Source organism: Coffea arabica, chromosome 2c, assembly GCF_036785885.1.
Source record: "Coffea arabica cultivar ET-39 chromosome 2c, Coffea Arabica ET-39 HiFi, whole genome shotgun sequence".
Lineage (NCBI taxonomy): Eukaryota > Viridiplantae > Streptophyta > Magnoliopsida > Gentianales > Rubiaceae > Coffea > Coffea arabica.
This window is the reverse complement of record NC_092312.1, coordinates 62,957,288-63,029,376: the sequence shown is the minus strand read 5'-3', so window position 1 is coordinate 63,029,376 and position 72,089 is coordinate 62,957,288. Positions and strand designations below refer to the sequence as shown.

General features: G+C 34.6%; 3 protein-coding genes across 3 annotated transcripts; all 3 read left to right on the top strand.

Moving 5' to 3' along the window:
* Positions 1-32,146: 32,146 nt before the first annotated feature.
* Positions 32,147-34,629, top strand: LOC113727418 (auxin-responsive protein IAA16-like). The gene is made up of 5 exons (XM_027251572.2): positions 32,147-32,607; positions 33,004-33,236; positions 33,692-33,827; positions 33,960-34,021; positions 34,203-34,629. The coding sequence occupies exons 1-5, from the start codon at positions 32,339-32,341 to the stop codon at positions 34,238-34,240; spliced, it is 738 nt and encodes a 245-aa protein (XP_027107373.1). The 5' UTR covers positions 32,147-32,338; the 3' UTR covers positions 34,241-34,629.
* Positions 34,630-46,060: 11,431 nt separating this feature from the next.
* LOC113723527 (pathogenesis-related protein PR-4-like) lies at positions 46,061-47,101 on the top strand. The gene is made up of 2 exons (XM_027246590.2): positions 46,061-46,363; positions 46,770-47,101. Exons 1-2 carry the CDS (start codon positions 46,100-46,102, stop codon positions 46,932-46,934), a joined length of 429 nt encoding a protein of 142 aa, XP_027102391.1. The 5' UTR covers positions 46,061-46,099; the 3' UTR covers positions 46,935-47,101.
* A 1,885-nt stretch (positions 47,102-48,986) lies between these two features.
* On the top strand, positions 48,987-50,419 carry LOC113727417 (pathogenesis-related protein PR-4-like). The gene is made up of 2 exons (XM_027251571.2): positions 48,987-49,335; positions 50,159-50,419. The coding sequence occupies exons 1-2, from the start codon at positions 49,072-49,074 to the stop codon at positions 50,321-50,323; spliced, it is 429 nt and encodes a 142-aa protein (XP_027107372.2). The 5' UTR covers positions 48,987-49,071; the 3' UTR covers positions 50,324-50,419.
* The last annotated feature ends 21,670 nt before the right edge of the window (positions 50,420-72,089 follow it).

Genomic DNA, 72,089 nt, shown 5'->3' with positions numbered 1-72,089 from the left:
TATTAGAGTCAAAGGCTGCAGATCTGCAAAAGAGATTTGGGATAAACTTAGAGAGATCCATGAGGGAAGCGAGAATGTGAGAGAGCAAAAGAAATCCATTCTGGTCACTAAATATGAATCTTTTAAGATGGTAACCTTTTCACTGTAACTCGCTGATTGGTAACCTTTTCACAGTACATTTTGTCAATGTTGACAAAATGTACTGTAGATTCAATGATCTGATCAAAGATTTAGAGATGCTTGAGAAGGAGTACTCTCTAGGTGAGAAGAACAGAAAAATTCTGAATGCTCTATCAAAGGATTGGGAAAGCAAAGTAACTGCCATTGAAGAAGCCAAGGATCTAAATACTTTATCCATTGAATCTCTGATTAACTCTCTAATTTCTTATGAACTGAAACTTAAATCTAAGATGCAGGATGAAGAAGACACAAAAGTAAGAAAGAGTATTGCTCTGAAAGCTTCACAAGACGAAGATGAAACAGCCTCACAGGATGAAAATGACTTGGAAGGTGATGACAGTGATATTGCACTCATCACAAGAGGCTTCAAAAGATTTCTCAACAAGAGAAAATTCAGAAAAGGCGGAACCAGCAATTCCTTTCCAAATCAGTCTAATGACTTCAGAAACAGAGGAAAACTGGAGTTTAACAAGAAACTAACTGATAAGTGTTTCGAATGTGGCCAACCAGGATACTATGCATATGAGTGTTCAATGAAGAAAAAGAAGGAGAACAAGGTTGAACGAAAACCAAAGTTCAACAATTTCCAGATCACCTGGAATGATTGCAACTCTGAAGGTGAAGTTGAAGAAGAAGAGAAATCTGCTCAAGTGGCTTTCATGGCCATTGGAGATGAAGAGATAACACAATGCAACTCTCAAACCGATAGTGATAGTGAATCTGATGATGATGTTAATTCTTTTCTAGAAAAAATGCATAACAGATTGAAAGAATCCTATGTTAAAAACAAGGAACTAAAACAGAAAATTAGCTTTCTAATACAAGACAATGCAAATCTTTTTCGACAAAACAAGTGTCTTAAGCATGAAAATGAGAACCTGAAAAGGACTGAAACTGATGTGCTTGCTAAACTTTACAAAAAGAAAAATTTCTGTGATATACTCAAAAGTGAGCAATGTAGCTTAAGAAAAAGGATGGATGATTTATGTCAATTGTTACATCATTTGAAACAGAACCGTCTTCAAAAGAATGACACTGTACCTTATGTTAATACTCATCAAATAAGACTGAATCAAAATGCAAATGAGTTTGCTATCCACAGGAGAAGGCAAGACAGATTCATTAAACCTGTTCATTTGATTGATCCAATGTCAGTATGCAACTTTTGTTGTCAATTTGGTCACATGAATAGCAACTGTTATGTTAAGAAAAACATGAGAAATGGCATGAGATGCATGTGGGTAGTTAGACATAAGACTAACTCACAAGAACCCAACATGTAAAGGGTACCAAGTATTATCTTGTGGGCTTGTGTGTAGGTGAACCAGGATATCATTGCCAAAGAATCAAAATGGTTCATTGATAGTGGATATTCAAGGCATATGACTGGTGATGCATCACAATTCATTAAACTCAAGCAAAAAGCAAGTGGGAAGGTAACGTTTGGAGATGATAACAAAGTCAAAACTGTTGGTATTGATGATGTTGGTAAGAATGGTCAAACCTTTATCCACAATGTTCTTCTCGTTGACAATCTGAGCTACAATTTATTAAGTGTTAGCCAACTATGTGACAGAAATCTGTTTGTATTGTTCAAAAAACTTGAATGTCTCATATTTGACTCAAAGTTCAACATTGTTTTTAAAGAAAAAAGGGTTAATGATGTCTATGTAGTTGTTCTTGAAAAAATTGATTCTTCCTATCTCAAATGTCTCAAAGCAGCAGATGAGGACCCATGGTTATGACATAGAAGACTGTGTCACTTCAATATGGATTTGCTAAAGGAAATCTCTAAAAAGGACCTTGTTAGAGGTCTCCCAAAAATCAGATTTGAAAAGGACCGGATATGTGATGCTTGCCAATTTGGAAAACAAGTCAAGGTATCATTTAAACCCAAGAAATGTGTTTCTATCTCAAAACCACTTGAACTTTTACACCTTGACCTGTTTGGTCCTACACAAACTACAAGCCTTGGTGGTAAGAGATATTGTTTTGTGATTGTTGATGATTACTCTAGATATACTTGGGTGATATTTCTCGCTCATAAAGATGATGCCTTTAAGAATTTTACTTCATTGTTTGCTAAAGTGCAAAATCTGCTTGGCTTGAAAATTGTTAGGATTAGAAGTGATAATGGGACAGAATTCAAGTTCTATGGCTTTCCAGAATTTTGTGATCATAATGGCATTACTCATGAATTCTCTATTGCTAGAGTCCCCCAACAAAATGGAGTTGTAGAAAGAAAAAATAGAACTCTCCAAAAGGCTGCTAGAACCATGCTTAGTGAATGCAACTTACCAAAATATTTTTGGGCTGAAACCATAAACACAGCATGTTATACCATGAACAGAGTGTAGACACCAAATTTTTGGTGTAATTTCATTTACTATTTATTTTTAGTTTTATTTGTCGTGTTGGTTTTATTCGATTTTTAGTTTTTAGTTTTATTATTTTTAAGTTTTTAGCATAGAATTTCTCGAAATGAAAAGAAAAGCATTCAAAAAAATATGTTTTAATTTAAATTCAATGTTTTCTTGGAAAAAATGGAAAAATGAGAATGAAAATGAAAAATGAAAAAAAGTGAAAAAATGAGAAAAATGAAAAATGGAAAATTGCAATTTTTGTTGTTTATCATTTTAGTTTTTTAGCCAATGTTAATTAATTTGTTGTTTTTTCTTCTTAATTTTATTATTATTATTATTATTATTATTATTATTATTATTATTATTATTATTATTATTATTAATATTATTATCATTTTTGTTAGATTATTTTAAAAAAAAAAAAAAAAAAACCAAAAGCTGCGTTTTTGCCGCAGCTTGCAAATGGAAGTTGCGGGAGGTCCTGGAGGGGAATTTTTGGCTGAAGAGGCCAGGTGTCTAGGACACCTGGAGGGGGGAAGATGCATCTAGAAAGGAGCTAGGGTATGAAGCTGAAAAGGGGAGAGTTTTTGGAGAAAAAGAGAGATGAAAAACTGACGGCTAAAAAAACTGAGGGCTTAGAGAGTGTTGGCGGTGGGAAAACAAAGAAAAAAAAACCAGCAAAGGGAAAGAGTGAAACTGAGGAGAAGGGCTTCATCTGAGGAGTGAACGGCTGGGGATTAAGGGAAGTGATAGCTGCAAATCTGGAGTGGACGGCCAAGGAAAAATCTGAAGAGAGCATACGGGTTTTGGCAACGGCTGAACTGAGGAAAAATTCTGAGGGAGGCTAAGGCAGAGGGCTACGAGAGGAGGACAAGAGCCGAGCGAGTGATTGCAGAAGGAAGAAGAGAACGGGCAAGAAAATCTTGGGAAAAGCTACGATCTTTGTGGGCAATCCTGGTGCAAATATAGTTTGAAGGATATTGCCATTAGCAAGGGAGTTACCGCGTTGTGAGACACAGGATAATCAAGAGAAGATTGCAGGAGCACATACCTCGTTAATTCTCGATACTCACGGTAATCTGATTTTGTTGTTTCCATTTCTTAATCTTTTCTCAGTTCTCGGCTTTGGTTCCTTCCCACATTTTCTTTGAGTCACGATGTTCTTGTTCTATGTTTCTTTAGTGGTAGATAGAAGTGCATGAGTATAGGGATATTGTTTTGCTTGGAATGTTTTTCGTGTGGTTTCTGGTTTGTTAAGCTTTAGAAGTTGTAGAAAGAACTGTGGTTAAAAAATTTCTGCAGAAGTTTCGGGAAAAAGGCTGACTTTCAGCCATCTTGTGGTTAAATTATCTTGGTCATCATAGCTTAATTCGGGTGGATTTCAGTTTCTTCACACACTAGGTAATTGGGAGAATGAGTTGTGTTCAGATTGTTTCCACAAATAACACCTAGAGGTCTCCCAAATTCAGACCCAAAACCAGCTACTTGGCTTCACTGGTGCGGGTTCGAAACCGCAGCGAAGCAAATTCCAGCAGCTTTCTTTTCGCTCATTTTCCTGTCCTGGGTTCGATACAAACGGCTATATCATGTATTCCCCTAGATAGATGTTCAGTTCCTTTCATCTTCATGCATTTGTTGGGTCGTCATCTTGAGTTTCTCGCTCATTGTCGTTTGGGAGTGCATGTGAAGTCAGTTGTTGTGTGTGGGAATTCATGGCTGTTTTGCTTGACTTTGTGCGTGATCTGGGTTGGAAATCTTTTAAGGAATGCATAACATGTGGTTGGGTCTTGTTAAGAGAAATAACGTGATGTTTTGGTTCAAAAGATTGTCATTTTGGTTGGTTTTGTTAGCAGTGCGGGTATTTTTATGAAACAAACTTGCAGGAAATTTCCCAGATTGCTGTGATTGTTTCTTCCGAACCTTATGTTTATCCAGTATTGTTTGCTTTGACTGTTAAAAGGATAGAACAATGCATGTTAAATTGGATCCCATCATGCGTGAAAGGTTGAGCTTTTGTTGCTGGGTTTGTTTCTTTTTGTTTCTTGGAAGCCTGATTCGAATTCCCAGCAAATGATCCTAGCATTCTGTTCCGTTGTTATCTTTCCTCTCCCTTTCGCCCCAAGTTATTGTATTTGAGTTGAGTTATCAAATCCGTTGGGAATTTCTTGGGTTGCTTTGCATGGATGTGTCTCAGCTAAGTGAAACAAAAAAAAATGCAGTAGTTTGCTTGTTTTGTTGTTGCAAAAACTCTTGCTGCACTTTTCTTTCTTTCTTTTGTTGTCGGTCAAACCAGATTTGCCACCTTAATTCTGCAAACAAAATTTCCCGTTTTGATTTAGTCAACAATTTCTGGTTTGATAAATTTGTTTGATGGAAAGGATGGAGTCGCTGCTGGAAATTGCTGCATGATTTGTTAGTCATCTTAGATTGCGAAAAATTGCTGCTGCAATCTGTTTTGCTGTTTTCTTTCCCGCAACCACTCGCCAAGCTTTGGCCATCCTAATTTGCTAGTTAATCTTTTGTGAAAAGGGGAAGTGGGTGAGTGGTGTTGAGTTTGCATGTTTGAGTCTCAAAAACACTGGAATCATATGCGATGCTTGCTGGAAAATGAACATCAGCTTGCCGAAAGTCTTACTTAGATGCATGCTGTAGTCTTGTTCTATCTCTTTATTTCTCCTTTTTGGCTCCAAGATCTAGTACTTTCTGTGCATGTTAATGGATCAATCAGTTTTTATTTGATTTGATCGCATGAATGCATCTAAATTGGATAAAGAAATTGCATGAGAATGGTTGTGGAAGGAAAGAACTTTTCTGAAGCTGCGAAATTGTTATTGCAGAAGTTTTCTTCGTATTAATTTGCATGGCATTTGCATGAAAATCTTTCAATAATTGCACTTTGACCCCTTGATTTCTAACTAATGCTGCTATGACTCAATCCATTAAATAATTTCATCAATTTGGTCCTTTTTAATTTTAATTTGTGCAACTTCATTGCTTGTTTGCTTTAATTAACTACCATGCTTTGTTTCAATTGCGCTTAAGTCATGACTTTAGGGACTTTATGATCAAGTGAGCTTTGTTTTGCACATTTCTTTTAATTTTTTTTAAAAATAAAGTGGTACCTTGACCTTTTTGTTGTTTTGAAGCCATTTTTACTTCATTTGATTACCATCGCGAGGGAGGTATAACTTCTTTTATCTTTTTTTTTGTATCTCCTATGTGATCCAACTTGCTACGTGAAAATTGCATGTCTACTTGCTTCCCTTGTTTTTCTTTAATTCCTTTCATTTACTTCATTTACTTTTGCTTTTTATTTAAGTTATTCTTTATGGGGTATGTGTACACCTCTTGGCTTGTAATAGATAGGGCTTGGAAAGCACTTGATGAAGACCTATTGAAGACGTGTGCCTAGCTAGCAAATGTAATAGTTAGGGCTTCAATTGTCTTATGTGTCTTGCATGCTTAGTTACTACGTGTTAATTTGCTTTGTTAGGGTCTTGCATCTAGTCGAGCATGCTAAATGTTATGTGCTATGTGTTTATAAGTGTTTGGCATGTCTACTCGTTTTCCATAGCCTGAATGAATGTGATGGATGAATGTACGTTTCCACTAGTCCAACGCTAGTCGGAATTCATAGAATGGGCTAGTCCAACGCTAGACCCTTAGGGATTTCCCCTCGTTAGTACATGTTTGCATGTTCATTACATGTCATGCATTCTTTTTAGTTTTATCATTTTGCATGTCCCTCGAACCCCTTTTCCCTCCATTTTAGGATTTTTGCATTTCATGCTAGTTATAGGGTTCATTTGCCTGAAGAGTCCCTTTAAATATGGAATATAGACGAGTGTGGCTTTTTCTAAGCCTTAGCACGCTTGTATTCCCTCTACAAAAGGGCAAATTGAGTCACGATTTAGGTCTCCCTGTACCCAATATGCATGAATTCCCTAGGCTCATGCATTTTTTTTTTCCACTTTATCATTTTATACTTTCACTTCTCCTCTCATTTGCACACGTACACCTCTTATCCCTTCATTTGCACACGTACACCTTTTATCCCTTCACTTGCACACTTTCACTTTTGTCTCATTTGCACCCATGCACCTTTTTATCCCTTCACTTGCACACGAACACTTGTAAATACATTTGCACACCTCCACTTACATCCTATTATTTTTATTATTTTTCTCACATCATGCCTTCACATTGCATACATGCATTCCCTTCATTTGCATCCCACTTGCATTATTCGTGACTTCTTCAAAGGATCGTTATTGGGCTTCACAATTAATGTGATTGGCACCACTCAACCTTTGAAGGGAAATTTCCCCCAATACCCCTAGGTCTAGGGTTTGCATTCACGTAGTGCATCCAAATGTAATAAATTCTTTGGTTAAAACAAGAAAATCTTTGATTAAATCAACGCAACTAGCCTTGGCTAGGTCGAAGGGGTGCCTTGGATTTTTATCCTTGCCTTCCCCTTCGTCAAATGTGACTCCCGAACCTTTTTCGTTGGTTTACGTGGACTAGGAGTCGTTTAAAAGGGGTTTCTTATTACTTTTCCTATTTTTTTCTCTAAAAATTCATTTTTTTTAGGTGACTTGGTACACCTTAACTCATTACCAAGTGGCGACTCCCATTTTTTTTTAAAAAACCCTTTTTAAACTATAATTTTGGGTCAAATCGTCGCACTCTCAAAACCCCCATTTAGACCCATTTTTCTTTTAAACCACAATTCATTTTCCAATCACAAATTAAATCAAAAAAACATTTTTAAACCATTTATTTATTTATTTTATCAAAAAATGGGGCGCGACACAGAGTTCTCCTAAGATCAATTTTGAACAAAACCTCCTATGAGCTCATGTTTGACAAAAAGCTTGTTGTTGGTTACTTCAAAGTATTTGGTTGTAAATGTTTCATTTTGAATATCAAGGAACATCTTGGAAAGTTTGACAAGAAATCTGATGAGGAAATTTTCTTGGGATATTGTGAAAACAAAAGAGGTTTCAGAGTTTATAATCGTAGAACACTGATTATAGAGGAGGCGATACACATTACGTTTGATGAATCTAATGGTGACATTTCTATGAGTTGTGGTGAAGATGATGATACAGGTGTTCAAGAAGAACTAAAGAAGCTAGCAATCAATAATCATAACTCTGCTCCACCAGAAACTGATTTAAAGGATGCTGATACTCAGGACAGTCCAGCTGGAGAAGTAAATGACAGAAATACCATTACTCCGGACCTAGAAATTTGTTCATAACCATCCAAGGGAGCTTATAATTGGTGATCCATCTGAAAAGGTCAGAACTCGTTCCTCTAGATACCTAGTAGATAATCTTGCTTTAGTATCACATATTGAACCTAAAAATGTTGTTGATGCATTGAATGATGAGCACTGGATTTTAGCTATGGAAGAAAAGTTAATCCAATTTGAAAGAAACAAGGTTTGGACCCTGGTTGCTAGACCACAAGATCATCCTATCATTGGCACAAAGTGAATTTTTAGAAACAAAATGAATGATAAAGGGGAGGTTGTTAGGAATAAGGCCAGGCTGGTGGCTAAGGGATACACTCAAGAAGAGGGAATAGACTTTGATGAGTCCTTTGCTCCTGTAGCCAGGCTGGAGTCCATAAGAATGTTTCTAGCATTTGCATGTTTCAAGAATTTTAAATTATTTCAGATGGACGTTAAGAGTGCTTTCTTAAATGGTTTTATAGATCAAGAAGTTTATGTTGACCAACCTCCTGGTTTTGAAAATGAATCTTATCCAGATCATGTTTTTAAACTCTCAAAAGCTTTATACGGATTAAAGCAAGCTCCTAGAGCATGGTATGAACGTCTGAGTGGATTTTTGATTGAAAATGATTTTAAAAGGGGCATTGTAGATACTACACTTTTCACAAAACAAAGCTCACGAGATCTTTTAATTGTGCAAATATATGTGGATGATATCATATTTGGTACTACTAATGAGAGCTTGTGCAAGGACTTTTCCATCATCATGTAAAAAGAATTTGAAATGAGCATAATGGGAGAACTGAATTTCTTCCTTGGACTCCAAGTGATTCAAACCCAAGATGGAACATTTATAAATCATACAAAATACACCAAGGAATTGCTGAAAAGATTCGGAATGGAGGACTCAAAGCCTGTTGGAATACCTATGTGCACATCTACCAAACTTGACAAAGATGAAGAAGGTACAAAAGTTGAGGAAAAGAAGTATAGAGGTATGATTGGAAGTTTACTTTATTTAACTGCTAGTAGGCCTGACATCATGTTTGTTGTATGCTTATGTGCTCGATTTCAATCCTGTCCAAAGGAATCACACTTGAATACGGTAAAAAGAATTTTCAGATATCTTAAAGGAACCTTAAACTTTGGCTTGTGGTATCCAAAATGTCATGAACTTCCTTTATGTGGATTCTCTGATGCTGACTTTGGTGGTTGTAAAATAGATAGAAAAAATACTACTGGTATATGCAACTTTCTTGAAAATTACTTGGTCTCTTGGTTTAGTAAAAAACAAAATACTATCTCATTGTCCACTACTGAAGCAGAATATGTTGCTGCTGGTGCTTGCTGTGCTCAATTGTTATGGATGAAAAACACATTGAATGATTTTGGTTTGGTATATGAATGTGTACCCATGTACTGTGACAACACTGGCGCAATTAATCTAACAAAAAATCCCATTCAACACTCTAGAACTAAGCACATTGATATAAAGCATCATTTCATTCGCGATCTTGTCTTCAAGGGGGTAATCCGTGTTGAGTTTGTTTGTTCTAAAGAGCAGATCGCTGATATCCTCACAAAAGCTCTTCCACTGGATCAATTTGTGTTTTTGAGAACAAAACTGGGCATTTCAGAAAAAATATTCTAAGTTTTGTCAATCTTTATCGGACGTCCGATGAATTGGAACAGACGTCCGACAGTGTTCTTCGTCCAGTTTCAGAAAAATCCTGGTTCGGACGGTTGTGTCGGACGCTTCATTTCGTTCGGCCATCCGACACTCAAAAATTGAGCCCTATAAGGCAGTTACCCATCCTTCTCAATTCATTTTCTTCCATAAGTCTCGGACGCAATCTTTCAGTTTCCTCTCATATATGAAATTCAAATTCCTCTCTCATCAAACCAAGTTTCAAGAAATTGACTCAACCAACTCCATTACACCTCTATTGCTCATTAACCGCTCATAAAAATCACTCCTAACCCCCAACTACCCCAAAACTCCCAATTTACATACGAAATCCTAATTTCACATAACTCTCTCCTTGCGGCATTTTAGTGCATTCTAGTTGACTCATACTGCATTCTTCCTCTACACACCACACTCTGCATCAAAAATCATATCCACATTGCATCATAGTTAGAATCAGAGGAGGATCTACTAGTGCCGGACGGTTCTTTAGACTTAAGGATGAAGACATTGAAATTGTGGAACCACCTCCTGTGGCACCTAAAAAGAAGATTGTGACCCGTGGTGGCAAAGTAAAGCAAACTGCCCAAAGAAAATTAGTTACTCCAACTGCTGAATCATCTGATGAGCAGATGGAAAGGCAGAACTCTGAAGGGAACATTGTTGGTGGAAATGAGGAACCAGAGCAGGCTACCCAGGGTGATGAAACTGTCACAAGGTCGTCTGCTAAAAGAAAGAGGACTGCAAAGAAGAAGAGCACTCCCCAATCCAAGAAAAAGCAGTCTGCTGATCCCTCTGTTGATCAGCATTATGTAGGAAATATTACTGAGAGTCAGCAAATACCTGAACCCTCCACCAGGAAGTCTCCAAGGACAAGGACTGAGACTCAAAATGTTGAGGCATCTGCCACACAAACCTCAAACAGGAAACGTTCTGGAAAGGCTCCTGTTTCTCAGCCAGTAGAAGAACCCACTCCTCTTCCAAAATTCATTGATGATGAAGCCAGAGACAGATTTGAGTTAGTCTCTCAAAAAGGGTTTATTACCCAAAGGCTCATCCTTCCCTATGAATTTCGTAAGCTTGATCTTGAACCCGTTATTAAACTGTTTGAATTCCAGAAATGGACTCATCTTCTGACCATTCCTAATGTCTTTTACCCTGACATGCTTTATGAATTCTTTGCTAATCTTGGAAAGGGTAAATCACACACTGAACTCATCTCTAGGGTCAACTCTGTAGACATCACGTTAACTCCTGACATTGTGAATTCCATTCTGAAAACTAGTATTGAACCTGGTTTCAAAGGAAAAATTACAAATTTCTTTTCATATGAGGAATTTCCTTCTGCTTACCATCACTTTTACAATGCTAAACTCATGACCTATTTTCAAACCAAATTCAATACTTCTGCTGAGGCAAGATTGGATGATCTTAGTCCTCAGAATCTGATCATCTTTACCATCATTTCAAATCTGTTGGTGCCAACTGATGGCCACAGAACAGATGCAAATAAAATGGAATTCTATCTCTTCTACTGCTTTGTTCAAAAAATCCGCATTGACTTTGGATTTGTAATGTGCAAGTTTCTGCTCAAAATTAGCACTGACAGCCGTAGGAAGCTCTCTTATGGCAGATTTCTGACCTCCATCTTTGCCCATTTTGAAATACCTTTTACTGGAAAATCTCCCAAAAACAGTGATTCATCAGTTTTCTCAAAAGCTTACTTTGAACGAAAGAATTTAAAATTTTTTGATGGCCATTGGTGCTATAAGGAGACTGTGGCTGAATCTAAAAGGAAAAATTTTCATGAAACCCCTGTCACTCCTAGGACTCCTCGTGATCAGTCAGACTTTGTTTCTCCTTTCACTATTCATCCTAGAAAGTCTGCCAGCAAGTCCTTCACATCCAATTCTGAAGTCATCTCTCTACTTGAAGACCTCAAACAGCATGCCTTGGTTGTTGAAGATGGTCTCATGATGACCATGACCCCTGCCCAACAATCCTCCTTCATTGAACAAAGAAACCTTCTTGTCCCTCCAATACCAAATGAGCCAAGACCTGAGCCCACAGGGCCAACTACTGGTACTGAGACCACACCAGCTTCCAGTTCTCAGCTCAAGGATAAAGGCAAGGCTCCAGCAACTGAGAAAGCATATGAAGATGATGATGAAGAAACTGAGGAAGAAGAGGACCCTGAACAGTTTCGTCTGGCCAGGAGGAGGTCTGGATCATCTAAAATCACCATTTAGGCATTATTAGATCACTGCACCTTAATCTAGGACTATAGTTCATCTTTTGCATTGCAAAACTTTCCGTATGTTATGTACTAAGTTGTACACCTGGTTTGTACAACTGGATACTTTTTACTGTTATGAATGTTTGTTATGGATGATTGTTATGAATGGTTGTTTGTTATGAAATCTGTTGAATGAAGGTGTTTGTTATGAATGTTTCTGTTGATTCCAAATTGTGCTGAACATGAATGGATTTTGTTGATATTATCTGACTGAAAAATCTGTGTTATCAAATTGCGTGTTATTGCTAATGTTTCTGATGCATCGTACTGTTGCTATCTGATACTGCTGGTATCAAAACTAACACTCCCTTTTGTGATAACAAAAAGGGGAAAAATTGGATTAGCACTGATGGTATAGAGTAACTAGTTAGGGGGAGTCAGTTTCAGGGGGAGTTGAGTTTGCACTGATACTGATGGTGTAGATTGCGTTTCTTTCTGAACACTCATGCACTTCGTTAGGGGGAGTTGTTATATTCCAGTTCGTATATTTTTGCTCTATCCAAATGTTTTGTCATCATAAAAAAGGGGGAGATTGTTTATCTCAATTCGTATCTTTTGATGATTACAAAACAAATGGATGTTACTAATATTTTTTTGTAGAGCCCCTTTTTAGAAATGACACTAAACAGGTCTGTGGACTTAAAGCAAAAAGGATGAAAAGTGCTGGGGAAGATGTCGGACGCACAAAAGGAAAGTATCGGACGTCCGACATCCTTTGAGTATCTTCGGACGTGTGAAGAACTCAGACTCGGACGTCCGAAGAAGACAAGCCAGGGCCTTCTACGATTACTGATCACGATCGGACGCTCAACACCTGAGTATCGAACGTCCGACAAGCGTTGCTGCACTTCGAACGCAACACAATTAGATGCATCGGGCGTCCGAGGGAATTAAAGAGGAAATTCCAAATATGCATCTTACCCTCGGACGCATGGTGATAGGGGATCGGACGTCCTAAGAGATTCAAGAAAACTTCCAGAACTCATTGATCTCGTTCGGACACATAAAAACTGACTATCGGACGTCCGACAGCACCAACGGCTAGTTGACTCTTCAGTTGCCTTCTACCCGTTGACAGCATTAATTGAAGAATTTTCTGGTCTCCTATAAAAAGAACAAAGTCAACCACCTTAGGAGTACTTTGCACATCAAGTCTACATCAGATCGCAAGTGATTCAGTGTTAGAATACTCAAAAGGAACATTTGTACTCTTAACTTGTGCAATCTTCTTGTAGTTTTTCAAGTGTGACACAGCTTCTTCAATAGTGTAGCATAGTGAGGGTTTTTCGAGTGTTTGTAAAACTTCCTTGCTTGACCAAGTGTGGTTTGGGGTAAGAAGGAAGTGATCCCTTCCTTGTACACAAGTCATTGGTTGCAAGATTGTTCAACTTGAAGTAACTTGGTATATAAAAGTGCAGTTCAAACCTCAGTTGTGTTTGAAACCTGGTTTGTTTCTCTATTTTCGTTTACCGCTTTTCAATATAAACTGTTCTCCTCTTCATCTCACGAATACCTGTGCTCGTTTGTAATCTGATCCATTAGGTGGTCTTTGAGAAAGGAAAGGTAGGCTTTGAAAAAAGTGACCTATATCTTAGCTGATTTTTGAAAACCTAATTCACCCCCCCTCTTAGGTTGTCTTCGATCCTTACACAGTTCAACTCACTGATATTGTAGGCTCATCAGGCTTTTTATCAGGTTGAACGGATCGAGTTCAGGTTGGTTCGACCCTATTGACAGTCCTACTTGTGGTTGAAGCAGAACAAAACAAGCACAACCAAAAACTTTGAGAGCTTGATAATCTAGACATGTGTTATATGAACGTTCATAGGGAGACTAATTCTAAATGGTAAGAGAAGAGACTCGATTTATGGTGTAGATAGTTGTGAGGGTAGCTTCTCTCCAGAAGGGTTCAAAGACATTAGTAGAGATTAATAGTGCCCACATAGTGTCTAAGATATGACAATATTTTCTTTCAACACGACCATTTTGTTGAGATTAACAGTGCTTGCACAGTGTCTAAGACCTTTGAGGAGCAGTACCATGAATCCTCATTAAGAATGGTAATAAAGGAGGAGTCTGTGTATTCTGCAACATTATCAAAACAAAAAATTTTATTGTATTTGAAAATAAGTGCGTATCATATTTCAAAATTCTTGAAAAATGCGCAAGAACTCAGACCTCTATTCCATTAAATAAATTCAAATAAAGCAAAAATAGTCATCAACAAATATAATAAAGTATTGAGATCCCTCCATAGTAGGAGTAGGAGCGGTCCCCATATATCAGAATAAATAATGTCAAAAGGTTTAGAAGAATTGGATTCGTTTAAATTAAAAGGCAAAGCATGTTGTTTTCCTAATTGACACGAAATACAATCAAAATACTCATCTTGAATGGGACCTAGAAGACCACGAGACATTAATTCATAGATACGAGAGATAGACGCATGACCTAAACGAGAATATCATAATTGTAAAGATGTATGATAACTACTTAGAACAGCAGCACTTGTGGTAGCAGGAAGATTCAAAGAAGTTAACTCAAAAAACCGACCCACTTTACAGTTTGTTCCAATCTACTTGCCAATCTATAGATTTTGAATTAGATAGCCATATTTTGACAAATTTAAACTTAGATCAAGATCACATAACTAACCAACAAACAATAAATTAAATAACAAATTAGGAACAAAATAAGTATTTTTTATGGTAAAGTCAGGGGTAGAAACAGTGCCTATATGATTGGGTTCTAATGATGAGCCATAAGTAGTATGAATAAGAGGTGGATAAGAAAGTGGTATTTTGAATGTGAAAAATGTAGTGTTAGATGTCATATGATTAAAGCAACTAGAATCTATGAGCCAAGATGAACTACCTGGTGAGGCAAAAAGAACAGATGAAGAGACAATTTCTCGACGAGATAGAGCTTGGTTGATGATAGCCTCTAAATCTACAGCAGTCAATGGTGCATAGGGTGTGATGGTACTTGGATTAGAAGTTCCACTTGATTGGACAACTGCCATAAGTTTCTACCCATCTTGACGTAAAATTGCTTAGCATTTACAACACTCATTTTTGTGGTCCCCATTATTTGCAGTAGTTACATTGTTTCTTAGATTTTTAAGATTTTTCCCCTTTAAATTGTTAGGCGTGTGATTTTGAAGCGGACGCCATAAAAATTTTAGTAATTTTAGAATTCATGTAATGAAGATGAGTTTCTTCTGAGATCAATTTAGCTAAAGTTGATCGAAATGTAGGCAAAGGATGACAGTGTAAAAGATTTGCTCACATAAGCTCATAGTCATCACGTAAAGCCATTAAAATTGAACTAATCTCATGCTGTCTCTATATTTGATAAAAAGCTCAGCATCTTCAAGACATCGCCATTCAGGTTCAGAGATAGCCAACTGGTCCCAAAGATTATTCATTTGAGAGTGAAAAGAATCAATGGACTGACTTGGCTTTTGACGAAACTGTTGTATTTTAGTGGCAAGTTGATACTGATAAGCCAAATCAAGTGTGGTATACCTTTCTACCAAAAAATTCCAAGCTTCTTTTGCAATATCAAAACTATGTGAATGGGCACCAATGGAGGGAGTTGAAGTATTGATTAGCTAAGAGATGATTTTGTAATTGATACTATCCTATTCTTCCAATCTATCAGCATATTTATCAAAAGATTCTTCCTTTTCTCAAGTGGGTTTGACACACTCTCCTCTGATGACTCACCGCCGTTTGTAACCTTTAAGAAAGCTTCTCATTGTGGACATCGATAATCCATAATTAGCACTATTGAAAACAATGGTGGTAGGATGAGAGATGTCGAAATTGGGATTAGATGCCATTCAGATAAGTGCTGACTCAGTAATGATGTAGCGCCTAATTGAATGATGTCTTAGCTCTAACTGGGTGTGAGAGGTTTCAAGATGATTGTTGTATTAGATCAAAATTTATAATGAAAAGAAAACCAAAGAAAAGTTATAGATCAGGCTCCAAGTTGGAGCTCTAATACCATAACAAAGTGGAGAGTAGAGAGTGATAGAATAGAGAGAAGAGAAAATGAAGAGAATGTTGTATTAGATAAAATTGTGTGTTTACAAGTACATGAGGTGCCTAATATAGGTATGGTAAGATATGATAATGAAGTGGTTGTCATATCTAGTAGATGTTGTAAATACATGTGGTTAGTGGAAGGTAGAACACACTAGATACAAGATAGAAAACTCTAGAAATATGAATTAGTCAGTAATTATATTTACATTTAACAAAGATAATGAAGGATCATTGATCTAACAAAGCACCATGGCTGGTTTTGGAGCTTCAAATCTTGGCGGATGATCGGACGGAGAGATTTTGAGGGTAAGCCGAATATGTCCCAAAAGCTTGCAATTGAGTTAAAACTTTAACAATGGGCAAAACTGTCCTTCAATCAGAAAATTGCTCAAGCAACTAATTATTGCTCTATTAGTATCTTTGCCTGTGCCTATTATGCACTTCAAGCGTTAGATTTTTTGAAATATAAGATTAATTAGATAAAGTATATAAATGCAAGAAATGGTAGTAACTATTAGTATGTGTGTGTTTATATATATATATACACACACACACATACACACATAATACTTGTGCATATTATGTATAATACCCGTGCCTATATATATATGCTCATGCCTATTATGCACTTCAAGTGTTAGCAATTTTGAAAACGGAGCCATTTTGAAATACTCATGCATATTATGTATAATACCCATGCCTATATATATATATATATATATATATGCCCATGCCTATTATGCACTTCAAGTGTTAGTAACCAAAGTTACCACCTAGAGATTGAAGCAGACCAACCTGACCCCGACTCCACTGATTTTGTCATGCTTCCAATTTATCCTCTACTGTTTTTCAAGAGGACATGGACAAACAAGTTGCCACCTACTCCATCATAGAATCCTTTAGAGTTCAGGTAGCTAGCCCTAATTAAAGATTCAACCTACCTCTTCCTAGCTATGTTGCCATTTATAGGGAGCAACTTGTCTCAAGGCTAAGGCTTCCATTCCTCTTACTTTTTTTGACATCTTAGCTTACTAAGAGATTTGAATCACCTAGTTTCACCTCAACTCCATTAGAACCATTATAAACTTCCTCATTTACTGTTACCTTTGTCTAATTTCTTATTCCCTTTCCTTATTTTGAGTATACTATATGCTCAAAACGTCTCCATTTGGGTGGTTCTACTTTGCTAGGCATTTCTATAGCAAAGATAACAAATGCACTCGAGATATTTTCTATGGAGTACTTTCATCCATTAAAAGGTGAAAGAATGAATTTTTCTTTGTAAAAATCGACTTCTTTCCTCCTAATTTTTGGAAGGTAGTAGAACTCCAAACCTATCCCTATCTTGCTAACCTAGGCATGGATGCCTTTGATTTGCTCCTAAATTCCAAAGTCAAATTGTATATTAAGGAGTTCTATACTAAACAAATTGCAACAACTAGATTAGTCAGTTATCTGTCCAGTGACCAGGATAGGGATTTACCCCAAAAGAAATACTAGAATTGTAAATTTTTCTTTCTCTTCCTTTCTTTTTTCTTCTCCCTCTTTTTTAAAGTTTTGACCCCCTATTTTTTTCTTTTTACAGTGAAATGATTCTCTCAACTCCTGTCCTTTGGAACTCCTACCCAACCCTCCGCCAACCAGTAGCAAGATGGCTCTCCTACCCAGTAGATCAGCTTTCCTCCTATCAGCCCCTTATAGATGCTGATTAGGGTAAGGGGCAAAATAAGAGTGAAAGATTGCTCTCAAGAGGGGTCGCCTAGAGGATAACCAACCACTTCCTCCCCCTAAGAAGTTACCTAAATTGCAACTCAGTAGGTTGCCAGAAAAGTTCTGATGTAGGGGTGATAGTCCATTATGGGCTTAGCTTGGCTGAGCAACAGGCAAACCATATGCCACCCAATCAATATGGCACTTTAGGTATGCGGCACCATTGAAGTCTAGCCAGCATCCCACTGTCCATGATTCCCACCACTTTTGTCTCAATGGGGGTTTTTTTATCAACAACTAGACCAAATATCCGTATGGTACTTGTGAGTTCACTCATAGTTTAGTGTTGTCTAAAGACAAGAGATTCACGGAGTTGGCTTCCAACTCTGAGTTGTTGAACTTTTTTATTCTACTTGAGCTCAGGTAAGAAGCCACAGCCTTTGATCCTCTCTTTTTTCTTCTTAAGAAAGTTTCCCTTTAAGAAGAGTTTTCACTTTTCTTTACTAATTTGATTACCATGTTTCTCTAAGGAAAATGCATTAGGTATGGAGGTGGCTCACTGCTTTGAAAAGCAAATGCCTGATCTGGAGAAGGTGACCAAGAAGAATCAGACCCTCAAGAAGTAGCTCAACATTGCATAGAAGGAGCTCTACTTTCTTAGGGCTCAATTCTTGAAAGCACAGGACGAGCTGACGATCTCATATACCCTAGTTGCTTCATTTCAAGCCAACTTACAAGAAGTTCAAAAGAGTTATGCTGAATTGGAAGGAAAATACAATGTCAAGTTAGTTAAGTCCTTCCAAAGGAAGAGAGAAAGGCCATCAGAGAATTTATTCACTCCCCTCTCAGCAAACCAACCTTTCAATATGGCTACTCCAAGGTGCTAGCTGAAGTTGAGGCAATACACCTCCCAAGTTTCAACCTATCAAAGTATTTGAACTATGATCTTCAAGCGAACGAAAAGCTTGACAGGTTGGTTGATGGTTACACTATAGGCTACAAACTGGACAAAGTTCTAACCAACCATGAGCTTGAGTTAGTTGAGCAAATCGAGTAGGACTCGAAAAAGGAGACTGTCCTTCCAAAAGGAAGAGAGAAAGGCCATTAGAGAATTTGTTCACTCCCCTCTTAGCAAACCAACCTTTCAATATGGCTACTCCAAGGTGCTAGCTGAAGTTGAGGCAATACACCTCCCAAGTTTCAACCTGTCAAAGTATTTGAACTATGATCTTCAAGCGAACGAAAAGCTTGACAGGTTGGTTGATGGTTATACTATAGGCTACAAGCTGGAGAAAGTTCTAACCAACCCTAAGCTTGAGTTAGTTGAGTAAATCGAGTAGGACTCGAAGAAGGAGACTGAACAGGGCAACGTTGTCCGTGAGGAAAAGGTTACTAGCAAGGCTAACGATAAACAATTCATAGTTTAGGATCTCCTTCCCTTATACTTAATATTTTGTTGTATAAAATATTTTACCCTGCAATGAAAATTTTGTTGTACATTTCTTCTTTATTGACTTCTTTCACTAAACTCCTTCCTACTTTATATTTCCTCTGTAACATGTCTTACCTCCTAGTATACTTAGAAAATATTTCAAAATATACTAAGTTAAAAGCATAGAGTCACTTGCTTACTGAATAATTAAGAATTTATCCAATTAAAATTACAAGTGTTCATATATAATAAGAATTTGGACTAAAAAAGATATCTTTATTTCAAACATATGGAAAGTACAAAATCTTGATCCAGGTGCATGGGTTTTCTTTCCCATTGAGCCAAGCTAGTTTATAATATTCAGCTCGTCTAGTCTTTATAATCATGTACAGACCTTCTCAATTAGGATCTAATTTATTAGTTACAAATGCACGGCTAACTGAATTCTTCCTTAGAACAACATCTCCTACTTTGAAGCTCTTTTATTGAACTTTAGTGTTATAGTACTGAGCTACTAGTTCTTTATATTTAACCATCCTTATTATAGTTTCATCTCTATTTTGGTCGAGCATATCCAAGTTATATCTCATTTCTTCATTATTGACTTTCAAAATGAAATTCTGAGCTCTAGGAGAGAGAAGGCCCACCTCTGTTGGTATAACTGCTTTTGCCTTGTAACTCAATGCAAACGAGGTTTCACAGGTTGCTATCCTTGGAGTTGTTTTGTAAGGCTGCAATATGTTAGGCAATTTATCTAATTATCCCAACCTTGCTTGCCCTATCCTAGTTTTCAACCCAAACAAAATTATTTTGTTTATATTTTTCACCTATCCATTAGCTTGTGGATGTCCTATCGAAGTGAAATGGTATTTTATTTTAGCTCTTCATACCACTCCTTAAAGGGTTTTTCTATGAACTATTTGTTATTATCTGAGATTAGCATGTGTGATATCCCAAACCGACACACAATATTCTTCTAGAAAAGTTTCTGAACTGCTCTCCTCATTATAGAACTCAAGAATTCGGCCTCTATCCACTTAGTAAAATAGTCTATGGCCATCACTAAATACTTATAACCTCCAGGAGTTTGGAGAAAGGGTCCCAGTAAATCTATCCCCTATTGAGTAAAAGGCCAAGGGCTTTGGATGGAGAATATTTTCTGAGTAGGATAATGATGAATTAGTGTATGTACTTGACATGCTCCGCATTTCAGCACCAGATCGAAAGCATCCTTAAAGATGGTGAGCTAGTAATAGCCCATTAGATACACTATTTTACTTACATCCTTGATCCAATGTGACTTCCACATATCTCTTCATGATTCTCCCAAAGCGTATAGTCTTTTTCTTTCGGGGTGATGCACCTCAACCATGGAGATAAATAAGACCTCTTATAAAAAGTTTCTTGAGTGTAGACATACTTGGTTGCTTTCAGTTTTATTCTATGTGCTTCCTGTTTATTTTTTGACAGCATTCTCGAGTTAAAATATTCGATTACGGGTTACAACCACGAATTTGAGTTAGAGATTGCTTAAATTTCTTGCTGCTCATAACTACACTGTTTTACCACTTCTATTAAAACTTTCTTGTTGAGATGTGTAGAGGAAGAAGAAACTAACTTAGACAAAGCATCTGCTCTTTTACTTTGGAAACATGAAATCTGCTTCACCTTTACTTTGTCAAATATTGCCATCATTTTTGAACTCTCGTTAAGTACTTCATTGAATCTTCCTTAGTCTCATAGTTTCCTTTCACTTGATTAACTCTAATTTTGGAATCACTATGAATTTTTAAGAAAGTCATTCCTACCTGTTGACCTAACTTCATTACGGTTATTAGCGCCTCATACTTCACCTCATTATTGGATGCTTTAAAATCAAACCTTAAAGTATGTATTAGCTTTTCTCTTGTTGGGCTCATCAGCAATAATCCTGCTCCACATCCTTCCTTACTGAAATCCCTATCCACGAATAAAGTCCATGCCGATCTAGTTTATTTTGGCTACTTTTGCTTCTATTTGATACATGGCTACTCTTTTAGCTATAAAATCAGCTAAAGCTAGTGCTTTTATTGCTGTTCTTAACTTGTAAGAGATGTCATATTCAACTAGCTCAACAGCCCATTTCGTCATCATTTCCAACGTCTCCGATCTTGTTAGTATGTGTTTAAGCGGTTAATTTGTCCTAACAACTATACTGTGAATTTGAAAATAAGGTCTAAGTTTTCTAATTGCATGAACAAGAGCTAAGACAAGCTTCTCTGTAAGTGTATACATCATCTCAACCCTATGAAGTGCTCTGTTGACATAGTATATTGATTTTGAATACACTGGTTTTCTCGCACTAAGATAGTGCTGATAGTTTTTTCGCACACAAACAAGTAGATAAGTAGAGTTTCTCCCTATTCAAGTGAGGTAAGAGTAGGCAGCTCTACTAGAGACCTTTTTAGCTCTTCAAAGGCCCTCTGGCTCTCCTTCATCCATTCAAAGTTGATGCCACCTTTGAGCATTTTGAAGAAAGGATGTCCTCGTGTTATCGACCTAGATAAAGATTTATTCAATACTATCATCCTTTCCGTGAGCCTTTGTACTTCTTTGACATTTTTTGGAGGGGCCATTTTTATGATAATATTGAACTTATCTGCATTATCTCGTATTCTATTTTTGGATATTATATGTCCTGGAAATTTTTTAGACATCACCCCAAATGTACACTTTTTAGGATTTGGACGCGTCTTGCTATTATGTAAAATCTAAAAAACTCCATTAGGTCAGAAATAAGTTATTAAGTAGTCTGACTCTTTGCCAATATGTTGTCTACATACACCTTTATGTTCTTACTAATTAGCTTGTGACACAATTTTGTTCACTAGCTTTTGATAGTAGCTTCAGCATTTTTCAATCCAAATAACATAGTTTTATAATAGCATTTACTACATTCCATAATAAAAAATGTCTTCTCTTTATCGCTTTCCTCCATCTCCATCTGGTGATATCCTTTAAAAGAATCTAGAAAATAAAACATATCATATCTAATAGTAAAGTCTACTAACCGGTCCAGTTGAGGAAATGGGTAGCAATCCTTTGGACATGCCTTATTTAGGTCAGTGAAGTCTATATACATCCTCCAAGATTTATCATTTTTCTTCACCAATACTGGATTAGCAACCATCTCGAATAGTATACCTAAGTTATGATCTGAGATTCTAAAAATTTTTCCATCTCCTGATTAATAATTTCATTTCTTTTGGGGGCAAAATTTTGCTTCTTCTGCTTTGCTGGTTTAGCACTTAGGTCCATATTCAGCTTATGGACATCCAGCTTTATTGGTATTCCTGGCATGTGGTCAACTATCCAAGTGAATATTTTAGCATATTCCTTCAGCAGTTTCTTCAGCTGCTTCTTGTCGTGTTGGGATAGAAAAGACCTAATCTTAATCACCTGATCCAACTTTTCCTATTTTAATGGGAATTCTTCTATGGTGTCCTCAGTTTCGAGCTGTTTTCCCTTTTTCTCGAGTACAAAGGGATTCAAACTGGTCATCCAATCAGCCAATTTTTCCTTCCCTTTGAGGGTGGCTACATAACATGCGCTAACCACCTCAAGATCTCTATGAGCTTTTGCTATCCCTCTAGGGGTGAGAAATTTCATGCTCTAATACAAAGCTGAGGTGATGGCTTTTAAAGCATTGAGAACAAGTGGGACGAGCAAATTGTTGTATGACAAAGGTTCTTCAACAACCACAAAATTAATTAGGGCAGTTCAGCATTTAGGCACTTTTCCAACAGTCACCATTAGAGTAATCATCCCTTCAAATTTTATAGAAAGGCTAGCAAATCCCACCAATGGTGTCCTAACTAGATTAAAGCTTAAGGTCCTTGAAGGTTTTATAATATAACATATCCACTGTGCTTCCAAGATTTATGAATACATTCTTTACCTTAAAATTATTAGTGATTATATTTATGATAGTTGTCTCATGATTGTTCGATATCAATGGAACAGAATCCTCAGGACCTTATTTGATTTGCTTTCAATCGTTTGGTAGAATTATCCTCTTCTAGTGGAGTTCGGTTGTTTTACCAGACTGAATGATTGTCCCCACTAGTGGTCCTCTAGGTATTATATTGATGAAACTAGCCAGGTTTTGTGAGTCATGATTTGGTGAACGATATCATGGTGGTCTTTGCTGATCTTATCCATTGTTTCCTATTCTGTTATCTCAATTGTTCGAAAGATAATCCATTCTTTCTCTTTGGGAGGCTTGGTTTTTTTGAATGAACTATTCCAAGTATCTTCGCTTAATCAACTCCTCTATTTCCTTTTTTATATCCTTGCACTTCTTAGTATCATGGTCAATATCTCTATGGAAAGCACGACAGAGGTTTTTATTCCTCTTATTTCTAAAATCAGACATCTTAGGAGACCTTCTTCTAACACCTTCTGCCTCCATCACTGCCAAGGTTTAAGATCTTGGTGCTATCCTTTTCTTGGGACAAACTCTTCCTCTTGAAAAACAGTTCGAAAACGTTCTTCCTAGTCTGCTCATCTTAAGGATCAACATTTCCATTCTTTCTTTGCTTATCCTCATGGCCACTTTTGGATCCTCGTTTAAAATGAGAAGCCTTTTCTGCATTAGTAGTAGCGTAAACTCTATTCAGTAGCTCTTCCAATGTCCTAAGTGGTTTCTCAGCAAGTTTATAATGTAGCTCACTAATTCTTAAGCCATTTATAAATGCTGCCATCACCACCTTCTTTTCTTTATCTCAAACTTGGAGACTCTTGTTATCAAAACGAGTCATATAATTCCTAAGGGACTCATCATGCCTATACTTTGTCGCCATTAAATGTGTTGCATTCTTGGAGTAGACTTTGAAAGAGATGAATTGTGATGCAAATTGCCTAGCTAGTTCAGGAAAAGGCCTGACTAGTCTTGGAAGTCCTTGGAATCAAACCCTAGTTTTCCCTTCAAAAACATAGGAAAGGTTTTGCAACGAATCTTATTTGCAATAGTTTATTGTCACATATGGGTAAGAAACAAGAATGGATGATCCTCTGGATCTTTGGATGCATTCTTTGGATGCACTATACATATCTAAAGTTGAAAATTTGAATCTTTTTGGTAGAGGATATTTTTCAATTTCCTTAACAAAGAAGAAACTGTGTAAAGATCTTCATATTGATTTAGTCATAGGATCAGATCAAGTTCGTCTCGAACTAGATCCCTAGGCTTATGGCATTTTTTATTGATCAGCCATGAGAGAGATGAGAACAGTGCTGATCAACATCTGAGATAGAAATGTGATCCCTAAGAGGAGAATGTGCTTGTTTACTTTTAGGGGGATGATTATCGTTGAGCTATTATCAGAGGACAAAGCTTGCCCTTCTTTCCTCTTTATCACAACTTTTGAATTTTACAACTCTTCCATCTTGCCTTTTTCTTTTATCTGGCAAACAATATCCTCAAATAAAGGAAGATTGTCTGATACACATTTCAGAATTTGCTCTTTCTTCTCTTCTAGAATCTAACCATCATTGTCACCTAGAGTTTGTCCAGAGTCATTATGATGTTCTTCGAGATCACTTTGATTGATATTACCAGCAGTTTTCTTAGAGTGTGCCTTTGCTATAAGGAAATTATTTCATTGAGTTTCCCATAGACAGTGCTAATTGCCTAAGTAGTATTCCCTTCCATCAAGTTGAACTAGACAAGTAAGGAGGGAGTTCAGTCACATGAAGGTAGAACTCTCTAAGAAACCTACAAAAAAGAGACCAATTTGTGAGAAGCCTCAGAGTCAAGTCCCTAAGGTCACTGCAAGACTCAAGTGAGTTTTTACTTAAGGAAAAAGAATCCCTTCTCTGTGTGTTATGTATCTTTACATATAGGTTTTCATGCGAGAGAGTGATAAAGAGATTAAGAGATAATGTGATAAAGCCATAAAAATTACCTCCATCTAATTTGGTTGGATAGACATTGGTTCAGATGATGATTTCCCATCTTTTTAAGATAAATATAGTCATTATCAATAACCAACTAATATCACCCTTATTTTTAGGAAGTTAAAACCTTTTCCTACCCCCCACAGTTTGGGTTCGAGATCAGCACAATTTATATCGAGCTGAGATAGTTTTAGTGGCCACGTGGTATGCATGCAGTGTATACCACCTCACATACATACATATATACATACATTGGTTTGCATGCAGTATATACCGCCTCACATACATACATTATGTATGTATGTATATTGAATTGCCTTTTTTCCCCAAGTAGTTAACATTTAAAATCTGTTACGAAAGTGAGCACTTGCAACATCTACAATTATCATAGTTGAAGCATAAGCAGAAGGGTCAAGAGTTAATTTCTAATTTTTTTTTTTTGGCTAACCCCATATACTAGGATGGGCGCCACTCCAAATTTTATTCAAAATTCCATCAGCGTACGTCGGATGATGCTGACATTCTGCCAGTAACATAATAACCTCGACGCAAACCTAAGTCAAGCGTACATAAGACATCTGTATCCTATCTAGGCATCTAGGCGGGCTAACCTCTTTATATGCTTTGGCAATTGAGAAGTAGAAAAACTTTGACAAATATGCGTGGAGCTTGCTAGATTTGCAAAGGCATTTGCAACTGCATTTGCTTCTCTATAGGTGTGCGTAAAGGTAACCTGGCGGCCCAACGCTAAAGTTTTGATGCGCGAGATAGTCTTCCATAGCTTCCAAGGCACTCTTCCGTTGGCAATCATCATGTTCAACAATACTTGAAAATCCATTTCAACGTGCAAATAGTGGAAACCAGCTGACATTAACCAATTGTAATTTCTAATTTTTTTTCCAAGTTTCCATATTGCCCTTATTCAATATTACTTATAATAAATTTGAAGATTACCAAAAGTAAGTATTAACTCATAATAACTTTGACTAACCTCCACTCTTTTTCCCTTATCATTTTCATTGTTTGCAGATGTGCTTTCTTTCCATTTTTTCCAAAATTTTCTTATCAATTCTTCATAAATTTTCAATATTTTTTTGTCTAGATTTTCTTAAGATGTTGGCACTTTTTCACTTATTTTTGTTTCACCATTTGCTAGATGCTACCAATCGTCATACTTCCTTGAGCTCTAATTGATGATAGGTGGACCTTATGGTGAGAGTTATGGGCCTTCTATTACACACTATTATGTACACTCATGTTACACACTTTGATGCATTGACATGTGTCCTTTCCAAGAATTGAACTTAATTAGGGGTATAATTGTGAAAGGTTAATGAGGATAGTGTCAACATATTAGAGTATATAACATGGATATTACATCCCATTGTGTAATTGCCATTGGTGAAGGAAAGCAAAGAAAAATAGAAAATAATGGAGAGGGAGTAAGAGAAGCCATTTCATAAATAAATAAATCACTATTACAATGGCCAAAATGCCATTTGAACCAAATCTATCCAAAATCCAATCTTGACGATTCACTACAAAAAGCAAAAACCTAAATTATTGATAAAAGTTAAACTAAGAAGCAACAAAAACTGCTAAAAAGCTTTAATAGCTATAATAAACTAGCTTTAGTTGTGTTTAATTATGATTTTCCAGCTCCAGTTGCTATAATAGCTAAATTGTATTTTTTTTCCTAAATTGTCTTATGTGCCAATATCATTGAAATAATTTTTGCCTCCCAAACAATGTAGGAGAGATCCTGATTCAGTAGTTAAGGTCAAGATTTTATGAATTAGAATTTCTAAGTTTAAATCCCCCTTCCCTTTCTCCACTTTTTAAATCCCACCCCTTTTCTACCAGAAAAATTTTTATTTCAAAGAAAAGTACTAGGATTATTTTGGTAAATCATTTATGTGTTATCCATACGTGGATAAGGTCCTAATCCAACAGCATCTATTTACACATCAAAGAGTTAATGGGAAAAAAATTATTAAAAAAACTAGGATTGTCTGGGGTAAATCATTTATGCCTGTTGTTATCTATATGTGGATAAGGTCCCAATCCAACAGCATAGATTTATACATCAAAGAATTAATGCACACGATGGCATGTGTATCTGGACAATGACTCTGAAATTTATGTTATTGCTTTATATTTCTTGTTTAAATATACACATTTGTTGTTGATGTACCCCCTCCGTCCCACTTTGATAGTTTTGTTTTCCTTTTTCGTCTGTCCCAAATTTTAGTCCACTTTCCTATTAAGAAATGTAGTAATCTTTCAAATTGTCTAAAATACTCTTATTAAATATCTTGTTATTAATACATTATTATTAAATATTAATCCACTACATTGAATACATTGAGCTTTTCCAGTACTAACACATTAGCTGTAACTGATATTAATTGGCACTCTTCGTGATTAGCATAAGGGTATTTTAGAAAATTAGTAATCTAAATTTATGTTTCCAACCAAATTAATTACACTTTCTTAATTTGTGTGAAAAAAAAAATCAAAACTAATAAAATGGGACGGAGGGAGTACTGTATTGCTAATAATTTACTCTAAATTCGTGACTGATAATTGTAGATACTCCGAATCTAGTGCTAAAATCAGTGAGTAACAAAAAAAAAAGGGCCTTCACGTGTGAGCTGTACCGGCCCCTTACACACGAGGGGATTTTGACTTGGTTGGTTTGAAAGGACCCCTCTTGTTTGGGATATGACAAGACAGCCTCGTATGGTCCTTTTCATTCTTTTGCTTTCTGTGTTTTCATGTGTTAGGTCGGCAGACTCGGCAATAATGGATTTCAGGTCGCATTCGAATTTGATCTTCCGTTAAGAAATAACTGGATTGAAGTTTGAACCCTATTTTAGGTCCGTTTATTTCGGATGAAAATATTTTCCAGAAAAATATTTTCCTAATTTTCCGTATTTGGTTGCACAAAAGTTACTGAAAATATTTTTCTATGTAAAATATTTTCACTCATCTTATGGAAAACAACTTCCCTTCCAAACTTACTGAAGTTGTTTTTCGAAATGCATGCATCTCGCCTGTAGTATGTTCCAAACTTACTGAAAATATCTTGTAGTATATTCTTTTTTTTTTTTAGTGTAAACAGGAGGACTCGAACCTAAAACTTCTTCCTTACACTCCCTCCCCCGTACCACCCAACCCAACCTAACCCAACCCTCCCTTTAGTATATTCAAAATAAAAAAAAAACGTCATCCTACTCATCCTATGCTAGAAATTAATTATGTATAATAGGAACATTCTTTTCTAGAGAAACTTTCAACAGTGAGAGTGCAAGATATATGTTACAATAAGCATTGCATGTGATTGATATTTGACACTAAATGGTCAACAATTTGTTTATTGCTTAAGGAGATATTTTTTATTCATATATACATTTCTCCAAAATTTTTTAAAGTTAAACAATGAGATAAATTTTTTTATTTTGCATGGGAAGAAGTATGTAGTTATAATGTGTAGAAAGTAAAGATAGAGATAAAAGTAAAAATATTTCAAAAGTTAAACAAACACTAGAAAAATGAAGTAAAAAATATTTTCAATAAGCTAACCAAACATCTGAAAATGATGAAAGGGAAATGATTTTCATGAAAAATTACTTCCACGGAAAATATTTTACTTCCAACCAAACAGACCCTTAGTGGAGATAATTTTCTGCCAAATTACAATAAGACATCAAGAAGTAATTTTCTTACTGAGTATATGAGTCGTGTATCCGGAAAAAAAAAAAGGATGACAAAAGAAATATATTGAAATCAAACTATTGTATCTCTTGATTTTATTCGAATTCACATGAAATTCTTTGCCGGAAAACATTTGCATTCTCTGCTAATGTTAGTTAGTTGAATTACGGAAAAATTGAAAGGACTTGTATTTTATCTTCATTAATTGAAGTTGAAGCACTAAAGTAAAATAGATTCTAATTTGTGGAGAAAGTTGGAGCTCATTTTGCCACACATATTAAAAGAGCTATAACTGAAAAAAAAAATTTCTAACAAAGTAGGAAAAAATTTAACAAAAAGTTGAGGTTTTAAGAATCAGACGAATTTTTTTTCTTTTTAACAAAGGTAGATGATAAAAGGAAATTACATTTTAGTCGTCGTACCTTTCAATTTTGAAGAACCCTCGCTTTGGCCAATTTTATAATTTTGAATAGCACGGAAATTTCTTTCTTTAAATATGTTTGGAAGCCTAGAGGCCACTCTGGACTTTTTTTTTTTTTTGCTTTATTTTAATCGAAATAAAATTTGGACCTTAGTCTCTTCTACAAGATAAAATGCCAAAATAAGCCTGTCAGTTTGGACATACACACGACATTTCTGGTCCATCAATTGTCAAATTGGCCAACAAATGACAACTAATAAAAGAAGAAAATATGTGGGAGCCAAAAAAATAAGAGAAAGTGTCAAAACTTCCAAGGACTAAACTGTTATAATTCATTGCGATGTTCTGTTATGTTTCTTAGCATAAAGTTGGCAGAAAATGCATTCACCTCATTGAAGCAAAAATTTGATCCTCACAAGTTCCCTTTTTAGTAATAAAATGAACACAAGAAAACGAAACATAAAAAGGGGGAAACAAATGAGAAGAACCACATGCACGTTAAGGAAAAAAAAGAGTAATAATTCAGTCATGTCCCATCAGTTTAATTCAAACAGCGGACAAATAATGTCTTCAAACAAATAAGATAATTTGCATTTTCATTTTGAAAAAATCCTGATAATTTGAGCTATAGTACTAAACTTTATGTTTAGATGCTTGTAGATAATATAAGATCATCAGGAGCTCTATACTTTTAAAGGGAAAAATGATGATAACATTCCGAATAGAATTATGAAATATGATTGAAATATGGCGTGAAACTAACTTTAGAGACAAATTAAAGCATTAAAGATGAAAATTAAACCCATTGTTCTTTTTTTAAAAAAAAAATTATTTAGAAATAGGACATTGGCATGTCTTAACCCAAATGTAGTGTGATTAACTGAGACAAACTACATTGTCCATTCTTTAGAAAATTCTGGGGTTTGTTTGAAGATGTTGATACATTTTCCTTGTAATTCTTTATACATAATCTTAAAGTGCATTCCATTAGATTCAAGATGTATTAAAGAAGAATTAGTTCTCATAGGGAGTAATTTGATAAATATAGACAGTCACTTCACCTGATTAACATATATGGTAGACAAGAAACTTCATTGAGGATGGTAAGATCTTTATGATGAAATAAGGCTTCTAAAAATAAGAGGTAAAAACCAAAACATGGGAACTTTTTACCTGATAGGACCACATTTATTTGATTATTTCATATGTTATAGATTTGGCATTTTAACTCAATAATCATTTGTTGTATTAAAAGTTTTTCTAATAGGCTAATTTAATATAATTTAGTTGTTCTGTATTTTTCTTTTTGACTAATTGGCTAGAAAATTAATATTAAAATAATCTTATTGCACTTAAAATTTGCTTAAAAGTTTTTATGGTTCTTCCATACTTTAGTTGCATAATATCTATCGCTATCCAAAGCAAAGCGTAATCAGTAACTACTTTAGCTTATTTGTTGACATTACCCAAGCATTTTATGAGCAGCAGAAATAGTCATATTACATATCTTTGTTAACTTCTTTCGCAGTCATATCAAAAGTTTACCAAATTGACATTTGATGTAATTTTTTAACAACTTTGACATTCTATCGTTTTTGACATATGATAGTCTTTGTTCCAACGTTTTTTTTTTCATTTAATTGAAACCACAAATTCTTGAAAGCATATACCTAAAATTATGGGCCTGACCAAAAACTACCAAATAAAGATTTAATTCGACACAAAAAGAGTAAAAAGTAAACAACCTCGGCACCTAAATAGACTAATTTCTTGCTCTGACGCTAATTTAGATAGTTACTTTGTCATGCGTGGGTATGAATCCGGGATCTATGATTGTGCTTTTATAAACCACAATTGGATCTATATTCTAAACGAAAATAGAACCAAAAACATCATTAAAAGTAAAAATGCTAACCTTGTATTCGATATTTGTGTAAAATAGAATTGTTTGTGTTTTATAATTAACTTTGTTGATATGCTTTTTCCAAACATGATTTAATAGACAATTTTAAAATGGTTGTTTGGTGATGTTTGTAATAAAAAAAAACCTTGTAAATATTCTAAGTAATACAAATTTAATTTTCTTTACATAAATTACAATTCAATTTTGGGCCAAACAAAATAAGGTTCCGTTTGATAAAACTGAATCTGAATTCTGAAATCTGAATACTGAAACAATAAATTTGTTGAATTTTAAGCACTGAAAAAAATATATGAATGTCTGAATTTTAATGTTAAACCTATTTATACTGTTTGATAAATATTTATAGTTGAATGCTTAATAAGTTTAATTTGACAATTTTGCCCTTATATCCTTTCATTCAAAAAAGAAATAGAATCTATGATTTAATTAGTTTAAAATTGTTAGGTATAAAAATAACAATATTTATTTTTAAATCAAATTAATATAAAATGTGAAATATATTATATGAGGAGTATGGAGAAGATGTGAAAGTCATTAGAAAGGGAGAAAAGAGAAACTAAAAATCGTTAAATAGAAAATATTATATTGTTTAATTAGATAAGAATTTTGAACATAATTAACAAACAAGGGTAGATTTGGTAGATGAGATAAAGTAGCTGAAGTAATTCTATTGATTCTTATCATAATTAAGCATTCAGTTAGAATTCTTGTGCTGAACAAAATACACACAGGTTCAACACTGGTTAACAAATTTATCAAATAGATTTTCATTTATTAAACACTCAAAACATCTGAATGTCTGAAAAAATTTAGATTCAGCATTTTTTTATGATATCAAATAGACCCTACGTATATAAATCTTTCCCTCATTTTTTTAGAATGAATTTAATAAAAAAACCAAAAATTATTCTCATTAGTCATATCTTTTGCACTATTGTTCAATAGTGCAGTGGAGCCTAACAAACCAAATAACGGCAAACAAAGCCTAATGCTCTGTCCAATTGCCTAAAAATCAATCATGCTTCCCTTATTACGTCACTCCTTACATCACTTCCCGACAAGCCGGGTTCAATCCAGCGAATGTTTTCCCCGACGACGTGGTAAGATCTCCACCGTCCACTCATCATTCTCATTTTTTAATATATTCATGACCATAAACTCCTAGGCATAAGTTGCTTTCTTCTCATTCACAAAATATTTTCTCTCCCTTGTAGTAGAAAACATAGCATTATCAACTAGTCAAAATAGTACCCCTCACAAGTATCAAGAGTAGAGAGACAACTCTATCAAAAACAAAAAAAAGAATAAAAAAAAAATCAAGAATTTCTTGTGGGTTTTTTTTATTGCAGTTTTCGAGGTGGAATTAATTCTGGAAAAATGTCTAGAACAATGGGTGGAGAATGCAATGAGTATAGGTTGAATTATGAAGAAACTGAGTTAAGACTTGGACTGCCAGGAGGAGGAAATGGAAATGTTGAAAATGGTGAGCCCATGAAGAATGGTACTATAAACAATGGTAACAAAAGAGGGTTCTCAGAAACTGTTGATTTGAAGCTCAACTTAGCATCAAAGAATTCTCAGGCTGATGAAGAAGAGAAAAGCGTTGCTGCCTCAAGTTCTAGCAGTCCTTCAAAACCACCTGCCAAGTATGTTCTTCTATGTCTTTCTTTTTCTTTGATTTTCATTTTTATGTGTGGGCATATTTTTGTTTGATTTTTCTAAAATTTGGCATCATTCAAAAGTGTTTCATGAGTCCATGAACAAAGTAATTTCTCTATGAGATTGTATTGATTTTTTGTGTATCAGAGTGAAATACTGAATGCAAAAAAAAAAAAAAAAAATGGAGCACTTTAATGTAATTTTGCTAATGGCATGAGGTCAAGCAAAGAAAAAAATTTTTACTTTAATCATATGAGATGTCCAAGCCAAAACTTTGTATATGGAATTAAGATTAAAAAAAAAATTAGAACATATGCATATATTTTTTCTAGCAATAATAAGAAGCACAGAATTCACGAAATTTTTTTTTTTCCAAATCTCAGGACTCAAGTAGTTGGTTGGCCACCAGTTAGATCATTCAGAAAGAATATCCTATCTGTACAGAAAAATAGCAACACAGAAGCTGAGAAATCTGGGACTGGTTCTGCAGCAGCAGCATTTGTTAAAGTCAGTGTAGATGGTGCCCCTTACCTGCGTAAGGTGGATTTAAAGAATTTCAAGAGCTACCAAGAGCTTTCTCAAGCCCTGAGCAAAATGTTCAGTTCTTCTACAATAGGTAAATATAGCTTTTTATCATGTCATATTTATTTATTTATTTATTTGTTGCTTTGTGCAAAACATAATTCTATTGGGCTAGATTAAGTTTGAAAATTTGATTTGCACTACATGTTGTGGTAATTAATTCAACCAAAATGGAGACTTAGCGAGTAAGAAATAACGTAAATGACAAAATTAGCACTCTAATTATCATCGGTAACTCCTATCTAAGTTTTAAAGAAGAACAAAAAAAGAGTGAGGTAAGTGGAGTACCCCTAATAAAAAGCTGAATCGCGATCGCCTAGCTTGTACGTACTTAAAAATTACAATGGTAAAAATCTAAACTTGTTTGTGTACGTGATTTAGGCTTTAGTTGAACCTGCTTACTGAATATAGACTTAATATTTTTGAGATATATAGCAGTAAAAATTTGTTCATCGATAATTATGCAGTGTCACTTTTTGATATTTATAGGAAGCTATGGATCTCAAGAATTCAAGGACTTCATGAACGAGAGGAAATTGATAGATCTTCTAAATGGTTCAGAATACGTCCCTACGTACGAGGACAAAGATGGAGACTGGATGCTCGTGGGTGATGTTCCATGGGAGTAAGTTCAAAACTTCTTCAATCTTTGCCATAAGACAATTTCCTGCAATCCATTTTATTAGGAAATTACTTAACCAAATTCACTACTAAGAATTGCAAAAAAACTGACAGTTATATATTTTACATTTTTCAGAATGTTCGTTGACTCATGCAAACGTTTGAGGATAATGAAAGGGTCGGAGGCCGTCGGGCTAGGTATGCTAAAATTTTTCCGCTATTTGATTTTACACGAGCAGGTTTAGATATTTATCATATACGAAAAATGTTATCATATATGAAAAAATGTCATCCAACTTTTTTCTTGTCCTTTTTTTTCCGGTAATAATTTCTGTTGCAATTGGTTATCTCAATTTTTTCCCCTTCCTTTCTGGTGCAGCTCCAAGGGCAGTTGAAAAATGCAAGAACAGAAGCTGAAATGGCTCTCTGGGAAGAATAATATTTTTCTTATCCCAGTTTTCTTACTTTTTTTTTTTTTGCTTTTTGGTCTGTCTGCTATTGTCAATATTATATAATATATGCTTATAACAGACTGGCTCGAGAGGGTTTCTATGTAGAAAAGTATTGCACAGTCTTTTTTTTTTTTTTTTTTTTAAATTTTCCTAGGGAAAGAGAAAATGAATGAAGACAATATGAGAATTGTTCATAAAGTTTTTCGTTTCAAGTCTTATCTGTAAAACTTAATTGGCTTGTCTGTTAGTAGGTGACAGCCTCGTTGTTCTACCTGTAAACAAGCAATTTGCTTAAGATTCTCTTCCGCATTTTGAGTGGCAGTCGTGGGTTCTTATTTATTTAAAGATTCTCCATATTAGGTGTCTTTATTATCCATGTCTTGTCTTTATCTCAGAATTGCATGTGATCATGTTTTCTTTTGAATCCTTATAAATTACAAGTAAATTTAATTACAAATATCATCTCTAGTCTTTTTTTTTTTTTCAAATGCCTCGGGCATTTGATTAAGTTTGCATGTAAAACGTTTCATTTAGACCTGAAAATGCTTACCCGAAGTTAAGGGTTTGAAAGAAAATAGGGAAATTGATTTAGTGTTTTATAATAGCAATGGTCAAAAAAATGCACGGCCTAATTCACAAAGATGAAAACACATATTAATATAGTGAGGAAAACTATAATATGTTATTTACACCACATCTTTTTGAACTGTTAAGGTTTATTTGGATAGTATTTATTTAATTTTTGAATCATTTTTTTTTATTTCATATACATCATATCATATCAAAAAAAATGTTATAATATTTTTTAAAAAAAATTATCTCAAATAATCTAGTATTTCATGAAAGGAAGCTAAGAAATTTTATTTATTAAAACATAGATAAGAAATTTGTTTTACAATTTTTTCCTTTTGGTTTTTTTTTTTTGGGGGTGGGTGGTTCGGCGCAGAGGAAAGGCCTTTAGGGGGCAACCATGTGCATCTGCTGGAAATATTTGACACAATCGACAAATTTAATAATTTGAGTGGCATGAAAGTTTTTGTGCTTCAATAATAAAGCATTAATATCGATTCTGGTCCCATAAGGCCGACAAAGACATATGAGGTTAGGATTTGGTGTCCCCTTCGAACTTATCTTGGAATCAAAGGTTAGATGGTGCAGAAAGTACAATGGGAAAAATCGAAAAACAGTACAAATAGTCTCTAATGTGTGCATAATGGTTTATCATAATACCTTTTTTTCCTTTCTTTCCCATAAACGAATGCTTTTTGCTGTGTAACTGACATGTCAGAATGCAACAATTGGGGTAGATTACATATAACTTGCCCATAGTTTTGCAGGATGTTAGATAATTTTCCTAAGGTTTCAAAATAATCATGTAATCTCCCCGTAGTTTAATGTAAACTAAAAAATAGATGGAATATGCTATAAGTTATGGCGAATGAATCAGATGCACTTCAAAAGTACGTATGATGGAATTATAATATCTAGTTAACGACCCTATAGTTTACATAAATATCTATTTTACTCCCTGATGATTTTTGTATTTATTCAAATAATACTTAAATGGTATAGATATTTTTAGTGATATTTTTGGGATATATTTAACGTATTTTTAAACTTTAAAAATTTTTAGGATAGTTTTGCAAATTAACACTCCATCCACTACCACTACTCACCATCGTCACCATCCCATCTCTCCCTCCTCTTCTCTTCTCCTTGTCTCTCTTCCTCCCCCTTTCTTCCTTCTCCCACCCTTTCCCTCCACTTTCTTGCCAGACCCCACACATCTCCTTCTTTCTCCTCCTCAATTTGGCCTTGTCGAGACCATATCACTGTCTTTGGTCGCAACCAAAGGCCTCGATCAAGTTGAGGCTAGAGGGGAGGAGGTAGGGTGTGACGGGTAAGGGAAAGGGAAGAGGGGAGGAGGAAAGAGACGGAGAAGGAAGAGAGAGGGAGAGAAATGAGCAAGAAAGAGAGGGGGGAGGAGGATGGTGGGTGGGGGTGATGGTAGTGGTGATCGATGGAAGGAGAAAGTAGTGTATCTTTTTTTTAAAAATTTTTTGTATATTTAAAGTTGTTTTTAATATATTGTATGGATATAGTGTTTTTTAAATTAATTTTGTTTATATATTACTGTAACATTATATATGAAAAACTTATTTTTCAAAAAATGAAAAATCCAAACAGTGCAGACGTTATATATGTTACTTTTCTATCAAGTTTTGATTTTCAATAAAATCATAACGGGGTGAAATAGATATTTGAAAAACGTTAGAGGAATCATTGGATAATAGTTGAAACTATAGGAGAGTTATGTGTAATTTACCCTTGTACTATATTCCAACTTTGATCACCATTATGCCCTTGAAGAATATGCCAACGTATTATGGGCCGACCCAAACAATAAATCATAGGAGAATGCAGCCAAGGTCTTCAACGGTTCATATCTAGTCATTTTGCAAGTCACAGGCACGACGGATACACGATTTGTAACCACCACGTTACATGCTAACCAATTGAGACGAAAACAAAGAGAAAAACAGTCTTTTGAAAATTAACAAAAAGTAATACGGTCACCAGAACTAATGTTCTGATTCTCTAAAATGAACATGTGACGTATGTACTTGCCTTTTTTGGAGCAATTTTTATGTAATACCATAACAGCCAAAATTTGGGTAGATATGATTTTTATAAATCCAATTATCCAAATTGTATCACATCATTTGGTGAGATGGTATGACGCAATTTGAACAATTGAATCTTTAAAAATCGAGTCTACCTAAGTGCGACCTTACTATAACTACCACTTAGTGAGTTAGTACGTAATGTACGCATGACATTCCTATCCAGAAAAAAAAAGTGACTCGAAGTGAAGTTTGAGACGTAGATGTTGCATTTTATATGTATTGTTAAAATACATCATTTCAAGATATGAGACACTTAAAAAGATTAGTCTTAAATATGTTACAATCGGTGTTTTGAAAATTAGATCAGACCAACTGGTTAGAAAGTTGAATATAATTCATTATGGCACCAGTTTTCTATTAAATCCCAAAATTTAATTGCACCATTCAACCTCAGTGAGGAATCAATTGAATTGTTCAAAATCAGTAAAAATCGTATTTTTGAACCAATTTGAACTAATATTTTTCCTTATATATATATATATATATATATATATATATATATATATCAATGCTATCCAAGTTACTTTTTTAAAAAATAGAAAAACTGAAAAATTTATTAAGGTGAAGATAGATCTGCAGTAATTACGGAAGAAAGAAAATATGGTGGAGAAAATCTCCAACTACAAATATTTGAAATAGAACTAGCATTCCTAGCTAATAAAAGAGCAGGCAGATTTATATTCCTAGGAACCCAATTAGCCTCCCACGTGACGAAATTCTGTAAACTAACAAAGATATCCAAGTCACTAGATCCTAAATAAATTCTGTAAATTTTTGACCTCGAGATTGAATCGATTGAGTCATGAACTGAAGCTCATCCGTTGCATTTTATGTTCCAGATTTAAAAACATTACTTACAAATAGGAATGAGAACTTCTCAAACCTTAAATATTACATCAATGAGCCAATTATAGATGTAGATCAATAACATGCACCAGAAATCATATTTTGCTGTTGAAAACTCTAGCTCAAAAAATTGTGAAACTTGGTCGTTTGGTAACATTTATGTTTGCTATGTTTATGTTTTTGTTTGTAGATTTTGACAAACAAAGACAAAAAAATAGTGTTTGTTAAAATTGTGTGTCTTATAAAAAGGAGAAACATTCATGAATATGTGCCTTGTCTTTAAAACACCAAAATTATTTTTCTTAGCTGTTTAAAAAACACTTAAAATAGAAAGTTAATAAATAAATGTTTTAAATTGTTTCATTTGATCTTCACTCAACCGCCGTTATATATTCCACCTAGATACCTCAACCTGCTTTACTCGATGCCACCTAATTCGGCCCATTTCGGTTTAGCCCGGCTCGAATCATCCCGCCGTTAAAGCTTATGCTTTGTTCTTAATTGGGTTTCAACAAGCCTAAACCCAATACAAGAAAAAAATATCATTTTTTTTATCCTGAATTCGATACATGTAAGATTTCATCTCAACTCATTTTTCTAACATGGGTTTTAGGCTAAAATTGGGTTAGCTTCAAATTTCTTGAAAAATCATATATGTTTAAAAATTCAAAATGATTTACTTATATATTATAGGTAAAAAAAATACTAGATTTATATATTTACAGCATATATTTATTAATTATGTATTACTTAATTACAAGAATAATGCTTAAAGATAATGCATTTTAACAAATACACAATTAATTTATACTTTCTTACTCATTTTGAACATGTATAAGTATTAAATATATGAACTATTTAATTTGATATTATTAGGTCAGACGCAGTTTGAGTTGAAATCAATTGGTCAAGCCTAATCCATAAATATGTGCTAACTTTAATATTATACTAAATTTAAGCCTCATTATTCATTTTCTCTCACACAACAATGATAATGTCTAATCAAATATAGTTGTATTCTTTTGTTTCAAAAAAAATGTTGTGAATCAAACATGTTTATGTATAATTAAACAAGTGTTTTGTTTTGTTCATAGCAAAGAACAGAAATAGGAAAACAGAACATTACCAAACGGCCCTTTAGTTCTCCGTTCAAAAATTTATCCAAGGTAAGCTTCTGTAGGCATGTCCAAAGTGATGGTCTCAACATATAATGATGCGACGAAAGGAAAAATTACTAGGGCAAAAAAACACATTCCTCCCCAAGATTATCAATCTTAAGAAGTTTCCTTTAAGTTTGAAAAAGTACAGTTACCTTACTTTATTTTCTCAATTTTAATGCCATAGGAAAGTAACGTCAATCCAAATGAATATTTTAAATTACCGTTATGTTATGAAAATAAATTCGCTTCAAATTTAAGTTGGAGTTTTCGCCAAAATAACTCTCTCTCTTTTTTTTTTTTAGGGGTGTCCGGCAGGGAGTGAATCTCGCAAACTATTCCCCACCCTCCACAACTTGCTGGCAGCAAGGTTCGAGCCAGGGACCTAAGGCTCAATTTTCAACAACCTTAACAGCCAGACCAAGCCTCGGAGGGCGCAAAAAATAACTCTCTTTCCAAAACATATATCTAAAGTACCTAATTTTAAAACTTATTACCTATATGATTTTTTCAAATTTATTTTTTGAAACAAATATGCGCAATAGATTTGATCCATTTCAAAATACTATGCAAAGACCAATAATAGCAAGGTTCATAGCGATAGAATTTATTTTAAATAATTATAAAGGAATTATCAAAGTTATACAATCTCCTTGTGCCTCTATAATAAAAAAAAACTTTTAATTTTCAGTTCATGTTGGAAACTAAAAAATTTATATATTTACTACTAGATTGAAGTTTTCCTTTCTATCCTGCCGTTCATGTTAGAAACTTTTAATTCGAGAACTCGCTTTTTTCTTTCATGGAAGGGCTTACTTGGGTTGATAGTATGCAAGATACATGCATCAGTTTCTTGGATTGTGTTTTTAACCTTTTTTTTTTTTTTTGTTGTGCCGTTTGGTGAATATTGCGTTTATGCTTCTATTTGAGGTCCTATAATAATTTTTATTTCCGGTCAAAGGAGTCCAAAATTTGTAAGGGGAAAGAGAAAAGGGACTATTCCAAAATCAAACTAGAAATCTTGGGGTTGTCTAACTAATATTCCCACTAGATGAACTGGATTTTGGGACCTAGTGTCTTTTTATTGGAAGCTAATAGAGTAACAGGCCATGTTTGCATTCATTTTTGTTGAATTTACATCCTAGTATAAGAATATTGATCGAACTAAGTCCCCATTGTGTTACATGTTGGTTCACAATAATAACGACTATCAATTGTCTATTGGCTGGTCTTAAGAATAAAATCGACCAAAAAAATAGTGCATCCAGGAAACAAGGCTAATTCGAAAGTATTACGAAACTCAATCAATAGCACCGCCCCACATGGCTATTGTTTTGAGTTGATCACTACAAATTTGAGCAAATCATTCTACTCAATTTCTATTGATAAAACCTCTGAAGAAATCTTGAGATATAAACAACCCTCATTTTCATATTTTTCTTCTTACAACTTCGGAACGTAAATTATGTCAGAAAAATCATCATGCTGGACGATACTTTTGTAACAAAGTAAATTCATATGAATTGTTTTTTATTTTTATGAACTGCACTACTCCATGGATACATACAATTATACTGTACAATCGGGAGTAAAATGTTCAGTATAAGAAATAGCTCAATGTTATGCCACATTAACCCCTTTTTCTCCCAACAAAAACATTTTTTTAGGAATAATTTGTAAGCTAAAATATGAAATATAATCCTAAAATGGAAATAGAGGGAACACACTATATGATTCTAGAGATAATTTCAGAAACCTTCCTTGATATTTTCAACAATTTCACTGACCTCCTTGAGATTTGTAAAATTATATTACTCTCCCCTAAAGTTAAAGTTTCGGTAACAATATCAATCCAAGTCAGAAAAAGTATCATTCAAAAAGTACTTTGAGAAAAGAGATAAAACTTTTTTTAAAACTTTATATTTTATTCATAGCCCGAATGTAAATGTTACACTGAGAGTCTTTCAACACACCGCTATCTAGTGCACAACTACTAAGGCTATTCTATAACATAGTGCTGACGCACCGACGAGAGTTCCCTAGAGTCAAACAGTACATATGCCCTTACCATACTAGGCAGTTGCTGAGGAGACATGCAGAACAAGTTAGACGCCAACCGCAAATTTGCCAGCCTATCAGAGCAAGAGTTAGCCTCCCAAAAGATGTGTGACACTGAAGAAGACAACGAGACTAATAAGTGTTGTATCTGTCGCGGGTTGTTACATAAAGTCCACTTCGACACCCTCCCTAAATGGATCAACTTAACCAACACTTGTGAATCAACTTCCACTAGAAGCCTCTAGATTTGCTGTTCATGACACAATTGAAGACCATGAAGCAGTGCCAAACTCTCTGCAATTTAGGACCTCCTTTTCGCCGAATTCCTTGTAAAAAGCGAATACCAATCGACCACTTGAATCTCTAAGAATACCACCCCCGGATGCTCGCCCCTGGACCACACTAACATCCGTATTCAATTTAAAGAAAGGGGACGGAGGACATTTCCACGAAACCGCAACATAATGCCATCTCCGAATGAGGCGGGGTGCTAACTCCGCCCATAGATCTTCAGCATCACCCCTAAAGTGTGTGGCCGAGAGCACTCCTACTTTGCCTAACTGCTCGACCACTTGTTCAACCATCATAATGACGTTACCCACCTCGAATCTCGTGCCCTCAAACCGAGCATTATTTCTTGCTTTCCATAGACACTAAAGCACTACCACCGGAACCACCACCCTAATGTGTTTCACCTCCCCCACTGAGCTAGAGGAAAACCAGGAGAGTAACAGAGACGAGACAGACGAGAATGTAGACTCAATAATACCGAATCTCCTCCGAAAATAAATCCATGCCTGGAGAGCTATTGGACCTGTAATGAACAGATGTCTCCACGATTCTTCCTGCAGCCGACAGCAAGGTATTCCAAATTTCTTGAGAGTCACCTCTAGGGGAATCGGATTGCGAACTAATCACCAAGCATTAGAATGATATTTTCAATGGGACAAGTCCATTCCAAACCAAACGATCTACTTGAGATATGTCCCAGCGTAAGCGTATAGAGTTCCAAGCGACTTTAATGAGATAAAACTTGTATTTCACAAATACCCTTTATGCTTGTGTACAAGTTGTATTGTAAAGGAATGAAAAACATATTAATAAAAGTGAGGGAAGGTAAGTATAAATAGCAAAGAACAAAAAATAAGTATCGACTGACTTTCTCTATAAAGTTGGACCAATAGCGTGCATTAGATTACAACTACTATTTTTGCAGGTCTTTGACATTTTGCATATAGGCAACAGGAAACATTAAGATAAATCTCATTTTCACTTGAAATAGCAAAATTTGAGGTGAAAAAATAGTGAATTTGTGTGGATTTCATAAGTTGAAAGTGAACTATATGTGCAGAAACTATGGCCTTGTCAAGCTACAAGGAAAATCATGAAATTCATCCACATCATTTAGCACCAAGAACAAATATTACAAGTATAATCACAAAGCAACTGTGAAGATTTTTTAGAGTTAAAAAATCTAAACAAATTACTGTTTGGTGTATCAATTTTTGAGAGTAAACAAATATTTGGTACATCAATTGGCACCATTTTGTAATTGTAAGTTGCTGTTCATCATTAAAAAAATTTCCAGCAGTTGTCTTCATTAATTAGTTATTAACAGTTAATTGGTACCCTAATTACTTAATTGTTAGTTATTAATTTTCAACAAAACATAATATTTTAGGGTATATGAGTAATTTTTCCCTATGTGATGTAAGCAATTGGATTCATAACATTGTCAAGGTAGGTTAGTGTTATTTTGTAAAACTCAAGGGAGACGAATGAAATTGTTAGAACCCCAGGGAGGTTTCTAAAATTATCCCATGATTCTCAGATATTAGAGTTAGCTACTCGATATAGAGAGCACAATTTAATCAGGAAATAAATTATGGTTAGAGGTGGCATTTTGTTCCAAGTCCCAATGGGCTACCCATGTCCAAAAGGACTTTGGAAGGAATGGGTATTGTAATTTGATATTGGATTTAAAATGGGACATATCCCAATTGTGCCCATTAATTAATGGAAAATGTTGAAAAATACTTGGCTACCCGTTGGATCCAAATATCTTCCCATAAAATTTTGTTTATCCAAAAATTACTTCTTTTGTCAGTCTTCTCCACTTTATAAAGTCCACATCTTTTAAGCAAATTTCAATAGTCAACACCCAATGAGCTTGGCCTTTGATGGATTGGTCTCTAAGCCCTCCTCAACTTTTCCTTTTTCTTTTGTCATTTGGGCTACAAAAAGTAGAAAAGATTAAAATAATCGACACCGAAAAAGCTTTCATTAGTCACTTTCCTCTTCTTTTTCTTTTCCTTCACTAATAGTCTGTTTTTGTTTATAAGCAAAATGATTCCACTGTTTAAATACTGTTGTGGATGAATACACCAAAACGTTCATAATTTTTGGTTTTGTCCAGGGAAAAGATATGTTCATTCCTATCAAAATGTTATGTCTTTTTGAAGTAACTATTGATCGTTCTAAAATGTAAATCATTCTAGAGTGTAAAATGAATTCATGAAAATATAAATTCACAATAAGATTAAAATAAATTTAATAAATCAAAAATATTAAAGTTATTTAAAAAATAAAAAATGAATTAAAGGAAAAAAATGTAGAAAATAGATTTGGGTATTGGGCACGATCAATCTAAACTCATTCCAAAGTGATTCCGCCCAAGTTAGTCCCAAAATATATATGGGTAAGGTTGGGTTCAAACCCTTATAATTTGGTTCCATTTCAAACCCAAGTAAATCCTGCACATCCCGTCCATTTTGCCACCTCTAATTATGGTACATAAAATATAGTCGCAATACATCCATTTTAAATCGATTACACAAATTTATGATAATGGCGGTCATTAATGAGCTAAGGTTGTAGAATTTTTGTCGTCATCAGCGAAAAATAATTTACTCCATGTTTGGTTGGAGGGAGAATCATGGAATGGATCTTTTCAATTTATTGTTCCCATTCTTATTTCTAATATGTAGCTCTTACTAAAAAAATCATTCTTTGAAAAAGTCCATTTTGACTTAGTCATCATTTCTCATTCAAAACTAAAGCAAAGCCCTTTCAAACTTTGACCTAGGAAAATTCAAAAGGTCGCTAGTTTTCTGTGACAAGTTGCTTAATCTGTTATCATCTGGTTATGTTTCAGGGATTTTGCAAGTTTAAATGAGTGATTTTCATACTGATTGGCAGATAATTATTTGGACTAATTCCACTTTGTGCCCCCAAACTTATTCACCTTTTCACTTTATACCCTAACTTCTATTTTGGATGCTTTACACCCCAAACTCTTAATTTTGGACTCTTTACACCCTAAACTCTAAGGTTTTTCCATTTAATTCAATCAATGATAATGTTAGCAAAATTAAGGGCATAGAGATATAAATCAATGACAATGTCCTAAAAGTGGTCAAAATGAGTCAAGGTAACACAACCAGAACAAAATGATACATTGTCAGTAATTTACACTATCTTTTATCTTGATAATGTTACTAACAACATCAGTGATTGCGACCATACGAATCAATGATAATGTACTGAAAATGCTCAGAAGGAGTCATGGGATCACAAGTAGAACAAAATGATGCAGTGTCATTAATTTGCATAGTCCTTTATCTTGTTAATATGGCTAATGTTGTCAATAATTGGATTTAAATTGGACAAACTTGAGATTTTGTATAGCAAAGTATCCAAAAATGAGAGTTTAGGATACAAAATGTCTAAAATTGAAGTTTAGGGTACAAAGTGAAAAAGTAGTACAAGTCCGAGGGTGCAAAGTGAAAAGTCTTAATTTATTTTAGTGCACCTTTTAAGTTCTTTGGCATAGTGTTTTAATAAGAATCGTAAGTTGTATTACTGATTTTATTTTTGATGTTATGTTACCAAACATGTGCTTAGGTACTACACTATTATCATCTGATAATGAAATTTGTATTTACATGCATATTATGTAATATACCATTTTTAGTTCTTAAAAAGAAAATGTTCCACAGTTGTCAAAAGAATCATGGGAGCTTTAAGTCAAATTAGGAGGGGTCTTATTTGATTTTGTCATCCATAGACTCTAAAACAAGAAGTTGGACAAGAAGCTTAATTTTAAAAAAAAAAAAAACTACAAAAACTGACTAGATAATTAAACAATTAATAGAGGATAGAGCGTAGCAATCCCAACTTTTTTTTGGTAGATGTGTCCAACATATAATAGCTTATTAGGCCATAACATTCAAACTTTGCTACCTTATTTCCTTACACAAGGAAAGAAAACCTAACAATCCTTAATGACTAAACAATGGAACAGCCTCTGAAAATATGCCAGAGCGACTAAGAAGAGCGCTAATAATATCGTTTGGGAAAAAAAAAAAACTAAGAAGAGCGCTAATATAGAAAGAGCCACCTCTAGTGTGGTTGTGTGAAGAAATCCTACGACGGAAAAGTACTTGGCAGTTAGCGGTCTTCGCACGTTATTTTAACTTTGCACGTAGCTGGCTAGCCGCCTTCCCAAACATGCAAACTAGCCACCTAGTTGTTCTTGATTGCTGGATTAAAACGGTGCTAGTTATTTTTTCCCCGGTTTAAGGAGCTTAGATAGCTCAGGCTAGTTCAGTTTGAAACACAAGAAATGTTGTCAATATATTAAACTTAGGTTTTTTCTGAAAGGGTACCCGTTGGTATTCGGTAGTACATCCAAATTTCATGTGAATATATATTTAGACACCTTTTTAAATTAACTTAAAATTCGATTAGCCAAACTTATAATCTTATAACTAAGTAGATAATCTAAATATTTCCGTTATTTGATGGAATTATAAAGGAATTTATATAGGTTGCTTGCCAATAATCAACATCTTGACTTGACCGACATAGCCATGAGTAGTAGTTAACCTCAGATAAGTACTAGCTGATAAACCTAGATTATTCCATACTTCAGCATGTGTTTTTCTTTTGACTGTACATCAATGAAAATGATCTGGAGTTTCCTTCTTCTATTTTACTATCTCTACCTATTTCGCTATAAATGCAAGCCTCACACATCGAAATTTACAAGAACAACTTGTGACAAAAACTAGAAAAATGGAAAGGGTTCCCCAAATTCTTTGCATTGCTTTCTTCACGCTTTTCGTTGCTGTGGCTAACGCCCAGAGTGCTTCAAACGTTAGGGCCACTTACAATTTGTACAATCCCCAAAACATCGGTTGGGACCTAAACCGTGCTGGGGTGTACTGTGCAACATGGGATGCTAACATGTCCCTTCAGTGGCGGAGCCAATATGGTTGGACTGCCTTTTGTGGACCTGTTGGACCTACTGGTCAGGCTTCCTGCGGGAGGTGCCTTAGGGTAAGTTGTCTTAACTTGGACAACTTTTACTTTTTTTTTTTTTTTTGGGGTTAATTAGTTTGTCAATGATAAATATGTAACTGGATTCCCATAGTTTCTTCAGTGTGTAATTCGTGCAGAGAAAAATGTTCACTAGTAAAGAGGAATTTAGCTAGTCTCACCTTCTTTTTGTTTGTTTGTGTGTGTGTATGTGTTTTTTTTTTTTTTTTTGGCTTCAAGAATAATTTGTGTTAGGTCTACTCTAGTTAGTAGAATGAGAACAGCAATAGTTGGATTTTAATACAACATTGGCCAAAAAAAAGCTATATAAATCTTAAACTTCTCATATATGTGCATGTTTTCAAGAACTAGTAAAGCTAAAAAAGCTATATAAATCTTAAACATCTCATGTAAATCTTTAATGCAGGTGACTAACACCGCAACTGGAGCTCAAGTTGTTGTAAGGATTGTTGATCAATGTAGCAATCGTGGGCTAGATTTGGACGTTGGCCCCTTTCAGCAGATTGACACCAATGGCCAGGGCATTAACAACGGTTTCCTAACAGTCAACTATGAATTTGTTAACTGTTAAGGCCGTCTACTACTCTCAGTCTTATGTGATGGGAAAACTGAAATTTCCCGGTATCAATAAATTTGAATAATATATACCAGGTTGGGTTTATGCCGATTGGCTGGTTGTGTATTGATCATTATCTATACAATATATAAAAGGAAAGCAGTGACAGTACTTGGTGTAAACATTTTCTATCCTTTTTTCACTTTTAATTTTATCCTTAGAAAAACTAATATTTTTACCCTAATCATCTGATCGCATTTGCTAACATAACCGCTCATAACTACCTTGCATATTGCAACTACAAAATTATCTATTTCTCAATTAAAGAAAAAAAATTATTGATAAATTGAAGTTTGTTTATGAAAAGTTCTTATAAATTTATTTGTGTAAAAATAAGATTTACAAATTCATAAAAAAATAATCATTATTTCTAAATTACAAGCACATTGGGTGTGCCTTTAACAATAGTCAATAATAAAGCTATTGTAGATTGCAAAAAAGCCATAATAGTAATATACGATGAAGGCTGATCTCTGAATATAAGCAACTTAACTTTACCATACAGATAATAAAAAGAAATGGGAGTGAACAAGGCATGCTGTCAAATATGAGGATATGGGGAAAATAGCATGCATGAAAAGTCCCTTTCACCCTCACTTCATGATAGATTTACATTCCGCAAAAAATAAATGCTCTCATTTCGTAATTGATTTTACTTTGATGTTATGTTAACAAACGTGTGCTAAGGTAGTATAATATTATCATTTGATAATGAAATTTATATTTTACATGCATATTATGTAATATACAATTTTTAATTCTTAAAAAGAAAAAGTTCCACATTTTTCATAAGAATCATGGGAGCTTAAGTCAACATTTGATTTTGTGATCTACAAACAGCAATATAAAAAGTTGGACAAGAAGGTTAAATAACCAAAAAAAAAAAAAAAGAACTACAAATTGACTAGATAACCAAACAAGTAACAGAGGCTAGTGAGTAGTAATCCCAACTTTTCTTTGGTAAATAGGTCCAACATATACTAGCCTATTAGGCTATACTATTCAAACTTTGCTGCCTTATTTCCTTGTCCACAAGAAAAGAAAACCTGATAATCCTTATTGATTAAACCAAAAAAAAAAAAAAAGAATATGGACCAGCCTCTAAAATATATGCTAGAGCAACCAAGAAGAGCTCCAATATAGAAAGAGCCATCTCCATTGGTTGCCGTGCGAAGAAATCTTTGGGTGGCTGGCAATGTACTTGGCAGTCTTCGCACATTTTCGTAACGTAGCCGCCCTTGCCAAACTCGCCGCCTAGCACACGATCTAGATTTTTCTTAATTGCTATCGCAACTAGATTTTGTTTTCCAATTTAAGTAGACTAAATAGCTCCGATTAGTTCCGTTTGAAACACTTGAAAAGTAATCAATATTTTAAAAGGGATCGGTTGGTACTCGTTCGCATATCTAAATTTCATATGAATATACATATTTATGTTTATTGTATTCTTATATTTAAAGACTTTTTGGAATTAACTTAAGATTCGGTTAGTCAATCTTATAACTAAATAGAGAAGCCAAATATTTCCGTTATTTGTTAGTCAATTGAATTATAAACAAATTTATATGAGAGTGTTTGGATAGCTAAATTTTTTTTTTTACATAATATTTTACTTGTATCATAAACACATTTCTCAACCCACAATTTTAAATTTCTAATTAGTATTTTATCTCACATATCACAAAAAGTGCTATAGTAATTATTTAAAATAATATTTCAAATAATGCGCAAATAATTAACATCTTGACTTGACTGACCTAGTCATGAAAAGCAGCCAAGTTCGGATAAATTTTTTTTTTTTGGGGTCAAAACGATAAGTTGAGTCAAGTTCGGATAATCACTGACCGACAATACGTACCATGTTAATTTCAATTTTCTTCTTTATTGTTATATTCCACAAAGACTTTCTAGAGGATGTCAATGAACTAGACAATTCCATATGCTAGTGTTTGCTCTTCTTAATTTGACAGCACATCAATGAAAATGGGCTGGAGTTTCCTTCGACTTTGCTATCTCTACCTATTTCTCTATAAATGCAAGCCACATACATCAAAATTTACAAGAAGAAGAACTTGTGACAAAAAATAGCAAAATGGAAAGGGTTCCCCTAATTCTTTGCATCGTTTCGTTTACCCTCTTTGTTGCTGTGGCTGACTCCCAGAGTGCTTCTAATGTTAGGGCCACTTACCATTTGTACAATCCCCAAAATATCAATTGGGACCTAAACGCTGCTAGGGTTTTTTGTGCAACATGGGATGCTAACAAGCCCCTTTCGTGGCGGAGGCAATATGGTTGGACTGCCTTTTGTGGACCTGTTGGACCTCGAGGGCAGGCTGCATGTGGGAGGTGCCTAAGGGTACGTGGTTTTAACTTCCAAACTTCTTTTTTTGGTTAATTATATTGCAAATGATAAATATGTTTTTGGATTAGCATAGTTTCTTCAGTGTATAATTCATGTTAAAAAAAAAATATTTTGCGAGCCAAGAAGAATTTAGCTAGTCTCACGTCATGTACGCGCGTTTTTTTTTTTTTTTTTTTGGCTTCAAGATCAATTTGTGTTAGTTCTACTCTAGTTATTAGAATGCAGATAGGAACATTTACCAAAAAAATATTGAGCTTAAATATTTTATGGTATGGTGGAAATTATGCTATTGAAAACCTTTTGTGTTTCCTATTTAGCTCTTCATGTCCATTTAAAGCAAAAAATTTCATCATTGTTGGATTTCATTCTATGTAAATCAGTTCGTAACCTTATCAATATGCTCTTTTCATGTCCACTGAAGGATAAAATTCGCTTTATGGTCTCTTTGCGTATCAATTTTGGCATTTCGATATGTATTTAATCAAAATTATTGAAACCACAAAGGCTAGATGTTATTAAACTTATTTGCTAGTACTAAAAACAGAAACATCAGCAGTCTTTGGTTCCTCATAAGAATTGGATTTGAATTAGAATTTAAATTGTATAGTAAGCAAAAATTTTTCTTTTTCGATGCACTTCAAATCCAATTTCAATTCTCTTAGCTAACTAAACAATGTTTTCCTTTTTTAGTGAACTTTATACATCCATAGCCAAAATGAGTAGGTTTACACTAAGAGTTATTTGCAAGTTTTGAAGAACTAGTAAAACTGAAAAAGCTATATAAATTTTTAACAGCTCATACAAATCTTTAATGCAGGTGACTAATACAGCAACTAGAGCTCAAGTTGTTGTCAGGATTGTTGATCAATGCAGCAATGGTGGGCTAGATTTGGATATTGGCCCCTTTCGACAAATTGACACCAATGGACAGGGCTATGCCAACGGTTTCCTAAGAGTCAACTATGAATTTGTTAACTGTTAAGGCCGTCTACTACTCTCAGTCTTATGTGATGGGAAAACTGAAATTTCCCGGTATCAATAAATTTGAATAATATATACAAGGTTGGTATTATGCCAATTTGCTGGTTGTATATTGATTATCAATAAGAGAGTTATTGCCTATTGCAAAAAGCCATGCTATATATATACATATATATATATATATATATATATATATAGACACATATACACACGCATATAGATCAATTACGAAGCACAGCTTAATTGGTAAAGACTCTTCACTTATAATAAAAAAATTACGAGTTCAAGTTATTAAAGTGTAAGTAGAGAATTAGTCTTGATTCTCTTTTAAAAAGAAAAAAATTACGACTTGACTTTACTCTTGATTCCTAATTATGATCGACTTAACTTTTCTATAAAGATGGAAAAAAGAAATAGGGGCATGCTGTCAAATATGATGATATAGGAAAAATAGCCTGAAATGCCCCCTTTACGTTCCTCAAAATGTAAAATGCAAGAGTAGGAGAGCTCATCAGGCATGAGAAAGGGATATGGTTGGGAGGTTTTGCAGAGAGTATAGGGATGGCAAGCAACATAGCAATAGAGCTTTGGGGAATTCTTAAAGGAATGCAACTGGCATGGGGAAAAGGATATAGGGACATAATCATAGAGTCGAATTCAAAAGTGGGATTGGAGCTGATAGTAGAAGCAGCTGCCACATCACCTTACCATAACTTTGTTAAGCAGATAAGAACCATGAAAAATAGAGAATGGTTATTGTCGAGCCCCATTTTTTGAAGTAAAAGGAAAAGTGTTTTTAAAAAAAGAGTTTTTTTTTTAATTTTAGAAAATAAAGAAAAAGGACCTTAAATGGGACTTAGACAAATGTGATGATTTGGGCCCAAATAATAGTCTAAAAAGGGTTTTAAAAAATAATAGGAGTCACCACTTGATATTAAATTTAGGTATACCAACTCACCTAAAAATGTTTTAGAAAAAATGAAAACAAGTAAAACCCTTTTAGACGACTCAAAATCTTTGAAAACAAGAGAAAAGGACTCGAGAGTCACATTTGAAGAAAGAGAAGGCAAAGATTTGATTGATTCAAATCTAAGGCATCCTTTCTATCGCGCCCCATTTTTTGAAAAATAATAAATTTATTTAGATGTTAGAAAAAATGTATTTTATTTGAAATTTTTTATTTGAAATTAGTTTTTATTTTAGAGAATAAATAAAGAAAAAGGAGGGCCAAAAATGGGACTTAAAAAGTGCGACGGTTCTGATCCAAAATAATAGTCTAAAAAGGGTTTTTAGGAAAAAAATAGGAGTTGCCATTTGGTATTGAGTTAAGGTGTACCAAGTCACCCAAAATATTTTTTAAAATAATAAATAAATAAAACTTCTTTTTAGGCGGCTCCAAGTCTTTGAAAAACAAGAAAAAAGGGTTCAGGAGTTACGGTTGAAGAAAGGGAAGGTAAAGATTTGATAGAATCAAATCTAAGGCACCCTTTCAATCTAACTAAAGTTAGTTGCGAGATTTAATCGAAAAATTTCTTAATCTAACCTATAAAACTTATCACATTTGGAAATTTCTACATGGTTACAGATTAGACCTAATGGATATCGAAAGGGTCGAAATATCTCTTCAAATTTTAATTGATAGAAATTACATTAATTGTGATACTCAAAATGATTTTTAGAAGAGATCACGAATATGCAAAAATGAGATTCGAGGAAAAGAAGAATTAGAAGATATAAATATACGTGACCTAAGAGAGAGGAATGCAACATAATGGGTACGGGAATCTAAAATTCGTGACTCTATTTTCTTTTCTATAGAGGGGATACGAACGTGCTAAATCAAAGAAGCCATACTCCTTCATTTCCCATATTTGAAGAGTGACTCTTCTAATTTAGTCAAGCAAATGAACTAGCCTGCTTCTATTTTCCTAAATGGAATACAAGTCTAAATGTCGTGTTTTGCGGACATAGGGATAAGTGAGGTAATATATATATAGGAGATATCACACAAGATGAGAAAATATCCTAAAAATGAAAATATGTATGAAATGCGATGAATGTCATGCAAAAAGTGTGAATCTAGCGCGAAACGGCTTAAAGGGTCTAGTATTGGAATAGTCCATTTCTACAAATCTTCACTAGCGTCAGTTCAATGAAAAATCAGGAAAAATGATCACAACTAGCATTGGACTAGTGTGATGACGTCATACCTTTATTATAAACAAATAAATTATATAAAACATAATTAAAGCAAATAAACACATAATGCACATAGATCACATAACACATAAGCATAATTTCTAGATGCAAAACCCTAATGAAAACGAATAAACACGTAAACATACAAGTATGCAAGCACACAAGCAAATAAATGCAAATAAAAGCCTAACTATTACATTCGGAGTCCTAATTACAATCTAAGGAGGGAATTTTAAAAATAATAACCTAACTATTACATATATCTAACTAAATACATTTTTAACAAAAATTAAAACCTATCTATTACATAGGCTAGCTAAATACAGATCTTGAATGCATATCTATTATAATTTGGCATTTAAATGTCTCACAAATAATTATAAAAAATTAAATAAAATGAATGAAATTTAAAATGAGTAATTAAAAAAAGGCACTCAAAACATGCAATTACACATAAAAAACACATTGGAGCATATAAAAGAATTTAAAATAATAAAAGAGGTTACCTTTCATAAAGTTGTAGTTAAATGAGGTGAAATTTGCCCATATTTATGCTCCAAAATCAACAAAATAATCAAGCACCAATTTAATTATAAAGAAATATAAATAATCATGAAATCTTCCAATTAAAGCACTTAAATGAAGAATAATTAACAATTAAAGAAGAAAAGTAACTTATATTTAAGAAATCAAAATTACCAGGAACATAATTGCAAAAACTAAGCAAGTTTTTGGGATCAAAGTGTAATTATTATAAAGATTAGGGGTCACAATTAAAGAAAAATAAAGTTTAGGGATTAAATTATAATTAAATTAAGGACCTAATTAAAAGAAAATTAAATTTTTTAGGGCCATAGTATAATTACAGGGAATAATCTGTAATTTACGTTACCAGATTGCTGGATAAAAAGGCCATTGGGCCATTTCTTTTAATTTCTCTTGGCCAGAATTCCTAAACCCAGCCGAAAGTCCAAGGAAAATAAGCAGGCCATCCCATCCTTTTCACCAAATCAACCCAAACAAAAGTTACGGGCTTTAGGCCACCAAACCCAAGTCAAAATTCAATCAAAATAAATCAAAACCCATTTGCCAAGACCAACTAAATAACATTAACCCAAAACCTAAACTATTTACTAAACCCAACAAGATAATAAATCTTTCCAAAAATTATTAAACCCTAAATACATCATAAAACCTAGAAATAATCTACTTAAAAACCCACTTAAAACATGAAAAAGAGGATTAAAACTTAATAGGGGCAAAAATTGGTTCAGTGTTTCAGATTTTGGGCTATAGTGAAATTATCTAAAAATGCAGGTGCCAAAATGAAATTTTTAGAAATTCCTATGCATCTTATTCGAAGATGCTTTCTCTGCAACTGGGAGCTTATTCACCCAACACAGCAAAGGAACACAAACGTTTTGCCAAAAATTCAAACCCAAATCCACAAGACAGTTGCCTCAGAGCCAAATGCAATGTTTAACTCAAGATTGCGCAGCAAATCTAGACTATTATCTCACAAAAAATGAGTAGAAAAATGCAGCAAAGAGAGAGAAAAGAACAGGGACAAATGCAGCATCCAAATTTCAACATTTTTATGCAAATCTCATGATATAGCAACAAAACAAGGTGAAAAAGATTACCTTCGATGTGTAAGGGTATCAAATAGACGCGGAGATCCAAGAAGAACGAGCTTCGAAATTGGAATCAATTAAGAAATTTTTGCTACAGGAGGTGCACGGGCTGATGAAATTGTAAATTTGTGCTCGAATTCGAAGATATTTTTGACTTTTTCTCCAAATTTTCCAACACCAATATTCTTCCTTGGTCAGCATAGATTCCCCAGAAATCGATACTTCCTCCAAAGAGACTCTACAAAGATCGAAAGAGGATCAAGAAGCCACCCTAACCCTCAATCCTGGCTCAGTTTTCTTTTTCCAGAATTTTCTGCCCTTTTCCTTTTCTCCCTCGATTTTCTCTCCCTTCTCTATATTTTTCTTGTCTGCCGCCTCCCCTCTCAATCCTTTTGACCTAGTGCTGCGTTTTTATCTTTTTTATAGCCACAAATCCTCCCCAAAATCTAGAATTACTGGTGTAGATGGTGACTGGTTTTCTTGGACATTTTGAGCCATTAGATTGGTTTGAATTCAGATTTTTCTTGTTGTTTTGGATCAATGCCAAGTGGTTTTGTACTGGAGTGATCGAATGGAGGAAAAAATGGAAGAAAAATGAGTGGAAATGGCCAAGAAATGGCACTTGTAATGTGGTACAAGAGCCATCTCCATGGCTTCTGGTACAAAACCATGGAGATGACGCGCACGTGCAGTCAAAAAAAAAATTTTTTTTTTTGCATAAAACTGCACTTTTCATTTTTTTTTGTTTTGTTTTGTTTTCTGTTCGATTTTTTCTAAAAACTGATTTGAAGTGATTTTCTCTCTTTTTTTTAACATAAACATAAAAATAACTAAAATAAAATGAATATAACTAATTTAAATAAAATAAACATAAACTAAAAATGAGCAAAAAAAAAAAAGAAATAAAAAAGAAATAAAAATAATGATAAATTTTTGGTGCCTACAACTGCCTCTCTTTGTCTGGATTTCGCATAAATTCGAGACAAAGACGTAAATACCAAATTACTCATCTATTTGACTCAACTACAATCGAAACAGTTAGAAAAACTTAATAAATTGAAAAACTTAAATCTAGAAAATAAAAGGAGTGGTGGGATAATCCAAACCAAACGAAATAACGGTCGGTGGGATAAAATCCAAATCCAATAAAATAAAGATTGGTGAAATAAAATACAAATCCAATAAAATAACAGTTGGTAGGATAAAACTTAAATCCAAAAAAATAAACGGTCGGTGGGATAAAATCCAAACCTGATACGATTGATGGGATAAAATCCAAAGCCAACAAAATAAACGGTCGGTGGAATAAAATTCAAACCCGACAAAATAAACGATCAGTGGGATAAAACTCAAACCCAATACTGTTGGTGGGATAATATCTAAAACTAACAAAATAATGGTCAATAGGATAAAATCCAAACCCAATAAAATAAATGATTGGTGGGATAAAACCAAATCTCGACACGGTTGGTGGTATAAAATCCAAACCCAATAAAATAAACAGTCGGTGGGATAAAATCCAAACTCGACACAGTTGGTGGGATAAAATCCAAACTCGACACAGTTGGTGGGATAAAATCCAAACCCAACAAAATAACAGTCGGTGGGATGAAACCCAAGTCCGACAAAATAAATGGTCGGTGGGATAAAATCCAATTCTAACACGGTTGGTGGAATAAAATTCAAACTCAACAAAATAAAGACTATAAAATATGTGTTTGAATGAAAAGGTATGAAGTGATTTTTGCTGTTTTTCTCACTTAAATGATCAGATATCACCTTTGTGATAAAATTGCCCCAATATAGATCAGACTTGATTGAATGATTGCTGATTTTTTGTCCCTTCAAGAAAACGTGTGTAGTTCAATGCCGCAAAAGAGAAATAATCATGACGAAATATAATGCCACCACCGTGCGGTCTCTCGAGCCTTGAGAAACCTTGGCCATTTAATATCGCACAACTGTTCGAGTCGAAAATCTTGTGTAACCCTCCCTTGATCCGCTAATATCCGTATTCAATCAACCATGCTTAGACCATAAGAAATATGTTTACGCATCAATTACGATGAATTACGGGGATTGTTTTTTGGCTGAGTTAAGCGAAAGCAACTAAAAATTTTAGACAAAATTATTTCATGCAAGAACACCAAATAGAGCAAAATAAATTTTTGACAAGAAAATGACCCTCATTAAGTTTACGGAACTACTTGAAGACAAATTTGAATGGTCCCTCTAAGATGAGAAAAATGTCACGCTTGATCCCTTCGGACATCACATTTTTAAAATTCAGTGTCACCAAAAGAACCTTAACACGAGAAGAAATCTGGTGAACTATGTGGATCCAGGTGTTCTTCGAGAGAGCTGATATTGGGAGAGGTCCTCCTCATCAGTTTCTTCATCATCTTCAGCAGCCTCTTCAATTGATGCCTTGCCTTTGTCTGATGTGGAAGGGCCATGAGGAGTCACAGGAGTTGATGAGTTTGGATCTGGAATTGATGAACTTGGATCAGTGGTGCGAGGCTCTTTGCCATGTGAACCTTCCTCAACTACAGGTGGGGGAAAAAGAAGATTCTTTTTGTCTAAGTTGGCTGTTTGATGCTCAGAGGACATGGTGAGCATTAGACCATGTTCCAGAAGAAGAACATGCTGTTTGAGTTCACGAAGGAGCTCAATCACTTCATCATTGGAGGAGGAAGATGCCTTAGTGGCAGACTTCCTAGGATGAATGGGAGTGAGTGTGACAAATGAAGGATCATGTGTAGCCTTAGACCTATGTTCACTAGATGATGCCCCCTTATAAGCCCATAGATTATCCTTAAAGACAAGATTTTTTCTTTCAAAATATCCTTTGGTAAAGGCATAAGAAGATGTTTCTTTGGGACAAACTCCCAGAATTGGAACTTTGTAAAACTCAAAAATTTTTTGAAGAAACTTTCCATAAGATAATTTTCTGCGAGAATCAGTGGCATAGCGAAGTAAAAACTTGCACATGACAAAACCAAAATCAATACGAATTTTTTCTCGAAAACAGTAAAAGAGATACAACTCCATTTTGTTTGCATCAGTTCTATGACCATCAGTAGGCACAAGTAGGTTTGAAATGATTGAAAAGACAATTAGATTCACAGGGGCAAGATCATTCAGTTTAGCATCAGCAGGGGAGGAAAAACTTCTTTTAAAATAAGTCAACATTTTAGCCCCATCAAAATGATTATCAGTAGTAGGGTGCTCTTCATAGGAAAAGAAATTTACAATTTTATTCTTGCAACCACGTTCAATGGTAGTATTTAAAATGGAATTTACAGTTTCAGAATCAAAGACTAAGTCTACCCCATTAACCCTGGACATGATCTCAGTTTGATCAGTGCCTTTCCTAAGGTTAGCAAAGAATTGATACAGCATTTCAGGGTAATAAACATTGGGCATAGAAATGAGATGTGACTATTTCTGGAAAGCAAATAGACTCAGAATGGATTCTAAACCTATGTGACGAAATTCAGAAGAATTTATAGTGCGTTGAGGAATGACACCTTTCTGGGATATCCATGAGTGTTTGTCTTTTGCAGCATCATCAAAGAATGTAGGGAGAGTGGCTGATTTTGGAGGCGGTTGAGAAGAGGTTCCCTGTCCAGATTCAGGCTGAGAGGTTGGTTGTGGAGTAGGCCGTGACATTTGACCCTTTATGGCTCCTCTCTTGAAGCGTTTGGATGAACGTTTGACCGTAGGAAGATCCTCATCCTCATCCCTGAGTGGATGCTTGCGTCCGGCAGTAACCTTTCCTCCTCTTAGATTCACCATTGTGCGAAATATGTGGAATGAAGGATGCAAATGATGCACACAGTAGTAGGGAAGTGAATTGCACAGAAATTTTGGGACAAAAGGCCTTGTACAAGATTTGACAGAGCGGTTATGAGAAAATAGGATTTTGAGGAAAATTTGGGAATGTGCAAAATGATAGGCGATTCTGTGAAATAATCAGGAGAAATGAATCGCAATTGATCAGGAAAAGTTTTGGTTGAGTCAATTTGGGAATGGGGGCTTTAGAATGATATGAATTTGAGAGTAAGAGACAAGAGAGTTTTCGTCCGAGAGGAAATAGAATAGGAAGAGTCTGAAGCAAATGAGGAAGAAAGTTGATTTTAAAAAATGAGCCGTTGCACTGTCGGACAGCCGAACGAAGTTGTACGTCCGACAGTTGCATTCTGGAAAATAGCTGAAGAACATCATCGGACGTCCGAAAGCAAAAAAATTTTAAGCTGATTTTTCAATTATCCCTAATTTTGATCTTAGATGAATGAACTGATCTAATGGCAAAGCTTTTGTAAAAATATCAGCAAATTGATCTTTAGAACAAACATAATTTACACAAATTTCACCTTTTTGAACAAGATCACGAATAAAGTGGTGCTTAATATCTATATGTTTTGTCCTAAAATATTGAATAGGATTTTTGGTCAAATTTATAGCACTAGTATTATCACAGAATACAGGCATGCAGTCATACAACAATCCAAAATCATTCAAGGTATGCTTCATCCATAAAAATTGAGCACAACATGCACTAGAGACAATATATTCCGCTTCGGTTGTAGACAAAGAGATTGCATTTTGTTTCTTGCTAAACTAAGAGACTAAACAAATTCCAAGAAAGTGACAAGTTCCACTAGTACTCTTTCTATCCACACGACAACCTCCAAAATCAGCATCCGAATAACTATATAGTGCAAACTCACTAGATCTAGCATACCAAAGACCATAGTCTAATGTACCTTTCAAATACCTAAAAATCCTTTTTACAACATTCAAATGTGATTCTTTTGGACAAGATTGAAATCTAGCACACAAGCAAACAGCAAACATAATATCAGGTCTACTTGCGGTTAAATAGAGTATGCTTCCGATCATACCTCTATAATGCTTTTCATCCACATGATTATCTTCTTCATCTTTGTCAAGTTTTGTAGAAGTGCACATTGGAGTTCCAACTTGCTTTGAGTCCTCCATGCCAAACCTTTTCAGCAATTTCTTGGTATATTTCGCTTGATTTATAAAAATTCCCTCAAGAGCTTGATGTATTTGAAGTCCAAGAAAGAAATTTAATTCTCCCATCATACTCATTTCAAATTCACTTTGCATAGTGGTAGAAAAATCCTTGCATAGATACTCATTAGTAGCACCAAAAATAATATCATCAACATATATTTGCACAATAAGAAGGTCATTCAACACTTGCTTAGTAAAAAGTGTGATGTCCACAATACCTCTTTTGAAACCATTTTCAATCAAGAAACCACTTAGTCTTTCATACCAAGCTCTTGGAACCTGTTTTAAACCATATAAAGCTTTAGATAGTTTAAACACATGACTTGGAAATTTTGTATTTTCAAAACCGGGGGGTTGATCCACATATATTTCTTGATCAATAAAACCATTTAAAAAAGCACTTTTAACATCCATTTGAAACAATTTGAAGCCTTTGAAGCAAGCAAAAACAAGAAACATTCTAATAGATTCTAATCTAGTTACGAGAGCAAATGTTTCATCAAAATCAATTTCTTCTTCTTGTGCATATCTTTTAGCAACTAATCTGGCTTTATTTCTTACAACAACACATTTATCATCCAACTTATTTCTAAATATCCACTTTGTGCCAATGATATGTTGATTTTGAGGTCTATCAACAAGTATCCAAACCTTATTTCTCTCAAATTGATTAATTTCCTCTTGCATTGCCAAAATCCAAGTTTCATCCTTTAAAGCATCATTGATATTTTTGGGTTCAAAAAGAGAAACTAAAACAAAATTGCCTATCAATTTTCTAGAAGAGGAACGAGTCTTTACCTTCTCGGATGGATCACCAATTATAAGTTCTTTCGGATGATTTTGGCTAAATTTCCAAGCCTTGGGAAGATCTTTGAATGGATCATCATTTCTGTCCTCATCTTCCCTTTCTTGATTTTCATGAGATTCATTCTCCATTTCCTTGACTTCCGGTTCAGAGTTTCCTCCATCTCCAATTTTCAGCTTTTCCATTCTTTCGCGAACACCTACATCATCATCCTCACACGAACGTTTGGAATTATCATCATTAGTTTCATCAAATGTTATGTGTATGGCTTCTTCTATCACAAGAGTCCTTCTATTAAAGACTCTATATCCTCTTTTGTTCTCGCAATATCCCAAAATATTCCTTCATCAGATTTTTCCTCAAACTTACCAAGATGTTCCTTTAAATTTAAAATAAAACATTTACAACCAAAGATCTTGAAATATCCAACTGTAGGTTTCTTATCAAAAATCAGTTCATAAGATGTTTTATTCAAAATGGGTCTCAAAAGGATTCGATTCATCACATAACATGCAGTGTTTACCGCTTCAGCCCAAAGGTATTTTGGCAAACTACATTCACTTAACATGGTTCTAGCAGTCTCTTGTAGAGTCCTATTTTTCCTTTCTACAACACCATTTTGCTGTGGAGTTATTGCAATAGAAAACTCATGTGTTATACCATTATGATCACAAAATTCTGAAAAATCACAATACTTGAATTCCGTTCCATCATCACTTCTAATTCTAACAAATTTTAAACCAAGCAGATTTTGCACTTTAGCAAACAATGAAGTGAAATTCTCGAACGCATCATCCTTATGAGCAAGAAATATTACCCAAGTATATCTAGAGTAATCATCCACAATCACAAAATAGTACTTCTTACCTCCCAAGCTAGTGATTTGAGTAGGACCAAACAAGTCGAGATGCAAGAGTTCTAAAGGTTTGGAAGTAGATACACACTTCTTTGGTTTAAAAGAAACTTTTGTTTGCTTTCCAAATTGACATGCATCACAAATTTTATCTTTTTCAAAACTGATTTTTGGCAAGCCTCTAACAAGCTCCTTTTTCAAAATTTCCTTTAGTAAATTCATGTTAAAATGACAAAGTCTCCTATGCCATAACCAAGGATCTTCATTTGAAGCTTTAAGACATTTTAAGCTAGATGAATCAATTCTATCAAGAACCACAATATATATGTCATTGAATCTCTTACCTTTGAACACAACATTATATTTGGAATCAAGCACAATGCATTCATGCTTTTTAAACAACACATTCAAGTCTTTATCACACAATTGACTAACACTAAACAAGTTATAACCTAAGTTATCAACTAAAAGCACATTATAAACAAAAATTTCACCATCCTTACCAACATCACCTATTCCAATTGTCTTAGCTTTCACATCATCACCAAATGTCACCTTTCCACTTGATTTTGATTTCAGCTTTATGAACAAAGAAGGATCACCGGTCATATGCCTTGAGCAGCCGCTATCAATAAATCATTTAGACTTGTTTGAGCCTTTTTTCTGAAAAGAGAAAGTGTTTGGTACCCTTTTTAATTTTTTGGTCCACAATAGTTAGTATTGTATCTAACTAACCACATGCATTTCATCCCTTTGTTCAGATTTCTTTTCACATAGCAATCTCCTTTCAAATGCCCTTTTTGACAACAAAAACCACACATAATGGAAGAGTCCTTAACATGTAATGGTTTGACATATCTCAATCCACCTCTTCTATATGTTGTGAAACCATGTGCATTTTTGTTGTGTGCTAATGTTCTTTGATGAGCAGTAAGATGGGTAGATGACATGTTCCTTTTGATAAAATCCTGCTTTCTTGCTTTCAAAGTTTCATCCAAGTTGTCCATCCTTTTTTTCAAATCACCATGTTTTTCCTTCAGCATTTCACAAATATTTGTCTTTCTATCAAGCTCATTTTGAACATCACATCCGGCTCTTACAAGACTTTCATTGTCAGTCTTTAGTTGTTTATTTTGTTGAAAAAGACTTGTATTTTCTTGAATGAGAAAAGTCATTTTCTGTTTTAACTGTTTGTTTTTATCAAAAGATTCCTTCAAGGCATTATGCAGTTTTTCAACAAAGGATTCAAAATCATCATCTTCATCATAATCACTTTCAGATTGAGAGTGTGTGGAAGTTACCTCATTATTTCCAATAGCCATGAAAGCCATTTGAGCTAATTCTTCCTCTTCTTCAACTTCCCCTTCGGAGTTACATTCATTCCAAGTAATCTGGAAGTTGTTGCATCTTGATTTTCGATCAGCTTTTCCATCTTTCATTTTCTTCATGGGACATTCGTTTGCATAGTGTCCAGGTTGTCCACATTCATAGCATTTGTCCACTTGCTTCTTGTTGAATTCTTGTTTTCCTTTGTTCCTTGCATTTGATGAATAATTTTGAAATTGATTGCTAGGTCCTCCCTTTCTAAACTTCCTTTTATTCAAGATTCTCTTGAAACCTCTTGTGATGAGAGCAAGGTCATTATCATCACCATCCGAGTCTTCATCATCCAAGTGAGTTGGATCATTTTCACCTTGAGTAGTCTTTAGAGCAATATTTGTCTTTGCTCTAGCATCCTCTTCCTCCTGCACTTTGGATTTCAATTTCAACTCATAAGAGGTTAGTGAGTTAATGAGAGATTCAATAGGCACAGAATTTAAATCCTTAGCCTCCTCTATTGCAGTTACTTTATTTTCCCATTCTTTGCCCAATGCATTGAGAATTTTTCTGTTCTTCTCTCTCAAGGTGTACTCTTTGTCCAACACCTCGAGATCTTTAATCAAGTCATTGAACCTGCAATACATTTTGTCAATATCCTCAAGAGGTTCAATTTTAAATGATTCATACTTTGTGACCAAGATAGCCTTTTTCTGTTCTCTCACGTTGTCACCACCCTCATGGATTTCTCTTAGCTTATCCCACATTTCTTTGGTCGATTTACAGTCTTTTACTCTAATTGATTCATTTGAATCTAAGGCACTATAAAGAACGTTCATGGCCTTGGCATTCAATGTGAGGTTAGTCCTATCTTGAGCATTCATTTCAGCTCTCGTTTTTGACTGAAGCAAACCTGTATCTACATCAAGAAAGTTAGCTTCATGCGGTCCTTCACTCACAATAAACCATAACTCAATATCAATAGATTGCAAAAAGATAATCATCCTTTCTTTCCAACTAACATAATTGGAGCCACTAAACATGGGAGGCCTAGTAACAGATTGCCCCTCAACAAACATAGCATGACTGGTTGTCATCTTTACTCCAAGCCGCTTGAGCTTAATCTCTAGGAGACCAAGCTCTGATACCAATTGTAAGGCCCAAAGACAACCTAAGAGGGGGGGTGAATTAGGTAGATTAAAATCTTAATCAAATTTATGCACTTTTTCTTTAATAAAAATTTACCTTCTTTTCTAATAATGATCAACCAAGTAGATTAGAAGAAGACAACAATATTGATCAGAAAAACAAGTATAGATAAGGAATGAGAATTTTATTAAACAAAAAGTAAGATAGAATATCAAACCGATTGTCTACCAAGCTTTCCTCAAACTTGAAGACCAATCACTAGGTTGAGCAACTTCTCTTTGATGAAAGATGTTCAACTAGATGTACAATGGAGGGAGCACTTCCTCCTTACCCTAAGTCTCACTTAGTCAAGCTAAGAAGTTTTACAATCACTCAGATAACCCTCAACAAAGCTACACTAATGAAGCTTTCAACCACAAAAGAAATGCTCACAAGAAATTCACACCACTTGGAGAACAAATCTAGCTTTGGAGACTATTTTCTAGCTAAAATATCTCTTGAAACCTTGTAAACAAAGTGTGCAAAAATCTCTTCTTGGTTCAGAACAGTTTGTTTTTAAAGGGGACAAAAAATGGGTTTCATCAATGATTCCAACGGATAGAAGGCAGATGAAGAGTCAGCTAACCGTTGGGGCTATCGGACGTCGGACGACCAAATCATCGTCCGAACCAATCGTCTGAAAGCAGCCAAGTTGAAGTTCGGACGTCCAATGCGTTTTTATCGTCTGACAGCACAGCGTCCGATCGTTGGCAGAGAGTAGGCAAGTCATCTTCGAAATTTTCGGACGTCCGATGCGGTTGATGTGCGTCCGATACGTGCATCCGATCCTTCCGGACGTCTGATGCTTCCTTATGAGCGTCCGACAGAGCTTCCTTCTTGATGTTCTTTATCCTTTCGGACGTCCGACAGATTCCTTTTGGACGTCCGACATGAGTGTCCTGCTTTTGTTTCTTCTTTTGGTTGATTTGCATTTCATGACATATTCGTACCTGATTCTTTGATAGGCAAAAACACTTATATTTGAAGAAAGTTAGATAAACATTTCAAAGTATTTTGTGATCATCAAAACCAAGAATAACAGCCATTTAGTATTGACTTAAGATGTACCAAATCACTCAAAATATGTTTTTTAAATAAAATAAATAAATAAACAAAACCCTTTTTAGACGATTCCAGGTTTTTAAAAAATAAGAGAAAAGAGTTTGGGAGTCACGGTTGAAAAAGGGGAAGATAACGATTTGATAGAATCAAACCTAAAGCACCCTTTCAACTTAGTTAAGACTAATTATGAGATTTAGTAGAAAATTTTTTTAATCTAACCTATAAAATTTATCACATTTGGATGTTTCTACATGAATGCAAATCTAGACCTAATGGATATCGAAAGGGTCGAAATATCTCTTCAAAATTTAATTGGTATGAATCACATTAATTGTGATACCCAAAATGATTCTTAGAAGAGGTCACGAATATGCAAAATAAGACTTGAAGGAAAGAAAAATTATAAGATATAAATATACGTGATCTAAGAGAGAGGAATGCAACATAATGGGTATGAGAGACCTAAAATTTTTGACTCAATTTTTCTTTCTATAGAGGGGATACGAGCGTGCTATGATTAAGAAACTATACTCGTCCATTTCCTATATTTGAAGGGTGACTCTCCTAATTTAGTCAGACAAATGAACTAGCTTCTATTTTTCTAAATGGAATACAAGTCTAAATGTCATATTTTGCGCACATAGGGATAAGAGAGGTAATATATATAGGAGATATCACGTAAGATGAGAAAATATCCTAAAAATGAAAAATATGTATGAAATACGATGAATGGCATGCAAAAAGTGTGAATCTAGCACGAAACAACCTAAAGGGTCTAGCATTGGACTAACCCATTTTTACAAATCTTCACTAGCGTTGGACTAGTGAAAAATTGGGGAGAATGGCCACAATTAGCGTTGGACTAGTGTGGTGACGTCATGCATTTATTATAAACAAATAAATCATATAAAACATAATTAAAGCAAATAAACACATAATACACATAGGACACATAATACTTAAGCATAATTTTTAGATGCAAAACCCTTACAAAAACGAATAAATACATAACACGTAACCATGCAAGCATACAAGCAAATAAATGCAAATAAAATCCTAACTATTACATTCGGGGCCGTAATTACAATCTAAGGGTGGAATTTTAAAAATAATAAACTTACTATTACATTTATCTTACTAAATACATTTTTAGCAAAAATTTAAAACATATCTATTACATAAGCTAGCTAAATACAGATCTTGAGCACCTATCGATTACAATTTGGCATTTAAATGCCTCACAAATAATCATCAAAAATTAAATAAAATTAATGAAATTTAAAATGAATAAAATGAGTAATTAAAAGAAAAGGCACTCAAAACATGTAATTACACATAAAAAATACATTGGAGCAACAAAAAAATTTAAAATAATAAAAGAGATTACTTCCTTTAAAGTTGTAGTTAAATGGAATGAAATTTGCCCACATTTATGCTCCAAAATCAACAAAATAATCAAGACACTAATTTAATTATAAAGAAATGGAAATAATCATGAAATCTACCAATTAAAGTACTTAAATGAAATATAATTAACAATTAAAGAAGAAAAGTAACTTATATTTAAGAAATCAAAATTACTAGGGACCTAATTGCAAAAATTAAGCAAATTTTTGGGGTCAAATTATAATTATTACGAAGATTATGCATCAAAATTAAAGAAAAATAAAGTTTAGGGACCAAATTATAATTAAATTAGGGATCTAATTGAAAGAAAACTAAAGTGTTTAGGGTCATAGTAAATTACTTAAAAGTATAGGGACTAATGTACAATTTACGTTACCTGATTCCTTGATAAAAGGGCCATTGGGCTATTTCTTTTAATTTCTCTGGATCAGGAATTCCTAAACCCAGTTGAAAGTCCAAGGAAAACAAGCAAGTCAACCCATCTTTTTCACTATTTCAACCCAAACAAAAGTAACGGGTTTTAGACCACCAAACCCAAATCAAAATTCAATCAAAATAAATCAGAATCCATTTGCCAAGCCCAACCAAATAACATTAACCTAAAACCTAAACTATTTACTAAACCCAACAAGATAATAAATCTTTTCAAAAATTATTAAACCCTAAATACATCATAAAACCTAGAAATAATCTACCTTTAAAACCCACTTAAAACATGAAAAAGAGAATTAAAACTTAAAAGGAGCAAAAGTTGGTTCAATGTTCCAGATTTTGGGCCATAGTGAAATTATCTAAAAAGTCAAGGGTCAAAAATGAAATTTTCAGAAATTCCTATGCATCTTGTTTGAAGCTATGTTTTCAGACTCGGACCGGGTCTTGGCTCGATCGAATTCAGGGGTCAGGGATCAATGGGTTCGATCTGGTTCAACCGGGGTCGAATCGGATGACGTAATAAATATATATTAATAATAAATAATTAAAATAATATATAAAAATTCCCTTTAAATTGGTGGTTTACAACTTAATATACATATCTAATGAGTTTTGATTTAGTCCAAAAGGACTACACTTAAAAAATGTAAAAGTTTTAGGTAAAATTGTAGTTTATAAAAATATAATGGGTTGATTTTATACTTATAAAAATAATATGGGGTCAAATTGATATTATTAAAAAAATTTTGAAACTACCAAACCTAATGGAATGTAAGCCGCCGCCCTTGTTCCTTTGCTTTTGACTTTTCTTCGTTTCTTCTTTTTCCTCCCATTCACGCAGCTCTTCTTATCCTTTATGCTTTTCATTTCTCCTCCAATTCACCTCACTGTAACTCTTTTCTTTCTCTTTATCCCTCACAAGTCAAACACACATGAAAACTCTATTATTTTTTGTTATTTTCCTTTTTCCCTCCTCGCTATTCTCTTCCCTTATTTACTATATTCTTTATTTTCCCTCCCATTTGATTTCAAATATTTCAAGAACTAATTCACAGAAAATTGGGTTTAGAAAATTTAGGGAATGAATTTTTTTCTCTTCATCTGGCTAGTTACTTCGTTTCTTTTAGAGTTGGTCAAAGATCAAAGGATGGAAAAAAGGAAAGAAAAAGCCAATATTAACTCAAGAGTTCAAGGCAGGCATCAAGCATTGTATCAGATATTTGATCACAAATCTTGTCTAGACGGCTCTCATTTACAGATTTAGAGGTGAATAAGAAGGCATCTATTCTCTAAACCTTGAAAAAAGACAAGCCTAACAGCAAAGGTAAGTGAGGAGAGATTTGGTTGGAAATTTTTTATGCACACTGTGGCGACCCCACTTCCCCCTGAGGCGAACCAAAGAGTTGGCGGGCCGTCTGCCCAGCTCTCGTCAGGACTCACGCGAGCAATCTAACCCAAATCCTTCAGCATAACCACCTAATCTATTACAAAGCGATTTTTCCCCAATAAGATCTTCCTTAAAGCCACATTATCTTCAGAGATAGCAATGATAAAATCGCCAGTCGAGGCCCTTAAACGTCCTACGTGCTACTTACCAAAGTATAAAGTCATCACGAACCGGACAGATAAAATGCATAAATCCATAATACAACTTACAAGCCAAGTAATCGAACTAAGATTACACATTTTCCAGCTTCAAGTGGCAATCCAAAGGAAAAGTGCATTATCTCAAATAACACATTACAGCCCACATAATAAGTTATAATATTCAAATACAATTCAAAAGGAAAACATAAGTAAGCCTCCAGCTTTCAGTTTCCAGAACCTGTTAAGGAAAACAATAAACGTGGGGTGAGCTAAAGCTCAGTGGTGCCCCAAAACATGCAGTCACATAAATCAAACAGCGGTTAATAATTTAAACAAATTTAATCAATTAAGAAAGCGTGTAACAGCACAAGGTAGGATACAAGGGCTCTCAGGAGCCATTTTCCACGCTTGATCAGATACCATCGTAGTTGACCCTCCGTCAACTTTCCCTACTTAATTTCCATGTAGATACACTTATTTTGATCCTAACCCGTCACCGTTCATACCTCTGCTTTGGGCCCAAACTTCATCTACCGACGCAGTATACTCGAGATATACCCGTAATAAATTTGTCGAGGGATTCACCCAACGACGTTTTGGTAGTTGGATTCAGATGTCGAGGGATTCACCCAACGACGCAACTACAGATTCAGATGTTATGGTAGTTGGATTCAGATGTCGAGGGATTCACCCACCGACGCAACTACAGATTCAGATGTTATGGTAGTTGGATTCAGATGTCGAGGGATTCACCCAACGACGCAACTACAGATTCAGATGTTATGGTAGTTGGATTCAGATGTCGAGGGATTCACCCACCGACGCAACTACAGATTCAGATGTTATGGTAGTTGGATTCAGATGTCGAGGGATTCACCCAACGACGCAACTACAGATTCAGATGTTATGGTAGTTGGATTCAGATGTCGAGGGATTCACCCAACGACGCAACTACATTTAGATTCACAGATTCATTAGAAAATGTTTCACACATGTCACCACTCGAACGGCTAGTGCGATAAAGTACACACTGCTCACTTCGATGGATCAAAATCATTTATTGCATTTTGACAATTATCACATAGCGAATTGATAAAGCGCTTAACCACGTAACATAGAACAAGCAGGGACACTCACCAAGAGTGAAGTTCAGATATTGGATTGAGGATCGAGTTCCGCGTCCTCGTAAAATCCTAGAATATCAGAATTTAAGCCATAAGTTTTCTATTGGAACTTTTGGCTTGCACATGTAGAGTTTTCTAGCATGATGCTAGTTTACTTTTTCTCAAAATATTTTACTTGGAATCGAGCTTGTGAGAACCGTACAATATTTCTTATAATATTCCTGGAATACTTTTCCTGGAAGAAAATACTATTATTATTTTCTTAAAATAAGTCGGCAAGATAATTAATATCAAGGCTAAAAGTAAACCTTGAAAAAAAAATGTTCATTGGAGTGGTTGTGCCTACAAAATCTTTGCTAAGGCTTTAGGGTAAGGTCTATTGAAAAATGTTGCTAGAATAAGGTTTTTCTTTTCTTCTTGCCAAGCAGGTTTCTACGTTTAAAACCAAAATGATCGAGTTTCACCTTTTAAATTTTCCTTAGTTCCGACTAGCCTTAAACGATTTATAAAGGAGGAAGGAATTTGGAACAAAACTAAGGTTTTGAGTCTGGGAGAATCATTTCCCCAAATTGATAAGGCTAGTCTAACTTAAGGGATAAAAGTCATGTTGCCCAAGTTTCTAAGGCAAAAATAGTAGACACTATGTTTAGCAATACGATGCTAAATCTGTACCGTTCGAGACTTAAAGCAAAATATTTTTCATTTACTTCGTCAAGCGTTTACTTGGAGTCACAAGGTCGGTACAACTTCTCACATTTTCGATTCCAATCCAAAATCACATTTTCTCAATATTGCACAATTAGATTTTAAACAGTAATAACACTAGAGCTCGTCAATTCTTAGCCCTGTGTTCCAACAACTTTATATCTAAGCATAAGCAGGAAAATTTACCAAGGCTTCGGCAATACTTAGCACTTGGTAATCAGTACTTATATCAACTCACAGTTTCACAAAATAGTAGCACAGATTCCTAAGAATTTCAGCAATTCAGTTATCCATGCAGGGTGGGAATTCATAGAGCCCACCACCAACCAATTTCTAATAAATCAACCATCAATTCAAAAGTGGGAATTCGTAGAGCCCACCGTCAACAATTTCGACACATTATGCTCCAATGAAAAATAATGTCGACCATTAGCTTTGCGGACATTGGAATACGAGTAGAAATTGTTTCACTAGCCAGGCTTAAGCATACGTTTAGCAAGTACCTTCTTACCCTCTAATCCTTTGAAAATTTCAGGAACACCCTAGGGTCAAACCACAATTCAGTCAAGAGTTTGAACCACTTGTAATATAAGGTCCCAATCCGAATTCAAGTTGAGATTTAAAATGAGACAGGTCATTCATGCCAAACAGTTTACTTTGAAAATTCACCGACAGTAGTACACATGGAGTAAAAATACGAAATTTCTACAGGGTGAAGATCTATGATTCTAGTTTCAAATGCCGCTGACGGCGCCTTAAACGGATTTTCCTACACCAAGATATAACCGTTTTATCGAGACTGGTCAGGGACTTCCGAAAGTCTGGAGTTTCATTTTTCACTTATGAAAAACTCCTTTTTCTTTTCTTTTCACACCAAAAGTTTTTATTCAAACCATCGTACATTTCTTATAGGGCTCCAAAACAACATATTCCAAGCATCATTTTTCAAGAAAAATTTCCAAGAATTAAGCAAATTGTTCAACTCAATTCTCGGCTGTCTCAACGAAAATTCCAGCAATTGTATACTAGCGTTTTTGGTTTCAGCTTTATATGTACTAATTGGTTCATTGCTGAACAAATTGTATATCTTAAAATTTGTATCTCTTATGAAATTCTGAGCCACCATAATCCAAGGAAATAAAATAAATTTCCAGCAACCAATCTACTTTAGTTCGAATTTTTCCCTTGGTTTAATCATGGTGTTAGTTACTCAAATTCAGCATTTAAACACATAGCAAGATAATGAACATTTCCAGTTTAAGAGCTGAATTTAAACCATGGTTACAAACCCCAAAATTTCCAGGTTTAAACCTCACGGCTTCTCTCAAGATTTCCAGAAATAACAATGGTTCTAAAACAGAATTTTCTTTGGTTAAAACAGAATTTTTTGGTACTCTATTAGGACATCTAAACACGTAGCTAGCTAGTAGAGGTTTTCATCAAACCAGAATTTCTTAGGTCCCTTAATTCATCAATCAACTTCATCGAATTAACATGCAGGGTCCTAGACATCATAAACATTAAGTTCTACTCGGCTAATTACACTTGAGTGCTCAGGTTATCACAAGAAAAACAGAATTTCAGTTGCATTTCCAAACCATTCTTTCGGCCGAATTATTCTCAACAAAACAGAATTTTCTAAGCTCCTTAGTTCATCATCCGAATACACAATCAGTGCATGCAAGCACTGGTATATCTTTATCTACCAGTAATTAGCTTAAACATCATATTTTCATGTAGCTAATTGCATTTATGCTCAGATTATTAGGTTTAAATAGATTACAACTGCATTTCAGATTTCTGGTTCACATCAATTCCAGTTCACTACATCAGAATTTTTCCCAGGTTCCTGATTTCATCCTCCAATCACACAAAATTATCATGCATGGCCCTAATCATAACAATCATCCAAGATTCAGTTAATTAATCACCATTGTATGCTCAAGTCACTTCAGGAAAACACATTAAAGCTGCATTTCTCAATTAGTTCCTCGGCAGAAATGGTTTGCCCAAAACAGAAATTTTCCACAGCTTTGATTTCATTGTCTAATTGTACATTTTAATACATGCAATGACACGGCTAGCTTAAACTACCTCTGGTCATCCATTTTCATTCCAGAAAATTTACCTCACAGCAAGCTAGCTTACACACGAAAATCTGAAATATTGTTGCTCCCACTCGGCTCTCACGCACTCGGGTGGTTCCTGCGTTCGGTTTGCAGCTGGAAATGGGGTTGGGTGAGGATGGTTGCAGCTGGGAAATGTTGATCTGAGTGAACGAAGATGGTGAGGATCAGCAGCTCCTCCAACTTCCACTTGCTCTCCCTACTCTTTCCTCTAGCTTACGGACAGAACCAGAAATGGTTGCAGCTCGCGGCTCTTTCCCTTGGTTCTGTTTTGTCGATGGTACT

Bases quoted from the DNA above. Each gene is read 5' to 3' on its own strand.
- LOC113727418 (XM_027251572.2), top strand. From the start codon at position 32,339: ATGTCTAGAACAATGGGTGGAGAATGCAATGAGTATAGGTTGAATTAT. The intron at 32,608-33,003 runs GTATGTTCTTCT...TCCAAATCTCAG, and splicing joins CCTTCAAAACCACCTGCCAA to GACTCAAGTAGTTGGTTGGC. The intron at 34,022-34,202 runs GTATGCTAAAAT...TTTCTGGTGCAG, and splicing joins GTCGGAGGCCGTCGGGCTAG to CTCCAAGGGCAGTTGAAAAA.
- LOC113723527 (XM_027246590.2), top strand. From the start codon at position 46,100: ATGGAAAGGGTTCCCCAAATTCTTTGCATTGCTTTCTTCACGCTTTTC. The intron at 46,364-46,769 runs GTAAGTTGTCTT...TCTTTAATGCAG, and splicing joins CCTGCGGGAGGTGCCTTAGG to GTGACTAACACCGCAACTGG.
- LOC113727417 (XM_027251571.2), top strand. From the start codon at position 49,072: ATGGAAAGGGTTCCCCTAATTCTTTGCATCGTTTCGTTTACCCTCTTT. The intron at 49,336-50,158 runs GTACGTGGTTTT...TCTTTAATGCAG, and splicing joins CATGTGGGAGGTGCCTAAGG to GTGACTAATACAGCAACTAG.